Source organism: Thunnus maccoyii, chromosome 9 (genome assembly GCF_910596095.1).
Source record: "Thunnus maccoyii chromosome 9, fThuMac1.1, whole genome shotgun sequence".
NCBI lineage: Eukaryota > Metazoa > Chordata > Actinopteri > Scombriformes > Scombridae > Thunnus > Thunnus maccoyii.
In genome coordinates, this window is record NC_056541.1 from 17225091 (window position 1) to 17296499 (window position 71409).

Genomic DNA, 71409 nt, shown 5'->3' on the forward strand with positions numbered 1-71409 from the left:
GTCAGAGCACCAGTTGTACCACTGGCACTTGGTAAATATTTACCCTCTCTGTTTAGCTTAACAAACTAAAGACTCCTTGGTGCTTCATGAAAAAATGACGACTAAGTGGACTTTGTATGGTGTAAATGTATAATCTAATAAAATTCAGTAAAAGAAGACTAACAGAGATTGATTGATGAGTTTGTCTGTTGGAGATGGATAAGTATATGAATGGCCACTTCCATATTTGTTTGATGGATGGAGGACTTTTATTTTTCTGTTGACTGACTCTCCACAGGAATCTCCAATCAGGCTGAATTTATCAAGCGTGAAAAACCATTTGAAAGGAGGGCTGAGAGGGGCAGAAGAAAACAAGAAGGTCCTTTCTCTTTTTCCTGCTTGGAAAGCTCATTATTCCTCAAGCTCCCCTCTGTCTGAAAAGCAACCCCCTCCTCTACCTTACTTCACTTTTTTTTAGTCCCCGCCTCGCCTCCCCACAAGCCAACACTGTGTGAGTGACTAACACTAGTTTTTCTTCTACTATAGCGCCGCCTCCATTCTCTCACTGGCTCTTTTATTCCCTCATCCCTGCCACAGCTCCCTCCTTTCCTTTCCTCTCCCCTCCCCTCTCCTCTCCTCTTTCTCCCGTCTCTCTTCATTTCTGCTTGTTCACACCAACTAGCTCAAAGCCAAAGAGATCCTCTGTCCCTCTCACACTGACCGAGCTTTAAACCAGAGCTATCCCCCTGAAAAATTGAGACATTACTCCAAAGGAAGTTATTGCTCAAGCCTAAAGGTACAGGAACTTCTCTTTTAGTATTTTACCATTGAATATCTGCAAATGCATTTGACCAGTAACTGTATTTTTGTGTGTCTGCCTGTGTGTGACTCGACGTGTGAATCAGTATCAGCACAGACCCAAACTCTACACGTGTGTTGTAGTTTCTCATGTGTATATATGAGGAAGTCTGCATGCTTTCGTAGACATGGCTGCAACACATGTGTTCTTCACTCAGAAGTGAATTAGAGTATTTTCTTGTTTTTATACTGCATTTTTTGGGAAATTGCATGGTTCAACTGTCATTACATTTTCTACATGCAAAGGAACACATGTCTTACTCAGAGGAGTTTCAATAAGGTATTTGTAATTTGACTTAATTGCCAATTTTGTGGCTTTTTTGATTATTTTGTATCCTTTTTTCAATTCAGTTTGCATGCACAGGATTATGATGAGAGGTTTTGAGTGACTACTGTAGAACAGTAGTATGCAATGAAACTCTACAAAATGGTAAAATAACAAACTTGATATCTGACTGGCCAAAAAGTGTGACAGAGTGTTGAGCAACAAGAGCTCACTAATCTAATGCTTTCAATATGTCCTTCCCTTTTGATCCAACAGCTTGTAAGCCTCGAACCAAAGGAGAACAGGTGTAACAGACAGAGAGGAGAGCAACAGGTAGCAAGTGAATCACCTTTCTGGTGTTCACATCAGTGGAGTTCAAGTTTCTACACGTTTATAACAGATCTGAAGATTTCAGCCACAGCCATGACTCAGAGCAACGGGGAGAACCCTCAGAGGACCCGGAGTGGTCTCCACCAGATCCGGGCCGGCATCCAGTCCCGGTCGCTGCTGGCCAAGAAGAGAGTGGAAAACATCACGAGGAGTGATGTCAAAGGATTCTTCATAAGAAATGCCTTTGTGATACTTACTGTCGCTGCAGTTATTATAGGTGAGTGAGAACATTTTTTGTACGTTTTAACTGACTCAGCAATTTCAGATTGTGGAAAAATCTTTTCATCCTTTGGGATTTAGTTGATTTAAAACGTGACAATACTACAGCTCCTCTCCTTTCCATGTATCACCACTTTACCCCTCCTCTGTTCAAACTCATAAAGAAGAAGGCTCCAGATTTGCATTGCCCCAGCAATCCATCAATCTGGTGTGACCAACACTCTTCTGGCCGGACGGAAGAAGGAAAAGAATAGAAACAAACTCACCAGATGAGAGAATAGAAGGAACTTGGATGAACTTAGCAGACTGGCCTTTATCTGACCCTGTAGCTGACCCTTGACCTGTTTCCATTAACCTTTGAATCTTACGCAGTAGGAAGCGAGTCAGGCCCACCCACTGCCAGCACATCTGCAGCCCTTGTAGAATTACACCGTGCCATGACGGACTCATTTGATTGATTGTTAAATTCAGGATATGCTTTACCTCAGGCTGTCGGGTCAGCCACCTGGGCCTGTTGTTGGATTAGTGCTGCAGTGAATAAAGTGTTTGTTGTAAGAATAGATTTCACTGATGATGAAGGAAAAATTCCCACGAAAATCAGGTTCAAAAATGATTCCATAGAATAGTGGCAAGTGCACAGTCTTGCACAATCGATCGATGATTCAAAGAAATGTTTAATATGTACTAACCTTGCCTCCTGCCAAAGTGCAAACAAATTAGACTTATTATGAAATACAAGGATTCCCAGCAATGATCCCATAATGACCGGCTTTCACCTTTATCGCCACTTTGCTCATGAGTTCACTGTGTTTTATTTGACTAAACACATCTAATAAGTAAATGTTTCACCTTTCACCTTTCATGTTATTTTGGGACCCTGAAATGAATCAGTATTACTATGGTTTTCATACAGTAATATGATTATATTCAACTACGGGTGGCAAATATGGGACTCCCATTCTTGTTGGCATCAAAAAACGTATTTTTTAAAATAGAGTTTGAATTTTCATCCATATCTGATCCTTGCTGCAATTTCGTGGTTTTGCAATTTCATTGTCTTGAACAATGACAATAAAGCTCTATCTATCTGCTTCAGGTATGATCCTGGGATTTGCCCTGCGGCCTTACAAAATGTCTTATCGCGAAGTGAAGTTCTTCTCTTTTCCTGGAGAGCTGCTGATGAGAATGCTTCAGATGCTGGTGCTTCCTTTGCTGATTTCCAGTCTCATCACAGGTATGAGCATCAACATATACTGCATCAGGTCAGCAAAATGTACAGCCTTGCATCCATTTATTTAGTGAATTCACCTCCCACTATTTTATTATTTTACATGTGATACATTTGAACAGTCAGACAGCAAGATATTGGTATTTTACATATGAGGCGTATTCAAGTTTTTTGCTGCATCTTAACCTTAACCAGTCACTGCATATATATATATATGAGTTAAATAATTTACTAATTCTATCAATGACATTAACCAATAAGTATGACAATGTTGTACACACCTGAGGCTTACACATCATCCTCCCACATTGTTGGGACAACATTACGGTAACTAAATTGTTCATCGACTATTTTTAGTTCAAACGTGCCTCAGATACCTAAAATAAGCACACAGAGTTCAGATGCTCACAATTCCAGGCTGTGTGACATTGTTTTGTTCTAAATTTGTATCAAACATCCTACCACACAAGACGTTACTGTACCTACCTCCTAATATCACAACCCTCTTAACATTAGGATTTGGTAGAAAAAAAAACTGAAAAAAAACCCATCCACCTTCTGCTAGAAGCACAGCATCAGTTTCCACATATGGGAAAGAGTGGGACCACTGTCTGACTCTGTTTAGCTATATGTTATTTGAGTCACATTTTTTGCAGTTAACATGTGTTTTCTGTCCACAAGGTTCGTAGCAGTAACAGAGTTGTATGGTGTTTTGTGGCTCCACCGACCACCATGTGCCCTCTGAGTGGCAGAGTGTTTGTTCAGCCGATGCTGTTTGTTGGTTTTGGGTCCAGTGGTGGACAGAGTTAGGATGACCTCATGAAAGAGAGACAGCAGCAGAGAGAGAGAGAGAGAGAGAGAGAGAGAGAGAGAGAGAGATGTTCTGGACGGACTGGTCTCAGTCACATGCTTGACCCATGTTGTAATGGCTTTGATCTTGATACAACCCGACCAACAATATTGTGTCTTTATTGAATAAACAATTCAGAGTTAGTGGACTGGATTATGTTGTGGTTTTAACACAACTTGTACCTCCAGCTGCTCACATATATTTAGGCCTGTATCTCAGAAAAACACACACACATGATACTGAGGTTTTCACCTCTATTCCAGGGATGTAGTGAGTTCATTCGTCACTGTCGATATGGTTCGTAAATCCATTCAGACACGCAGCGATGCTTTCTTCCAGAGGCAAAGGCCTGTGGGCTTGTTATTGAGCAGAGCCGATACTTGTCTTGGAAGTAAAAGTATGGATAGACTTATGAAACATGCAAGTTTCCAAAAACACTGGTCAGCAGTAGTGACTGACAAATGTAGGAGGGACAGAGTGTGGCCAAATGTCCAGTCACAGAGCAGTGACTGACAGAGCGAGGGGCCAGTCTCCTGGAGGGATGGCACAGGCCGATGATGTACGATAATAACCTGCTTTGTGTTGCAGCGGGGCGTCACATCATCACATGACCACAGCTACAACATGTGGAAACCAACAAAGAGTGCTGTTCTGTAGTCATTAGGCACACAGCTCGTATCTCATGTATATTATATATATATATATAATACAAAAAAGTTAATTGTTACATTATTAAAAATAACATACTTTACATAACTGCAGCTTATTTTGTCTTTTTTTCACCCTCCAGTGAACTTGAATATTGCTTGAGTTTAGGTAATCTATCACAGTGAGTGTCTTATTTCTGTGTGTTTGGAAAGTCTTCACTGGATCACTGCACAACAATAACATACCTTATATTTATGTCACTTCGTGTGTGATGGCTCAATTTTGAACAGACTTTATCGGCATCAGCCAGAGAGGTAGCAGGCCGTTACCTAGATCAATGAATAACAGCACATAAATACCAAGTTCAACCACAGTACATGTACAGGTCTCAAAAATCCACCCTCCACGTGACAAACATTAAATGGTACCTGTTTTTTAATGATTCTCACACTTAACTGTACACTGTCATTCCAAACCCATATTCATTAACCTCAAGTTCAAAAAATGTATCTTGAGTAAAATTAAAACCAGTTTGTACTTTAAAAACTGTAAAACTGCCTTCTCTTCACTGTTAAACCTGCAGTTAAGCCTAATTAACCAGAGTATGTTGCCCTTTGTCAGCATCAAATGTCATACCCATGACAGGAAAGGATGTATCTCATGATATTAACCTCTAAAGTTTTGTTGTCGTTGCCCACATTGAGACTACTTCGTTAAACAAAGGATGATGACAATAACATATCAGAAGATACAGAGTCTGCGTTGTGCTGATTTAACAGACTAAGCCAATCTCGTTCACTACTGTATATGTGGAATAAATGTTTAAGTCAAAAATAATTTGTTGATGATGCTTGAGTCGTCAGTTTGATTCCGCTATATTGGTACAGCATGTGCTTTTTGGGTTGACATGATCTGGTTACACCCTGCAAGAATGTAAGCACATTGAATGCAACTAACTCCCAGATGATATAATTATTGCAACACTAAAATGCACAAGTTACGGGCAACGGGTTCCTACAGCAACCCTGCCGGGACGCTAGAGCAACAGTAACAACAAAGGAAGCTTTTTCTAACTGTGGCTGTGAAACTGAACTGTTTCACAAAAACACACACATACAAACACACACCTGCATATTTTGTGCACACCCACGTGTACCATGTGGTAAATTCGAGGAACTTAGGCTTTCAAAAACAATAAAACAGAAGAATTCACGGGTTATAAAATAGATGATTATTGTCTTTCTCATATGGGGGAAAGGTTATTGCATAACTTTTATTGGCCAAGATGTTATTGTACGTGACAACATTTTTGAACACCTGTGACACAACTGTAGACCTCACATTTATGAAATGTTTGACGTACCTTATGTTACTGAAAGCCCCTCATTTCCTTTGAATTTTGGAGATAGAATAAAGACAACACCGTCTCCTGATTCTGAAGAAGCAGTATGTTTATTTATGTTTCCCTCCTAATAACTTAGGGCAGACTCACAAACTTGTGAGATAGTGTGACTGCTTTATATACATGACTTGGAGCACGACTCGGAGAAGAAGGTATGTTAGAGGATAAGTGCATAAGCAAACACGTGGCCCCATGTAGAAACTGACTGTCACGCTCCCAAGACTGAATTGTGCATCTATGAGAAATGGGTTGTCCCAGTTAGAGGGGCTTCCCTGTGAATTTGGATCCTATCTGAAAGTAAGCTTGTATTGGGAATCAAACTGTCTGAGCAGATTCCAGAGGTATCCCGGAAGTTAGGTAATGAAGGAAAGCAAGATTAAATAGGCAGGCAGAGGAGTGAGAGATCAAGCATTATGAAAATGGCTTATGGTTTTTCCATGAGGGAGTGAGAAAGAGAGAGAGTGCAGATACTTCCAATTTGATTCACTCACAGATGCTTCAAACTCTGCATGTGTTCGCCACAAAATCCATATTGTCTTCAGGCATTTCATTGTGAAAGCTGAGAGTCCACCACAAAGTATTTATAGAGCCAAGTTGAGGCTGGACGCGGAGAGAAGGGATGTGGGCCGTAAAAAGAGGAAAGGAGGATGATTACAGAGGAGTTTGCTGCAGGGGAAGTTTGAGGGGCAAAGAGCCAAGGGGAAGACTAGGACAAGGAGTGAGACAGGAGAGAAATGAAGAGGAGGATGAAGGAGGGTATTATAGTAAATAACTGAACAGATTGTTTTTGGTTTGTTGAGTAACGGCAGTAAGGTAAAGGAAGAATTAAAATAATGAAGAAGTTGTCCAATAAAGATCACTCATGGATTACAAATTTTACATATAATATGTAAAAAGTATGTACATCTCTTTTTTAATTTAAGTATAGCTAAATTGTTATTGGTGGTAGTCCAAGTGGCACTAGTTTTTTAATTTAGATGAACTCAATAATGCATCTTATGCAGACATTTTACTGTATCTATTAAATGTAAAACATCACTCAAACATATCAGTCTCCCTTATCAAGGATAATTTGTAAATCTGACAGTGTAAAAAACACCATCCCATTAAATTAAGTATAGCACAAGAGTCTCACACAAATGGAAATATTCAAGTAAAGTGAAAGCACATTAAAACTGAGGACATTTTGCTGCTCGATGGCACAAAAATAATCTGAGAGTGCAGTCAGGCACTGACTTCTGTGCGTGTTATTGTTTTGACATACCAACTGTCACTGTATCTTTTTAATGACACTTATGACACTAGGCTTTTCTGGGATCATAATGAGACTGAAAACATATACGTTGTTTTATTGGAGCAAAGTTATTGTTTATTCTGTACACACATCATCTATTGCATATCTGAAGATGTGATCCCTCCTTTGTTGCTCTTCAAAACTCCTTGGGGGAGGTTTTCCTGATCTGAATCATAGTTCTAAGAATAGAGGGTGTCGTAAATTTGTGATAATGGGCTTTATAAATTAATATGACTTGACTTTACTTAACATCTGGCATATTAAGAGGAAACAGATTTGGAGAATATGTAAGAATCAGCCAGTTGAAGGTTTCTGTAGCCAGAAGGAATTTGTTGCTGTGTTTTGTTGCTCATATCTTATCGCGGGTTACATCTCAAGGCTATGTTTCATTCGTAGCATTATACAAACCAAACTAATATTTTACAGACATTATTACAGACATTTCATGATTACCTGATCAATTATTTTGTCTATAAAATGTCAGAAAATAGTCATTCCTATAACTCATGAATTGCATTTTTGGCTTGAAAAGTGACTCAAGCAATAAATTGATTATGAAAATAGTTGGCAGTTAACTGTCTAATCAATCACTCAACTATTGAACTCGTGTTGTGATGATATTTTCTGAGTGCAGGCCTTCAGGTTAAGTCTTGCCAGAGCTGCAGGTTTCATTTCTGCCCAGCGTCAGTGGATGTTAATTGCCCTCTGGACAGACCTCATGCAGTTCATGTCCTGAGCCTCAACTCTCCCCCCCTAAAGTAGGCCTACTTTTGTGTTTGATGAACATTCCCCATATGAGAAAGAAAGTCATTCTCCCTGCTCTCCTTCAATCTTGGTTCCTTCGTTCTTTTCAGAGGATGGAATTGGTGAGGCTGTGTCCGTTGTTGCCTGGACAACAGGTCGGGGATCATTGTGTGCGTGCGGGGCTGACAAAGTCAACAAGTTTTCCCAGGGCTGTCAGAAAAGGAATAGGAGGAGAGCAGAAATAAAGGGGGATGAATGAAGGGGGGAAAGGGTGGCAATGAAAGAGGATTGCAGCAATAAGATCAGCGTGCATGAAAAAGAGACGAGAGAGGCAAGATGTGGGGGTTGGAGAAGAGGAAGAGCAAGGGGGGGGGCTGGGGGCGCTCTGTAACAAGAGGTGGTGATGGAGGGGTGGTAGGGAGAGGGAGTGAAGAATTTGGGAGAGGAGAACGAGGGGAGGGAAGGATGAAGAGGGGAGGAAGAGGATCAAAAAGATTTGGATAAAAGCCCAAGTACTGGGCATGTTGAGACAAGAGGAACACAGAGGGCCAAAGCGGGGGCAATAGGTACACCCATGGACACACACTAGCACACACACACTTTAGTATGCACAGTGACACATATGAAAGGAACACATACATCTCTCTTCACACAAAGCCTGCCTCGTCTTGTACTGCTCTGAATGAAGATAATGACCATAATAGGAACTGACACTTTGAAAATACAACGCCAGTGTCATTCCTATTGAGGCAGCTTGTCCGCTTCCAAATCCACTGAATGGCCGTACTTCTTTTACCACCATTATCCCCACAAAGTCTGTTTAATACTATTAGAGCTGTGGATGACAGTTTAGCCCCGAGGCTCTGTGACTCCATCAAAGTTCGCTCTGCCATGCATAAAACTTTTAAAAGTATTTTCTCTGCAGCGGTTTATCAATTCTAAGCCATGATTGTCAAAAATATTTCTTATGCACCCTTAAATCAAGTTGTGGCTTTTCAGTAAGGCCTATAAAATAAAACTGATGACAAATTTTTGGTTATGTATAATTTGATAGTATCCAACCTTTTTTTGCAGGAATGCAAACGCTGCCAGACATAGAAGGAAGCAGAGTATTTATCTGTAATTTGATCATCAGCTTTTTCTTCAGCATTATGCTGCATCTGTGTAAAATGTTGCTCAGTGTTGTACTTACTCAGCTACAGTACGTTCTAAGCTTTGACCATGGCTTGATGCCTCGTAGTACAACTGATTTTTACTCTGAATTCAAACATCTTTGCTGTCTTTTTCTCCCTGGCACAAATAGTCAGTTGAGGTCAGGCTGTTTATCTGCAACTGACATCTCTGTCTGCTCGCTGTGTTCACAACAAACTTACATCACACTTGGCGGACGTTGAACTATCAAATAAAAGACTGGGATTTGAACGATGCCAAATCACTTTGGAGTGAAACTTGAAAACCACAGAAACACAGCTTTATGACAAGTTTTCAAAGAGTTTCTCTGTAATTTAGTGCATATGAATGTGCAGTATGTAAACAGATGTTCTGTATTAGATCCGCCCCTGGGTGTTGTACAGTAGGTGTTTTCTCACCAGTAAAGGTCAGAGTCAGATTATGTTTCTTGCCGCTCTTTGTTGTCATAGATAGTTAGTCAGATAACCTGGAAGGATGTATTCCACCTATAATTACAACACCTTTTCCCAGGCTAACTGTATGCTCACAGGGACAGTCAGTAACACATTTATGCAGCTCTGAGATCATGGGACAGCATGACAAGGGATGATAGGGATGTTTGTTTTTTTCCAAATGCAGAAACAACAACAAAGGCAGGAATATGCAGGATTTATTATTAACTTAATCCTGAGATTGCTCTACTCTATTTGAACATGCCTTCACTCTCTTGATACTATTACATGTGCATTTGATTTTTTATTTATTTATTTGTTATTTTGTGTTTGGCAACATTTTCTAGTTACCGAAACCAAATATGTAATTGTAAAGGAAATGTGTGTAATTAATTTAAAATAATGAAATGGATGCTTGAATCTACACTGTTGGTGAATTAATTCATCAATTGATCAATCCGTACACACAGAGCTGCTACATGCACTGCTGTTGCACTGTTGCTCCACCTAAAGGAAGTGTTTGAAAATCCAATATCACATCTCATTCTATGCAGCATACTTCTCTCCTCATTCATTGTCAAGTCATGCTTCTGATAATATGAGCTAAAGTGCAGGTACCAGTGGATAACTAATTATTTGAAAAACTTTATGGAGGATAAACCCTGCAGCACTGATGTACAGTAAAATATATGATATGTCCCTTTCAGGTATGGCCGCTCTAGACAGCCGTGCATCTGGTAAAATGGGTATGAGGGCGGTGATCTACTATACCACCACTACTGTGATTGCTGTGTTCATCGGGATCGTCATGGTGCTCATTATTCACCCTGGAAAAGGATCCAAGGATGAGTTTACCAAGCAACAGCAGATAGAGCGGGTCAGCCCTGCTGATGCTTTTCTGGACCTTATCAGGTACCCGCACACCTTCACCACACCTTCAAGAACCGAACATACACTCACAAGATTTCCCCTGATTTTCCCTTTGAAATCTATACTAATCACACAGATGGAGGTGTTGGTAAAAAGACTAATTAATTGCAAGGAGGACTTAAGTTCTGTGACAGTTGAGATGTTGCTCAAAAGGGCTGACAGTTGCAAATCATTACCATGTCAGACAATGACCTTTATATTTTATACATTCCATCTACTGTAGGTTACTTGGTTCTGATTGAAGTGCATTCTTCATTTGTAAGTAATTTGTTCATCCTAATAACATTGTACTGTTTTGCAGAAACATGTTCCCTCCTAACCTTGTGGAGGCTTGCACTAAACAGGTAACTCTCCCTCCACATTCTTACACTCTCCTTCCTTTTCCTGCCCAGTTACTGTAAAGTTTTATTATTTTGGACTATCAACCACTTAGCAGAGATCCCTGTTACAATACAAATTCATTTTATACTACTGTCAGCAATGAAATTAATATTTTCTATCTAAATAAAAACACAAATCTTGTGTAAATGTTAAAGAAAAGTTGAATTAAATCTATTTTTTTTCAAATGGTTTCTTTTTGGACACTTAAGAGTGATCCAGTCATTCTAAGCTACCTGATGTATACCTTACATGTGAGCCTTTACAGTGCACCACTTTCACTTCCTTATTCCAAAAAATCTGTACATTTTAGGAAAGATGTAAAGAAGCTGGCAGGATTTTAAAATTTGTACCAGACAACAAACAGCCAATTGTGTTCTGTCTGAATGGCTCATTTATTGAGCTCATGTAAATTACTCATCTTTTCCACTGTTTAGTTTTCTGGAGACATGATTTCTTCATATTCAGCCAACTAGATATGTTCTGGTAGTCATCAATGACTCTGAACCCCTAGAATTTTTATTAATTAGATGAAAATATTTACACAAGATTCTACAGCCATGCTTGTGGCTCTGTGAAGCTGTTATTAGACACAGCAGTGCTCACAATGACAATGTTAGCATGCTGATGTTAAGCAGGCATAATATTTAATAATTTCACCATCATAGTTTAGCATGTCAGCAGACCTGATGATGGCCATAGAGGAAATGTCAGGGGATTAACACAGTCATTACAATTAATCCTGATAGAGACTTGAATGTGTGCACCAAATTTCCTGGCAATCCTTCCAAAAGTTGTTAAACCATTTCACTCAAAACCAGAAATGTGAACTGTGAAATGCAGGAAAAGTCAGAGGATCACCAAAGTCATTACAGTTCATCCTCTGGATAATGTGAATGTCATGGGAAAACAAATTCATGGCAAGCCATCAAATTGTTAGAGATATTTCAGTCTGGGCCAATGTGGCGGCCCCACTGACTGACTGACATTATCAGCCAAAAACCAGATTTGAATCACTGTTTAACCCATTATTTTTCTTTTTTAAAATCTAGTTCAAGACGCAGTATGCCAAGAGAGTAGTCCATGTTAAGATGACAGTGAATGATACAATATTCACAGTCAATGGCAGCCAGGCGATAGCTCGGGAGGAGATGATCCCAGTGCCGGGGACAGTGAATGGAATCAACGCTCTCGGCCTGGTGGTGTTCTCCATGTGCTTTGGTCTGATCATCGGGAGCATGAGAGAACAGGGGCAGCCCCTGAAGGACTTCTTCGACTGTCTCAATGAGGCCATCATGAGGCTGGTTGCCATAATCATGTGGTAAGTGCAAACAGGGATGCATGAATGATAGATGAATTATTGGATTTTCCAAAATACAGACAATAACACCTACTGATCCTCAGGTATGCCCCTATCGGTATCCTGTTCCTGATTGCTGGTAAGATTGTGGAGATGGACGACATCACAAGCATGGGTGGCCAGCTGGGCATGTACACAGTGACAGTCATCTGTGGCCTGCTCATCCACGCCATCTTTGTCCTGCCAACGCTCTACTTTGTTATCACCAGGAAGAACCCCTTTGTCTTCATTGCAGGGATTTTGCAAGCACTCATCACTGCCCTGGGAACATCTTCTAGGTATGTGATTGTATTTTGTGTAACACAATACAGCTCAAGTACACTTGAAACCTGGAGGGCCTTGTTGTTCTAAAAGTACTGTAGGTTTGGCCCAGTAATGGTTTATGGTGAACAAAATCTGTTTCTTCCAAATCTACATAGTGTGCAGATTTAAAATTACAAATGTTGCAATTTATAGTCATTGCTGGCTTGCAGTGAATTGTTTTAGGCTTTGGTGTGCAGTTAGGGTGATCAGGGTCAGTATGTTTCACTACTATTTCTCACCTTAATTGACTGGTCAGTGTTAAAAAAGTCAGAGCAACTTACTTTCCCCCTTCTCTCTCTTTCTGTCAATCTCCCTCTCCCTCTATCCTCTCTCAGTTCTGCCACTTTGCCCATCACTTTTAAATGCCTTGAGGAAAACAACAAGGTGGACAAGCGTGTGACCCGTTTTGTGCTCCCTGTAGGTGCCACCATAAACATGGATGGCACAGCCCTGTACGAAGCCCTGGCAGCCATCTTTATTGCTCAGGTTAATGATTATGACCTTAACTTCGGACAGATTCTCACCATCAGGTATGCAACTTACAGTACACTTGCAATTCACCTTTTTCTCCTTAAAAATTCATGAATTGTTTCATTCAGTCAGTATTTTGTGTCTCAAATGGACCTAAAAGGAGCTGATTCAGGAAACCTTTCCTGCTCTTTGTGTTGGATCATTTTTGGATATACAGGAGAATATTTCTATTACATTTTTTTTCATTAAAGCAAGAAATACTATTCAACTAGAGTGAGGCATCTTCAAGCCACAAAAGCACAGGTTCCAGCTTCATGGCGACCATCCAACCACCAGTTCAGCTGTTTGAAGCAGTTGGGGAATAGTATTTCAGCCAAGGGAATTATTTTTAGTGACCCTATCCAATGCTGTTACTGAGGAATGGTTTAGAGTTCAATCCTAGGACGAGTCTGTCTTTTTTGCACTGTAATAAATAATTTTTTAGACTATTTAAATGTCTCTCTCTCTCTCTTTTTTGCGCTTATTTCCACCAGTATCACAGCCACAGCAGCAAGCATTGGAGCAGCTGGAATCCCTCAGGCAGGACTGGTTACCATGGTAATAGTGCTAACCTCTGTTGGCCTGCCCACTGATGACATCACACTCATCATTGCAGTTGATTGGTTCCTGTAAGTATCGGCTGTATGGTGTAAAATGTAAATGTAGATGAAAAAAAAACCCACAATCAAACCAGTTTTGCATCAAGATTTTTCCTCCTAGTAGAACCAGTTAACTATTGAGCAGCAAAATACTGAAATATTGAGAGGAATGAAAAGGATTTTGTCATAAGGAAATAAAAAAAAGGGGGGAGGAGGGTATGAATTCAATCAATTTCCACCCTGGGGGATTTTAAAGGGTTAAGGGATCACATGCTGTATACTCCCAAGTGGATTACAGGACAACTTCCAGAGACACTCCCTTCACATTCCACGTCCCTCAATCCATCTGGTTTTTATTCAGTCGGCATCCAATCCCGATGAAGCCCCGCTTCCCTCTATCTACTGGCTGTGTTTCATGTGATATAAAGTTTGCCTGGAGCAATTAAAACTATGCCTCCAGTCTTCAAATGATATTTTTTTTATGTACACACAGATTTAATTTGCAGTCTCCTTAATGGAAATGTTAAATATCTAGTAATCATGTCTTCCTTTGTCTTCTCTTGTCTTGTCTTGTTTATTCTCTGCTTTCCCTCAGGGACCGATTGCGCACAACCACTAATGTCCTCGGAGACTCCATCGGTGCAGGTATAGTGGAGCACCTGTCTCGCCACGAGTTGCAGAATAAAGACCCAGAAGTGGGCAACTCAGTGGTGGAGGAAGCAGACAAGAAGCCTTACCAGCTCATCTGCCAGGAGAATGAGTACGAGAACGAGAGGCCTGCTGACAGCGAGACCAAGATGTAGTTGGAGAGATTTTTTCAGAGGTTGCATGAATTCTTATGAAAAACACTACATTGAACCATTTTCTGTTCTAATCTCTACTTTATTTCCCAGTGTCAAAACCTTCCTCTGACAAAATTGGAGATCTCACCTGATCACATGTAACTAGAATAAATGAGCCGAGGTGAGTTCCAACACAGTGGAAGGTCTGATGTGGGCTCTCTTGACATAATGTAGAGAGAAATGGTTCACTGTTGCATTGTTTTTCTAAGGTTTTATGCTATGTATCTGCCATAGGGTGGCAGATGTTTACTATTGAAAATGAACTACTCTAGAGCCTGGTGGTTTGTGGCCTGCATGCCATATCCAACTCCTCTCAGAACTGTCATAACTAATCTCACCCACTAGAGGCCAGTATTGGTGCAAGTCCTGACACCACAGCAGATTTACAGCCCAAAGTTGCACAGACTTGTTCCTGGCTTTAAAGTTGTTGCTTTTGTTTCCGTTCAAGTGGTGTTGAATGTGAAAAGATGTCAATGAAGTGGGAGTGAAAATCTGTGGACTGATGTGAGTGTTGGATATCATGCACATACACTGTGACCAGGCCAACTTCTTTGGGGGAAAAGGGCTGTCTATTTACACATTTCTGTACAGACATTAGTGGCTTTATTTTCTGTGATTATGGTGTTTTTGTACAGGTATAAACTGAATGAATTGTGTCATTTAAACACATGCTTTCCCCGCCCCCTAACTGTCCAAACCAGTCTGCTATTGTTAGGCAAAAGAAGCTGTTAGAATACCATGGCAACTATCATTGTGCCTGCCCTACCAATCTTAATAGGTGACGCCATCTTTTTTTTTTTTTGTGAAACATAATAGTTTGTTCTTCAAACCACTCATTACAATGGCCAAGACTGATGAACCAAAATCACTCAGCCAAGCTTTTACCTGTAAATTGCTTAGCAGAGAATTCTAACTGTAATCACTTCAGAATCTAAAGCAATTATATTTTGACCAAAAACAAATACAAAAAACAAACAACACCAAAAACGTTATCTAATTTTTCTGTAAGATTTCATTTCACACAATTAAATCATACCCACCCATTCCCAAACAGATTGCTAATACACTCAATAATGCAGCACTGTTTTAACAGGAAGATAGTAAGATAGTGTATTTCTAATAAATAGTTATGGTGATTGTGACTCAACACCTCGAAAAGGAAGCTCTTATAACGGAGCAGACCCTCTAACATGGCCATGGAACTCCTAATTATTTGGTTAAAATATTCATTAATCAGTGTGGAATATCTACTTTATATTAAATTAGTGAAATAGTAGTCAGTAGATTGGATATATGATTTTCTAAATTAGCGAGGTTACATTCAAGTCGTGAATATTTCCATATATTCTTCAATTCTTATTTCATATGGTCTAATATGGATGCATGTTGTAAAGTAATGGATTTAATTTCATTCCCCAGCTTTTAGTTAGTTAGTTTGGATTTGTAAGTGCTGCTTTGTATTTGAACTAATTCATTATACATAACAAATGCAACATTTACATAGAAGCTGCTTTGTATAGAAGATTCTTCTGAATATAATGTACTTGTATAGAGAAATGTAGATAAAAGTGTACATTAATTGTAGATTCAAATTGTAAAAGGTTACTTGAGGACTGTTATGTAAAGATGCTGTAACCCTGCTCCTATCAAACCTAATTACCAAACTAACAATCCCTCATTTTCCTTTTATAAATGCAAAACTGGCTGATTTAATGGACCAAATGATTTCCTTTACAGACTTGAGGAAATGGAATAGTTTGTTTACAGATGCTGGTTTCTCCTTTGATATGATAATTTCTCATGTGGGTGCACATACACATGCATGCATGCACACACACACACACACACACACACACACACACACACACACACACACACACACACACGCAAAGACTGAATAGTTGTAGTTTTGTCTTGCATGAATTTTTAAAAATAAAAACAATGAAATCAGTGGTGTGTATTTATCATTTTGTCATGAATCTGAAAGACACAATATGTAATCTGTGATTTTCAAACTAAGCCTCTAGAATAGATATTTTAATGAAATGACTATAGGTGTTTTAAATACTTGCTTATCTGGTAAGTTTGCACATACCTGTTTTTGTAATGTACAGGTTGTATCTTGCTTGAGGTCATATTAGTGGTAATTGGAACTGCAAATGTCAAGCTTCCTTCAGGCTGTTGCTGTCTCACTCCAACAACCTTTTCTAAAAGTTTCTTGAGACAATTTGAAATTACACATAATCTTCATATTTAACAAATGCCAATGCTGGTACCTTGAGGTCAAACAGTGATTTGACCTCCTTTAAAGTGAAAAAAGAGTGCAAACACAACAATTTGCTTTGCAAAGTAGTCTGTAAATTGGCCATCAATGTCTGATCAAACAACCATGTCCTATTTTACACATAAACATAATTACTGTATATCTTGTTGTTGGCACATCTTAAGATATTTATTAACTTACGTTCATATTCTTATCCTTTACCTGAATACTTCTATTTTAAATACTAATGATCACCTTGCCAGCTGAGATCTAAAAATTGCCATGATATAAAAATGTAAATCATAAGTAGACTACTTGATGTGAACAACCAGACAAGACCCAGATGGAAACACATAGTAGTGGAAACATAAGTGCATTTAATCAAGCGCAGTATTGAAGTATTTGTAGGATACTTAACACCTACTCCTCTACAATTCAGAGGTAAATATTGTACTTTTTATGATTTTTTTGACAGCTATATAGTTACCTTGAAGATTTTAATATTTTATAAACAAACATGTGACCTATAAAAGCTTATAAAATATAATACATTATTACAGATTAAACAGCAAAGACAGTATATAAAAATGAGTGCCATCTCAACATGCCTCAACATTAAAATTTTGCTTAAGTCAGTACATAAATAATAACAATCCAATAATACAATAACACTCTGAAAAGGGTCATTCTGTATAATGAGTAATTTTACTTTCAATACTTTAAATAAACAGTATGTTGCTGATAATACTGTATATTACACTTTTTATCTTTTTTATTTTCGAAATGATGAATGCAGGACTTTCACTTGTAATGGAGTATTTTTTTAAATTGTATCTTACCTAAGTTATGGGTCTGAATACTTCTTCCATCACAGCACACAAAAAATATTTTCTAAAAATATTACTAATATTGTAATATGAGTGTGTAAGGCAAGCATTTTTTGGCATAGCACCTCAGTAGTGTAAATTATAAATTATATATATTTTTTCCTTCACACACTTCAGGAAATAGAATAGTTAATTTGTTTACAGATGCTGGTGTCGCCCTTGATAAGATCATTTCTCGTGAATTTCCGTGACACACACACGCACAGACAAACACACACACACACACACACACACACACACACACACACACACACACACACACACACACACACACACACACTGAATAGTCGTAGTTTTTGGATGGATCATGGATATTTAAAAATAAAATCAATGAAATCAGTGGTGTGTATTTATCATTTTATCATGAACATCTGAAAGACACAAGATGTAATTTGTAGGTTATTTAAAATGAACGTTTTAAATATCCTGCATGGGGTCATAATTGCATGTTTGAAGTGTATGCAAAAATAGGATGTATAGATTTAAAGTGATAGATATGTGTGGTAACTCCTTGGCATGTTTCATCACCAGCAATTTTAATAATGATTTGTTTATATATGTATAATATATATGTGCTGCCAGACTTTACAGTTGTTTGTACTGTAAGCTATAAATGGGCCAGTGGGTATCGTTGTGTTACAGCGCCCTCTAGCGGCTCAAATATGAAACGTTGCATGGCATTTTGTTTGGCGCCGATGGAGGGAGTCACTCCTGAGATCTTTGGTCAGTCAGACGGCAGAACTTCCGGTCGGCATTTTGTTCTACGAGAGGAGAGCCTCTTGATCATCGCAACAATCGTCATATTTCTCATTTACGGTCGAAATTGGCTGCACTCATTGTTTATGTCAGCGCAGACCGACTGAGACTCCGAAGAACGAATGTTTCCCCGTGAATGTACGTTGAAACATTCACCCTTGAGTGACGGAAGAAGAACGAATCAGTCCGACCCGGATTATTGTTGATAGCTAGCAGGCTAGCTCAGCAGCTAGCTGGCAAACCAGTCGAGTTCCTTCTGGAGGAGCAGCGAGAGAAGAAAGGGGGAGCTAGAGATACGGACACGGACACAAACCGAGCTAAAACATTCCCCTCCCTTTGGGCGCAACATCCCGAAGGTAAATATATCCACCTACCTATCTTTATTAAGCAAACTTTTAAAACTGCGATTATTAATAATAACATGAATAAATTCTCTGCTGCGGGACCACCTACGGCGTCGTTAATCGGTGACCGGGAGGTAACGGAAAGCTAGTGGACTAGCCAGCCAAGCTAGCTAGGTGTGTTTTCGCTCCGCCGAGGCGCTCGGCCTCAACTGTATGTCATTTGTCGAGCCCGAGGATTGGGCCGTTGCTTCTACATCTACTCACTCAAACTCGCCACCCTTTTCCTGAGCTCAGGGGGGGAAATTGGCTAACATTCATTAACCCCGACTAGCGCTTCCTCGTATTATGTGAATTGTCTTCCCTTTTATTTGAGCTGGTAGCAGCGTTAGAAGCTAACTGACAACAGTTAGAGCTAGTTAGCATAACTAGCTAGCTATTAAAACACGACTATTGTTGATAGCGAATGAGCTGTAGTGATCTTAGCTGCTATAGTAAGTGGTAACACTAGCTTCGCGGTTAGCTTGGAGGACCCAGGCAAGCAACTTCTCGGCAGTGGTGGTTTTTGGTTGCAAGTAGCGGGCAGGAGCTGGCGTTTTAGCTAACTAATATAAACAGTGAAATGGATGCTAATGTCAACTATACGTTAGCTAACTGTTAGTTAGTCATTATTTTGTGTTGTTTGTCTCTTAGCGTTGTGTTTTGGTTTGCTGGAGCTTTTGGCAGGGCTAATGTTGGTTTTGGTTGCTATCCTGTTTTGAAATGTTTTGACTCGAGTGCGGACTGTGCAGAAAGCTACGTTATGGCTGCTATAGTTACTTTCACTGTTACTATCATAGATTAGTGGACTTGTTAATGTTGCTAGTGGGAATCGGTAGATACTTTTTGCTTCCTAGCCGCGTCAAATGGAGTTTGGTTGTTTTCTGCAGTTAGCAAGCTTGCAGAGAGCGCACGGTGGCTGTTTGCTACTGGAGGATGCAGCCCCCCACTACTGCCGCCACCATCACAGTGCATCTGTTCCTTTGTGCTGCCTCCTGCCTGTCAGTCTCACAGCTGTCAGCCTAGCCCCTACGCACTGAAGTGAGAGCTCGTAGACTGAGCATGCTAACGTTGCAGCGAGCTAATTCTATGTTTACAAAAATCCATCTGTTGATCCTGAGTAACAGTTATGTCGTGCAGAATCAGTTTCGCGTATTTACTATTTGACCTCGATGATTGGCTTGCACTCAGGCTTGGTAGGAACTTTGTGTTTACAGATTTACATGCCATCAGTGTTGTGCTGAAGTTGCTGAAAATGTTGTTGCATTTCCTTAGTAGCAATTTAAAAGAGGGTTTCATGTTTGGTTAGCAGAGCTGCGTGCTAATGCATTCGACACTGACAGGTCATTGTAAATATTAAATGCATGTTTGACAGTGGATGTTGTGATGCTCTGTATGCTGTTGTTTTTAAACCGTTTTCTACCGACATGACTTCTTCCTGTTATTGTCCCTAAGAAGTGTAATATGCAGTTGCATGTCAAAAAGTCTGATGCAGTGCCATGTTCTCTTTCAACAGATTGTAGGAGTAAGACTTTTTATCTGAAATGTCAGTGAGTCCACCCGAGACTGCACAGAATTCTTCAAAAAGGTATTTGTGAAACAAGGCAGCGGTTATGCTCATGGTTTGAATCATTGCACAGTTCACAACATTGACTTGTCTTTATTTATAGTATTAATGCCTGTTTACTTATTTACTTAACGGAGTCAATTAAGACTGTTTATAAAGTGTTTAGAAAGGGGTTGAGACTAGTGTGGGTTATCTTTTTCTTTGTCCCGTGATGCAAAAGCACACCAATTATCATTTTTTGTCAGGGAAGATATTTTAGATTACAAGAGAGCCCTGTAGTGGCCGTCTCTCAGCTTGTTGTAGCAACCAGGTTTATCCGTGAAGCGTGGGCTGTGTCTAGATATTCTGAAAATTGCAACTGGTTTTTCGCTGTGTTTTTCTTTGACCTACTGTACAGTCTTTCATGAGAGGTCAAGGACATCCAATAAGGAAAGGGATTTAAGACAAATTACGAGCAACACAGGGTTCTAATTTGTGCACCTCTATCATAATAAGCTGTGAGAGAAGAGCCCTATGATTTGAAATGAAGGAGGTGGTGTAGACTTCTATGGTAGTAATACAAGATGTACATCATTTGACTGATATTAAGTGTATATATAAAATGTAAAATTCAGTTACCGGAGAATTGGGGAGAAAATAGTAGAAATATATTGTTAATTTTTGGTATGTACCCACACATGGTATAGTATTGTTTACTAGGGCCAATCAGAATGTCAAAGGCTTATTCACTGGAGTACATTATCACCGGGACTGTATTATTCAAAACATTTCTAAACTGGTGTCAATATGACACACACATGTTAATATTGTGCTGTTGTGTTTACAACTGTATGATAATATACCCTCCATGCAGTGGCTTGGCAGCCACCAAGATGTATATTACATATTTGGTATTAGGTGACCTTGTTCTCCAACCAAAAAGCCTGGTCCAATCCTCTGTGCATTTATATCTGTGAATAGTATAATTGGCATGAGTCTAACCTGGACTCATGCCAATGCCATAGTATTCCTACACCTGTGTCCCTGTATTTCAGACAGAGAGCATTGAAAATTCCCTCCTTATGGATCAGTAACATATATCAAATAATAATGTACTAGATGTACGAAAGGAAAGGGTGATTTTCTGCTCGAATATATAGCCAAGAACATGGCAATTTATCTTGATAGACAAGATCTAATAAGACACATGGATTTGCAGCTTACATGCAACAGGCACCATGACTTCTTCAGAAAACATGATTTTAACATCAGGCCAGACATGGCAGTATATACAGCAATAATCATTGTGCTTTTGACTCCATGTTTTTGATATCCCTGAATAAGATTTAAGGATTTGTGTTAATTTCTTCTTCTCCCTTCATTTCTATTTCTATTTAACTCCCTTGTTAATTTTGCTTTCTCGCCGCCACTAACTTGCCTCTCTTTCTTCACCCTTCTTCTGTCCATCACTCATTGTTTTTCTTGTTTCTCTCCCCCTTACTAACCTCCTTCTCTCCAAGGTGTCAGGAGATGTGAGGACGGGTGTCGTCCATCGACCCCCGATCTACCTGTGTATCAACACACTCCCCCACCCTCACCTTCAGCATGAATGGGGATATGCCTCATGTTCCCATCACCACTCTCGCTGGGATCGCTAGCCTCACAGACTGTGAGTGACACACCGCCATGTTCCAAACACACACTGTCACAGTTTTTGTTCTGCCTCTTCAAGTGTAAAATGCCAAGCTCAAATATTCTGTCTGAACAGATGTAAATTTGCAATTGTGATTGCATTTTCTGTCTTTTGCCATGTCTACTTCCCTCTCCTTATTTTTCTACCATTGCATATTCACGCTCATGTCTGTCTCCTACCCTTTTTTGTGTCTGTCCTTCCCATCATCTCTCTCTTCTTGTCTCAGTGTTGAACCAGCTGCCCCTCCCCTCCCCTCTCCCGGCCACCACCACTAAGAGCCTCCTGTATAATGGGAGGATCGCGGAGGAAGTTACCTGCCTACTGGGCTGTCGGGATGAGAATCTGGCCTCCCAGCTAGCCCATGGCCTCAACCAGGTCTCCACAGAGCACATGTGAGTTTATACATGAGAATGTTTGCAAAATTGTGTCTTGGTCCAGAGAGACAGGTCCTGCATGAGGATTTTAGGCCTGTTAGTGTTAGAGTGTGGCCCTGCATAACTTGGCTTTAAAAATTATTAGTCAAACAGGTAACAGCTGAAGGGATGCCACTGTTGACTTGTGGAAATGGAGTGATGTTTAGTTTCTTTTTTTCTAGTGAAAACTTAGAGATGCATTTTTTATGAGACATGACATAACACTGATAGCCGAATAAATGGCAAAATTACTCGTCGAGAACTGTTTATTAAATGATAGTAAAACAAAGTTTTAAAAGCCATTAAGGACACAAAATAAAATCAACTTCATTTTAGCTTATTTGTAGTAGTGGTGTGTAATGAGGCTAACATTTTTATCATGGTATGTCATTTTATATTGTGGTATTGAAATATTGATATAAATCACCTGAAATAAATAACCAACAAATCGATGCAAGTCATTACATTGATGCAAAAAATCCTGTAAATCCAATTTTGCCATGAAGCAGTTCTGCTCATTGATTTGAAACATTGCTCATTAAGGTCTCATACAGCAAAAAATATTAAGGGCACAGCTTCTCTGTACAATGACAAAATATCTACAGGTTGATAAATGTCTTTCTTCTCATGTTATACTGTATATCAGTAAATCTCTTAACCCTAAATTGTAAGCTACATAATTGTAAAAGCAGTCATAGTTTAATACATAAATACAATTTTGTAATGTGACTGAACCAATTCTTTGTGTGTCTTTCCAGAGAGCTGAAGGACAACCTGGGTAGCGATGAGCCAGAGGGAGACGCACCACTGCTGCTGCAGACCATGCTGGCCAGGAACCCTGGCATCTTCAGGGAGAAAAGTATGGAGAAACCAACCTAGACAAGCTTCATTTTGACATTATAAGCAAAATATATTGTTACTTCTTGCCCTACTGTGTTCAGTGTTTCCCCTATAATTGTACAGGCCTGGTGGGCCACCAGGCCAACGAGAGGCACCACCGGTCCAAAAAAATCTCTTCTTTAATACCACAAATAAGGCTTAAATATCCATTCATTCGGAAATCAATAATTATTTGTGTTTGGGAGCCTATGTGTGGCACTGTTCTGAAATGTGAGTCAACCTCTGCGTCGTTGCCTGGGAAACTCTTGACGCGATGTGAGTGCCTTGTCTCTCTGTCTCTAACATCTCAATCTTTTTTTTTCCCATTTCTAAGCAGATGTTATGCAGCAGCCAATGGTACAACAATACAAGATCACCCAAAATTCCATGCATAGCCCGGCCCAGTCTGCAAACTTCCAGCCGGCAGCAATTTCTCCCAATCCATCAAGGTGAGTTAGGCTGGAAAATTGAGCTGACTAATGTATGATGATATAAACAGAGTAGCTAATGATATAATTGTTGTTTACTGTTTTTTCATTAGTATATTCCAGTTGCATCACAATATTTGGTAATATGTAGTTTCATCGATGAATTGTTTTATGTATATGTAGCCACAATTACTCCACAGTAATAGTATAATTATTTTACTGAATAATGGTACTTGTTTTACTGTTAACCATGCTACATCATTCTACTTGCTCACTTTCTCCTTCCCTGTTCTTCCCTCCAGCCGCTTTGTGGCTCCCCAGACCGGTTCCAGTAGTCGGTATATGGGCCAGCAGAATAGTCCGGTGCCCAGCCCCTACACTCCACAGAGCCCTGCCACTGGTTACATACAGCAGTATCCCCACCAACAACCACCCAGCTACAACCAACACCAACAGATACAACAAGGTGAGTGTGTGTATGTGCGTTGTATGTTCGTGTGCATGCATGAGGGGATGCCAAGGTTTTGTTGAATATAGATAAGTGCTTCCTTGTCTCTGCGTGTGCGCACATCCATCTCAGTGATTTATTCCAACACATCAGTGCAGTTTCAGACTTGTGTGTGTGTGTGTGGTTCACATGCTAGCAGCGTAGCATTAGAAAATTCTAAGTATATAAAATGTGAAGGTTTGGGATGCTTTATTTCATATAAGTCACAAAATGTCTGCAAATAAGAGCAAATATTACAAGGAAGGTTTGAGGAGATTTGTTTTTTGATATGATTTGTGAGGTTCTTATTTTAAGCTGGTGATAGTTTGCTGGTGCAGTTTTGCTTTCTGACATAACGGTGATCTCTAGCAGATGTTATCAGCTTTACATGAACTGTGATGATTTGGTGGCTGTGACTGAATTGTTTTGTCTTATAAATGCACTCTGATGCAAGTGTTATACTTACATATAATTTGCTGCTGTGGTTTTGTAACAAAATTCAATTCCTTCATTGTTAGCTGCTGCTTATTTTCTTTTTCTTTTTCGGTATATTTTACTGCTTAGAATATACAGTTAGTCATCTTTGCCAAAGATGCTTGCCAGAATTTGTGGTGTTTATGTAAATATCAGCCAGGTTTTTGGCTTGGAAATTCATGCCCCCTGAACATGAACAGAATTTGCATTTGAGAGCTGCGCAATTAATTTTATAACGGCTTTGACAATTATTGCTTCCACAATGAAATGTAATTGGTTGCAATATTGTTGCCTTTAGAGTGCTTACACTGGTGCATTAAATTAAACTCCCACTTCACAAGAAAACTGTCTGACCAATAACAGGAGGAACAGGTTTATTTCAAGCAGTCATTTAACAAATTTCTGCTTCCCCAACAGACTTGCAGCTAAAAGCCAGGAAGGTTTGCAGTTTTATAGACTATAACAAGTTTTCTTTACATATGCAACCTGGAAGTTTTGATTGTATATTTTTATGTATAGTGTTCGAATTTAGTGATTCAATTAGCATTTTGCTGGGTAGCTTGAAACCACTCGGTGATCCCTGAAAACACTGAAACCCCACTTAAGTTTCTAGTAAAATCCTTGGTCCAGTAAATGCTTGTTCATTTTATTAGCATGTTTTGTTATTTGTTCTGTAATAATCAACAACTCACTAATAGATGATGAAAAAATGACTCCTTCTCTTCTTCCATCTGAAAGTGTCTGTGGCCAGCCCCATGGTTCCAGGCAGCATACGAAACATCCACGAGGGCAAAGTATCGGGGCAGATGGCCAATGCTGCCAACCATCACTCAGACAGACATGGCACTGAGGACTACCTGAACATTGTGCACCGACTGGGCAATGAGGTATGACTGACAAAGTCTAGAAATGAATGAATAAATTAATTATAATGTGCTAGCCAACCAAGACAAAAATGTATGAATGAACTGCAAAGCCAAAGTGTTGAATAATGATATTTTTAAACAGGAGAAGCTCAATCCAGAAGTTTGGAATATGTATATATTATATATTTGTTAAAATGGGGGGGGATGGTAAACACTACTAAAATGATAAATATCTGTTACGCAATTGACTGCACTAACTGATGAAAAAATTCAGACTCAAGATTTTACAATACTCTTTATGACTAAAGAGTAAACAAGTCAAATGATAGTTTCTAAGCAGTGGTTGTGTAATGTCAACCAACGGCACGAGTTGCTGAATGACACCTGTCGAGCCACATATTTAGCCACAAGTGTGTGTGTGTGGTTGCGTTAGTCTTATTTTTTTCATCGCTTAATCTTAAATGAGTTCAGTTTTAAAAATTCTGTTCTTGTGTTACTCATTTTCTGAAATGACACAGGTTTTGATGTGGAATCTTGATGATTTGTTTCTGTTTTTTTGCCATTAAGGGAGGAGGCCCCAAAGAAAATTAAAGAAATTTTGAATTATCGGTTAATCTGTTGATTATCTCGATTTCATCAATTGTTTGTTCTGTAAAATGAAAATGGTGAAGCACGTCAATCACTATTTCCCAAAGCCCAAGATTCAGCCTCAAATGTCTTGTTTTGTCCCAACCCAAAGATATTCTCTGAATACTTTATAAAACCAGAAAATATTCACATTTTAGAAGCTGAAATCAGAGAATTTAGACTTTTTTTTTCTTTCAAAATGACTTGAAACGATTAATTGATGATCAAAACAGTTGGAAATTAATTAAATTGTTGACAACTAATCGATTAATCAACTAAACGCTGCAGCTTTAAAACACAAAGCACCAAATAATGTGCTCATCTCATTAAAATAGGCTTTATTGGTGACATTTGGACAAAAATTAGTTGTATAAAGCTATTTTTCCAGCTAAATTTTGGTTGGAAGTCTAATGTGAAGCTAATGCCATAATGGCTTACATCTGTCTTGTCTGTATGTTATCTAGGAGGGTGACTCCACCATGAGGAATCCTTCTTTCCCTCTGAGGTCTCCACAGTCAGGCTGCTCTCCAGCAGGGAGTGAAGGAACGCCCAAATGTAAGGATACTGGAAGAGGACGGGAGGCATTGCTATGCAAACACCCCACCTATATTTTTTAATTTAGGGAGAACCCACTTTTGGCTCTGAAAATACTCAAAGTGATGATATGAGCTGAATACATCTTGTGTGTTGTTCAGTTATCATCACAGTGTTGGATGTGGTTTTATGAGCATTTTTACATGCCTTTATGCCTTTGACCCTCTTTTTTTTGTTTGCTGTCTGCTTCCTCACAGCCGGTTCTCGCCCCCCACTGATTCTGCAGTCACCACCTCCCTATGCACCCTCACCAAGGGAGGGAGGACCTGACCAGAAACAGCAGCTCCAACAAAGGAAGAAAACCCCAGCGGTGAAAGAGGAGAAAGATATGTACGACATTGTTAGCTCTCCAAACAAGGACTCCACCAAACTTACCCTCAAACTGTCCAGGGTCAAGTCAAATGAGTCCGATCCCCCAGGTAAGTAAACATTTTGGATCAGATCGATTTTAGTTGGATCTTCATTTTTTAAAATCAGTTTAGTTAGTTTTCTATTGTGTTATAAGGTTTCCAACACATACATCCAGTGTCACACAATAACCTCTGCAACTATCTTATCAATTAGCAGCATTACAAAGAGGTACGTTTTTAAAAAAACAAAAAATCTCGTCAGTTGGAAGCCTTCTAGTAATGAAAACTATCAACCATTTAAATACAACCCTATATAAGTGTTTTTGTTAATATTTCAGGTGAGGTTGTGCCAGGCATGGACCAGAACTCGGACAATATGGAGGCAGAACTGGGCTTTCAGCAGGTGCCTGTCCTCCAGCAAAACCTAGCCCGGCTGCAACAGGGCTCCCTGGCAGGTGGTGCCGGTGGTCTCCAGCCGCCCAGTTCCCCTTATGATGAGGCAGAGCTAGATGCACTCGCTGAAATTGAAAGGATAGAACGAGAGGCAGCTAGTGAGAAGTGTTCCAAGGAGGTGCAAGATAAAGGTGTGCAGGATATCTCTAAATTGTATGAATAAAAACTGAAAAAAACTGTTGAGTGTTTGAGTATATTGTTTTTATATTATTCTCTCTCTGTTTACAGACAAGCCACTGAAGAAGAGGAAACAAGACTCTTTTCCCTTGGAGCCAGGAGCGGGGGGACCAGGTGGCCCCACAGGTGCCCCGGGCAGTGGATCAACAGGAGGTGGCAATGCAGGCAAACTGACCCCGCAAGAGGCCACCGCAGCTGGGAATGGTGCCAGCCGACCTCCCCTCATGGTGAGCATCGACCTCCAGCAGGCTGGCCGAGCTGATGGCCAGCTCGACCCCTGTCTGGCTGCCCCTATTCCAGCCCTTGAGGCCCAACGCTGGCCTGAAGAACCAGCTAGTGGGCCTGCTGCAGTGGAGGGTTCTGACACAGCTTTGCGGTTGAAACCAGATGGACGGCCGGAAGTCATCAAGAACAGGGTCGATAAACATGATAGCAGGAGAGAAGGTCGGGAGTCATCAAAGCACCGGCATGATGAGAAGTCCTCAGACAGACGGGGAGAGATGCCGAAGTCTTCAAACCGAGGGGAACCTGGCCGAGACAGGGACCGAGAATCTGACAGAGACAGAAGGCATCGGAGTGAAACAGGTGGTCGAGACCGACGCTCCCCTGATGCTCGCTGCCGAAGTGACCGAGATCGTTCTGCCTTCCGGGCTTCTTCCATTGGAGAGCCCGGTCGGAGCAGCCATAGGCAAGATGGTTCCAAACCGGCCTCATCTGCTTCTGGTCCTAAACTTCCAGATTCTTTCCCTGCTCAGCTCCTGGGAGGGCATAGTGGCGCACTGAAGAACTTCCAGATCCCTAAGGTGATCTGGGCTGACCCAAACCAAATACATACCCACCTACCAATCATTCAGCTGTCACTGCCTGCAATCTCACAAAACCAAATCACACCACTGCTCACTCTTGTTTTTGTTTTCCCATTTATAAGCCTTTGGTTTATCCCAGGGATTGTTTTAAGAATTTGATTAACACATTAACCTTCACCTAACCATCTATTTAAAGTAGAAAAGTTTGATTTATTAAATTGTCAATCCTGTGTGTATAATCAAGAGCAAGAATCTTAAAGAAATGCTCCACTGCCGTTTCTCAGATGCCGCATGTGGGTAAATGTCTCCTGAAACGACTCAGTCATTCACCCTGTGGAAACTGATTTTTATCAGTATTGCCGAGCCCAAACACCTGGACTCCAAAAAGCCGTTTTTATGTTGACAGTCAAGCTTCCATTTTTTTTCAGCCTGGTTTTTTTTTGTTGTTGTTGTTGTTGTTGTTGTTGTTTTGTTTTTAACAGTACTCTATTGTCAATGCAGTGTTCAGAGGTGCAACCCACAGCCACATGCCATAACCCAGGTGCATGCCCCCACCACAGTAAAGTGTTAGTCAGAGCTAATATTTTCACATCGCAGCTTTTGTGTGTTTACTTACAAAAAAGCAAACACAATTTTACATACATTGTTTTGATGCATAACATCCAAACAATGGCCGCTATTGCACCACTAGAATGGAACATAACCATATGACATTGTACTGTTTGTAGTTGTAGTTGCAGTCATAGTCTGTAGGAAATCATGCGTTGTTGGTTTTATTTGTTAGTTTCACTTCTAAAAATATCTCTGCAAACCAACATACAGCAAACAGCTGGATGTATTTTACAGAATGCACAAACTTTGGTATGCTAATATATTGGCAGCAATTGAAGTGTTACTTCCTTGTAGATGAAACAACCATGATCGCCATCCTCAGCTTTGGCAGGGGGGAGTTGCTACCTTGACACTACATTGTTGAAAATGTACCATGTGTTGATCATTACTCTGTAGAGTAATACTGTGGAGTATTCCTTTAAGTCTTTGTTACCAGAACTATATTGGAAACTAACATCAAAATCACTAATCTCATGTCAGTCAGTTTGATCCATTGTTTGCATTTTATTATCTTGTATTATTTTTTTGTCTGTAAACAAAGCTCATATTTTTTCTGTCCTAAATTTAAAAGTGTGAATTTTATTTAAGTTTGAACTTCATTGAAAGACAACTCAGAGGGCTTTCTTGACTCTTTTCTTTCAGATCAAACGCGATAAGGGTAGCAGTGATTCAACCGAAAGCCCAATCTGGTGCCAGCCAAAGGTTAAACTGGAGAGGCTGGGTTTGGTGCAGGACTTTGAGAAAAGGCCCAAGCCTGTGGTGGTTCTGAAGAAGCTCTCCGTTGACCAGATCCAGAGGATCATTCGGCACAGCAAGTCTGGAAAGAACAGGCTCTCCTCAGGGAAGTCAAGCAAAAGTAAGAACAACATACTATGGAAATGAAAGCACTTTTGTTCATTTCTATGTTATTGTAATTAACTTGAATATAATAACATCTCTATTATCTCTATTATGCTAGCATTGTGTGTATCTTTGAAATCCTAATGGATTGTCACATGTTTAGGTGGTATGGACCCGGCAGTTCTGAAAGAGCTTCCCCCAGAGCTGCTGGCAGAGATTGAGTCAACCATGCCCCTGTGTGAAAGAGTTAAAATGAACAAGCGGAAACGAAGCACTGTAAATGAGAAGCCCAGATATGCTGAGGTCAGCTCAGATGAAGACACAAATGGAGAATGTGAGTCAAATTATTTTAATTCTTGTCAATTCTCGCTGCTAATCTTTGTATAAAGTACAGTTTATTTAGTTTGCAACAATATTCTTAAAATGTAACGAACCTAAAAACACAAGCTGACGGTTGAAGCCTGTTGAGACCATTTTGTTTGAACATTTAGCAGCATGAATCTAAGGATAGCAGTGCTAGTCTGTTGGTCCACTTTGGTCCAGACTGAAATATCTCCACTATTATTTGATGTCCTGACTTTTCTTCTGGCGCCACCAGCAGATCAAATTTTTCACTTATCCTGTGAAATATCTAAACATCTACTAGATTGGCACTAAATTTTGTACAGATATTCCTGGTGCCCAGATGACGTATCCTCTGACTTTTCCTCCACAATGAGGTTTCCATTTGTGGTTTTTAGTGAAATGTCTCAACAACCATTGGATTATTGGATGGATTGCCATGAAATTCGGTACAGACATTCATGTCCCCCTCAGGTTGAATTGTAATCACTTTTATCTCCTGATTTATTATCTAGCGACATCATCAGACATTCCCATCATCCTCAGCTGTGGTTCATGTTATTGCTAATTGGCAAACATTAGCATGCTGTGTTAGCATTTAGCTTAAAGCACTGCTGTGCCTATGTATAGCCTCACAGAGCTGCTAGCGTTGGCTGTAGACTCTCAGTCTTGTTAAAGTTACTGTTGCAAGGAGCTAGTGCTACTTTGATATACCGGTTTCTTTTTATATATATTTAGGGCCTATTTCTTTCAAAGGATCTGTCTGAGTTCTGAATGTTTAATCTCTACAGCCGCAAGGAAGCGTCAGCGTCGAGACAAAGACAGGTCCTGGGACTTTGAGGAGAGGGAACGCCGGGGTTCAGGGGAACATCGGAAAAGCGGGCACCGGGACGGCCGAAGAGGCTCAGGGAGCCGCTACCGAGACTCCTCCGAAGAAGATTCACCGCCACCCAGCATGAGTGAAGGTCTGTGTTCAAGTCATATACCACAGCATTGCACATTAATTTGTTTATTTGTTTGTTTTTCGTTTGAACTGTGTGTGGAAATGATAGAACTGCGTAGATCTTCAGAGTTAAACCCAATGCCACAACAGATTGAGGACTAATGTTCTTATTTCCATATAGAGACACATACATATAAGACATGGCATCAGACTAGAAAGCATAAAAGTTAAGATTTAAGTTTCTCTCACTCAGTTGCCAGAAAAATGAAGATGAAGGAGAAGCAGAAGAAACGGAAAGCATATGAACCCAAGCTTACCCAAGAAGAGCTGATGGACTCGTCCACATTCAAGAGGTTCTTGGCAAGCATTGACAACATACTGGAGAATCTGGAGGATGTGGATTTTACTGCCATGGGTAAATATCATAGCTGACTGGCTATCAAACTATCACTGTAGGCTAAAATTAAATGTGGCTTTACAAATCCAAATACATCAACCTCATCATATTCTATTGTGATTTTGTTTTATGTTTTTTACATTATGTGTTCACTGTATGTTTTCCAGCGGCAGATGATGATGAGATACCTCAGGAATTGCTGCTGGGTAAACACCAGTTAAATGAGCTGGGCAGCGAGTCCGCTAAGATTAAGGCCATGGGCATCTCCAGCAGGGTAATGTGAACTATATTACAAATATAAATATACTCAGGCTTTAGCTGGACTGTTATGGATAGTGACTAGTTGCTGTGTCCTACGCAGGTCTAAATAACTGTTTCTTCTTCTTCTTCTAGATCCCAGCAGACAAGCTGGTGAAGCTGCTGAACATACTGGAAAAGAATATCCAGGATGGGGCCAAGCTTTCCACCCTGATGAACCATGTGAGCCTCCTTTTTCTTCTTGTGTTAATATTCTGCACAGTGGTTCTTTATTGAGATGTGATTGTTAGGTGATTTATTGCAAAAATCCATAAAGTATCCATGTAAAAAAATTAAAGAAATGGTCACTGGTGATAATAGAAAAACTTTGATTGATTAGAGTTTTGTCATTTCACGAATAGATCTTTGCTGCATTTATATAGCATATATAAAATGCTGTACAAGGTCACTTTGCTTTAGTGAGTAAAAATCTTTGGGCTCCAGATAGTGGGTTGTTGCTGTAAAATGTATTCACATTTTTTTTTCCAACATCTCTTCCAACCTTTCTTTCCAACCTTTCCAACCTCAGGACCACGATGCAGAGGATGAGGAGAAGCTGTGGAGAGACCTCATAATGGAGAGAGTCACAAAGTCAGCAGACGCCTGCCTAACGGCCCTTAATATTATGACCTCATCGCACATGCCGAAGGCTGTCTACATAGAAGACGTCATAGAGCGGGTGCTACAATACACCAAGTTCCATCTCCAGAACACACTGTATCCACAGTATGACCCTGTCTACAGGGTTGGCCCACATGGAGGTGAGGTTAAAGAAAAAAACGATACCTCATACTGTGATCTGAATGAAACTGACATGATTGAGTTTTTGGTATGTGGCTGATGTGTAGGTGAGTGAGAACCCTCCGCCAGCATTTTGTAGAAATGTATGATTGTCAATAAAGTTATCTAAGAATCTAAGCAGAACTAAGCTCGATGATGGACAAACTTGTCAGAAAATTATCCCTGATGTCTGAGAATCATAGGCTATTGCTTCCTAATCAGAGGCCATCACTTCCCATCACTATCCTTTTCTGTCTTCATGGACTGTGTTATGATATACCACAGAGTCCCTGTAATTCAGGAAGGGTTAAGCTCAACAGAGTGCCTGCAAAATATATGTATTTTTTTTTTCCGTAATGAAAACCCACAAATTCTTGGTTCAGAAAAAAGTCTTGGAACAAAAGCACTTTGAAAAATGAGTATAACAGGGTTACTCTCATCCATGTAGGTGGCATGTTGAGCTCCAAGGCAAAGCGTGCGAAATGCTCCACACACAAGCAACGTGTAATTGTCATGTTGTACAACAAAGTGTGTGACATCGTCAGCAACATCTCTGAGCTCCTAGAGATCCAGCTACTTACAGACACCACCATACTCCAGGTAAAAACTAAAAATACTGTATGGTTTCAGTTTTCTATATATCCTGGAAAAAAAGTGTTTGACAAAGTAATTAAACTACATTGGAAACCAGATGATGTAAGATGAATCCTTCTTTCCTGCCAGTACCTCTTTGTTCACTACAATAATCTTTTTTTCTCCTTCTAATTTCCACCCTTTTCTATTTTTGCTCTACTTCTCTCTCTCTCTCTCCTCCCTCTTCTTTTTCATTCTATCCTCTCTTTTTCCCAGGTTTCTTCTATGGGAATCACTCCATTCTTCGTGGAGAATGTCAGTGAGCTGCAGCTGTGTGCCATTAAACTAGTTACAGCAGTAAGTTTTTTTTTTTCCCTGTCAAAAAAGTACAGACATTCAGTACTTATCCAAAGATGTTGCTTGCTACCATCTGTATGAATTATACTTTATTGCCTACAATTTATCGCCTTGCAATTTACAGTTAAACACCCCCTCCTCCTGACTTTTATGTGCATCACCTTGGATGAATTTTTACAAAACCACTAAACTGTGAAGGTAAAGAAAACCTGCCTTATTATTTCTTCCCTCCAGGTGTTCTCACGTTATGAGAAGCATCGGCAGCTGATATTGGAGGAGATCTTCACGTCTTTGGCTAGACTGCCCACCAGCAAACGCTCCCTCAGGAACTTCAGGTATGATGTTTCATATGAGTTCACATTTATTTAAGACCATTAGGTGTTGCAGGGAAGATGCATCAAATGAGAGGCTTGGTTATTGTTCAGCTACTGATGTAGCAAGTGATAGATGAGGCAGAGGTGAAGATTTCCCGATGCAAAAGTGACGTCCTTCTACCAGCTCCATTATTTTCCTGTATGATACCCATGATGGCAATGTATCTCGTATCCCTATCTCTAAAGGCTGAACAGCTCAGACCAGGATGGAGAGCCAATGTACATCCAAATGGTGACAGCTCTGGTGCTGCAGCTCATCCAGTGTGTGGTCCACCTCCCCAATGACAAAGACGTTTTTGATGAGTACGACAGCAAGGTGGGAGAGCACGCTCACACACAAATACACTTCACGTCTATACGAACATGCATTCAGACATATTATTTTCTAGCACATGCTGTTCAGGCTAATCTTACAAGTTCATTTTTCTTTTTTTAGGTGGATCAAGATGTGTTGATAACCAACTCGTATGAGACAGCAATGAGAACGGCACAGAACTTCCTCTCAGTCTTCCTCAAGAAGTAATTACTTCCATTTCCATACTGCCCTGTGTGCTTTATACTTGTTGATTATAAAGTTGTATTGTACTAACGCTGTACACACAGTACTGTAGGTATTTATCCTAAACGTTATCATAATATATCTCCATAGAACTGCTACTTTCTGCTCATTTGGAACATTGCTACCTTTCAGGTGTATTACTGCCAGTATTTCTTATGCCCTCTGCAAGCAGCAGAAATGTGCATCAAATCACCCTGTGCATGCTGATTCTGCAGGAAATACAAATAATACAGAAATCCTTTGCCAAATAAATAAATAGCCAAACACTTACCTGTGTTTGAAATCTATTCTACTGACTTGTTAAGCCTTACATATTTTAATTTTCTGTCTTAATTTTCTGTTTGCAAATGCTACCAGTACTTTTTTTCTCATTATACTTTGCTTCTGTTATCTCATTTCTCTGTTATTATTTTCTTGCCTTATGTGTTTCCTCCTCTGCCACTTTCTCTCTTCCCCACCCCCTCAGATGTGGCAGTAAGCAGGGAGAAGAAGATTACCGGCCACTGTTTGAGAACTTTGTCCAGGACCTGCTGTCTACAGTTAATAAACCAGAGTGGCCGGCTGCAGAGCTGCTACTCAGTCTGCTTGGGAGACTACTGGTTAGTGTGACAGAGCTCTTCCTTTCAAAGTGGAAATGCAAATATATGTATTTTAAGTGTTTCCAAGAATAGATCATCTGGCAGAAGCCATTTTAACACTTTAGTGGGTACATCCTCCAATCGTATGCATTTTTTGCATTCTAAGCAAAGAACATGCAAGTGAAAGTCAATCATGGTCTTGAGTGTGATATTATAACAGTGTCACAACTGTGCTTTTCTTGCTTATGTCCATCAGGTGCACCAGTTCAGTAATAAGCAGACAGAGATGGCTCTGAGAGTGGCATCTCTGGACTACTTGGGCACAGTGGCTGCCCGCCTGAGGAAGGATGCAGTCACCAGCAAGATGGACCAGAGATCGATTGATCGAATTCTTCAAGAGGTAGAGAAACCATTTCACTGTTAATGACTATAACTTATAAGTTGATATTCATAGTGACAACAGGAAGTAAAATGGAACAAGCATAGAATTTATGTAGTTTCTCTTTGGATATGGATTATGTGAGTTGTAGCTTTTTATAATCTTCATCTCTGGTTGTGTAGTCTCCAGGTAATGATGAGACCCAGCAGCTGCAGAAGGCTCTACTGGACTACTTGGAAGAGAATGCTGAGACAGATGCTTCACTGGTGGTGGGTTTACATTAGACAAGTGGTGACTTTAAACTCTGTGTAAATATATACAGTCATGTGCATGTTCTGTTAAATTGTATTTTTAGCCACAGATGTAATTTTTCTTGCACCATCACACAGGTAACCTGCATATGTCAGATAAGCATAAAAGTGAAAAACATTGTTTTTTTTTAAAAAAAACAAACAAACTGTAAACCATAAACTCACATCATAATTCACTCAGATTACTCAACAGTGCACCCCATCTTTCTCTTTATTCTCTCTCTTTTTTTTACTGACCACTTAATCTAAAGAAATATTTATTCTCTTAGAAGCTTAAACTGCTACTTAGACGTCCTTTCTTTTCTTTCTTTCTCTCTAGTTTGCTAGAAAGTTCTACATCGCCCAGTGGTTCCGGGATGCCACCACAGAAGCTGAGAAGTCCATGCGCAACCAGAATCCGAAGGATGAGGACTCATCAGACGGACCACAACATGCCAAGGAGCTGGAGACCACCGGTGAAATTATGCAGCGTGCTGAGAAGCGCAAGAAGTTCCTGCGCAACATCATCAAGACCACGCCAGCTCATTTCGCCACACTGAAGTAAGGGCGTGTGAATGTTTTACCAATGTTTTGAATATCAGTCGTAAAACATCAACCTATTTGATAATTATAAGCTTTCACTGTCCTGTCGCTGTCTTTTTTGATATCACAGCTGTCTGTCAGTTACAGTCTCACTCTATAACTTTATAATCCTAAATATATTCTTCCTTTTCTCACTTCTCTGCAGAATGAACTCTGACACTGTGGACTATGACGACTCCTGTCTGATCGTGCGTTATTTGGCCTCCATGAGGCCGTTCGCCCAGAGCTTTGATATTTATTTAACACAGGTAAGATATGAATATTCTTACCTTATGTATCTTAATTGTTTTAATGACTTACAACGGCTGCAGAAAATATCTATAAATCATACACATTATATAGTACAAGTGATGCAAAGGCTGTTTCTGTTATGTAAACTTCTGAAATGAAAAAACAAAAAGTCAGTTTGTGCAATCATAAATGGGTGTCATTTTTACAATTAATTTTTTTGTTTTTATTAGATCTTGCGAGTCCTTGGGGAAAGTGCCATCGCTGTAAGAACTAAAGCCATGAAATGTCTGTCTGAGGTTGTGGCTGTGGACCCCAGCATACTGGCAAGGGTATGTGTGGATCTGTGTTTTAAAGACAGTCTGTCATGTTTGATATGGGCTGTCTTAACATCTGTTCCTCTGCTCTGTTAAAACTTTAAAAACGACAACGTTATCTTGCAGTATTAGGTTGTTTTTTTTTTTGTTTTTTTTTTACTGTGCTGACAGTCTTCTCTATGTCTGCAGTCGGACATGCAGCGTGGTGTCCACGGTCGTTTGATGGACAACTCCACAAGCGTGCGAGAGGCAGCTGTAGAGCTGCTGGGCAGATTTGTGCTCAGCAGACCCCAACTCACTGAGCAGTACTACGACATGCTTATAGAGAGGATACTGGTAAGTAGCCCACTCATGCGTAATAATACTATAAGTATTGTGTTGTATGTTCCTGGATCTCCATTTGGAATATTTCAGCAAATATGTAAATATAAATATGTGCTCAATCACCATAAAAACAGACCACTATTGATACTGGCCTTCATTCAACACTATGTCTGAACACATCCTGTGTAGACACACTGTTAGCACTTCACAATTGCATATTGTGACGTTAACCATTGTACTTTGGACTAGCAGTTGATCGTTATAGCCTAAGCTGCCCGTTGTCCCCCATGTTAGTTCATCAACCTTTTACATAGTAAACTTTTTGATGACTTGTCTGAGTTGTGTTCCATTCATCATACACCTTTTGAGATTGTGAGTTTTACACTTTATAACCCTTTTGAAGCTTATTTTTGGTAAACCCTTCACATGCAAAACCAGTGTAAGTGGTAATGGAGCTGCTGTTGCATGTGCCTGTTTCGGGGCCACATCTTCTACAGTAGCAGGAATACTATTTTCTCTGGTCACTATGTTTACATGAGTAAGCAACACAGGAATTGCTTTTAAAGTTGCTTAAAGTTGTCCCTTACTTTGGATGCTTCAGGTTTGATTTTACCTTATTGAAATAATTACATAAGGAACAAGTTCAGTAGCAGGATTAACGCAGGTCATTAAGGCGACTGTTGTATACGTGCTATTGATTTTGAAATGCAATCCAACACAAAAGATTTGCACTCATTCTTTGTACTCAGCATCTGAGAGGTGAACACATTGCTGTGCCTGTTGTCATGGAAATGTTCATGAGGGTTCATGAGAAGTTCACTTTTCATTATAGTCTTATACTGCCACTTATTGGAAGAAAAATGCTATTGCATCCCATGCAGACATTTGTAAATGGAGACAAAACCCTTGTTTTTGACAAATATTTGCAAGATGTTGCAAAACCTTTATGGATTGAGTTGTTTTTTTGTGCACAGGACACTGGTATCAGTGTGAGGAAACGGGTGATCAAGATTCTCAGAGACATCTGTCTGGAACAACCGACCTTCAGTAAGATTACTGAGATGTGTGTGAGGATGATCCGCAGGGTCAATGATGAGGAAGGTATCAAGGTACGGATCCACTCAATCAATCTGCACCTTTTGTCTTTTCACGAATTTAGTTGTTTTGAGATATGACTCGATTCTTTTCTCATGTGTAAGCCTATTTTGTTTGTATCAATTTTCATTGTCATTCATAGAAATTGGTGAATGAGACATTCCAGAAGTTGTGGTTTACTCCAACTCCAGCCCATGACAAAGAGACCATGACCAGAAAGATCCTCAACATCACTGATGTTGTGAGTTCAACACACGTAACAGTTTGTTGTATCCAGTAATAACAATAATAAACATCAACAAAGACTATATCTTTCATCAACTCGATCCCTTATCATTTTTGTCTAATTTGATCACTGTGTTCTTAATCGTAACATCTGATTTCTTCCTTAGGTTGCAGCGTGCCGAGACACCGGCTATGACTGGTTCGAGCAGCTTCTTCAGAATGTAAGTATTTGGTTTTGGTCTAGCCTGTTGCGAAATATATCAATTTCTAAAACCTGCTAAAATGAACATTTTCCCTCTGGCTCTAGCTTCTCAAGTCTGAAGAGGATGCGTCGTATAAGCCAGCTAAAAAAGCCTGTGTTCAGCTTGTCGACAATCTGGTAGAACACATCCTCAAATATGAGGAGTCTCTTGCAGGTATGTAAAACCATATGAGAGTGTACTTGCACTTAAACATTTAAACTTAACTTTTTTTGCAAAAAGCAATCTGTGAACTTCATGAGTAAAAAGTTTGTGTTTTTATTTCCTCTGTAGAGAACAAAGGTGTAAACTCAACACGGCTAGTGGCGTGTATCACCACCTTGTACTTGTTCAGCAAGATCAGGGCCCAGCTCATGGTCAAACATGCCATGACCATGCAGCCTTACCTGACCACAAAGTGTAACGTAAGTGGCGTTCATTAAATTAACTTAATAAGTAACAATGAAGAAGCTGCCATAATTAAGACATTTTTATTTATTTGTTTTGAATGTTTGTTTATTTGTTTCACCTATTTTGTAATGATTTTTCTCATTGGTGAATTTAAGAACCATCAATCGAGTCACTGTTTTACCAGTAATGAGTGTTATATTATGTCCCCTGCAGACTGCCAATGACTTCATGGTCATCTGTAACGTGGCAAAGATCTTGGAGCTTGTGGTACCTCTGATGGAGCACCCCAGTGAAACTTTCCTTGCCACTATCGAGGAAGACCTCATGAAGCTCATCATCAAATACGGCATGACTGTGCGTAGCAGTGGCTTTTTAGACATTTATATTGCATGCACCACTGTAGTACCAGGTTTACTCTGTGAAATGTAATCCGTGTTGAAGCATAGCGATGACATAATGCTCTTCCTTTCTCTAGGTGGTCCAGCACTGTGTGAGCTGTCTTGGAGCTGTTGTTAACAAAGTCACGCACAACTACAAGTTTGTCTGGGCTTGCTTCAACAGATTCTATGGTGAGATATACAATTAGCAACTTTGATGTTGCATGCACTTTTTTTGCAGTCTGCCATGTTGAGCTTTGAAGTGTCACCTCTTGTACATTCCAAAGTATAAAAAAAGTAATATAAAAAAAGAGAATACCAATATAATACTTACTGTGATATACAGTAAGTATAACACTGTATATAGACACCTAGACCAGTGTGGTGGTCCAGAAAGCAAACAGGTATACAGTTATACAGTAATACTTAAAAATACTTGAATCTACGTCTCTTTTTTTTTCCTCCAGGTGCACTTAACAAGCTGAAGATTCAGCATCAAGAGGATCCAAACAGCACGACGTTAGTAGCAAACAAGCCTTTCCTACTGCGATCGCTCTTCACTGTGGGTGCCCTAGCCCGACACTTTGACTTTGATCTGGAGGAGTTCAAGGGCACCAACAAGGTAGACCACAGTTTATGTTTAATAATGTTTATAATTTGAAATTAAAGTTGAGGAAAGCAATGGGTTGCAGCCACTGATGAAAAATGTTACTGTAACTGCCTGTGACCGCCATGACCAAAATTAGGTCAGATGTGGGACCAAAACCATTGCTTTACCACCTTTACTGCCGCTACAACAAATAATAAAGAATACACTGTCTCACATTATGATTCTGTGTGTGTTGTGTACAGGTTGTTATCAAGGAGAAAGTTCTCGAGCTGCTGCTATACTTCACCAAACATGAGGACGAGGAAGTCAAGACCAAAGCCATCATCGGCTTAGGCAAGAACATCATTTTTTTTTTAATGATTAGGTTTGAAAAATGTTAAAGTCACCATATTTTTGCCTGTAAATTTTATAGCCACTAAGCCTTTAAATTGATTGCCAGCATGAGATGTACTAGAGATGTACTAGGCAAGATTAAGATTTTCTTATACCAGCAGTTGGAGATGGAAAACTGTATCAGTGTTCTCAAGATGTCTCTGCTGTTCTCTTCCCTCAGGGTTCCTTGTAATCATGCATCCCAGCCAGATGTTTGTGCCAGAGGTGAAGACCTTGTACAATGGCATCCTGGCTGATGCCTCCTCTTCCATCAACCTCAAAATCCAGATCCTCAAAAACCTGCAGACTTACCTTCAGGAGGAGGACACACGGATGCAGGAAGCAGACAGAGAATGTACGCAAAGTTGTGGTTGTTGCTGTAATGTAGTTGTGATTGTGAAACTGTTTAATACACAGTGATCAATGAATTGTTGATTTTAGAATTTATACATTGCAAAAATACATTGTGCTACATAAGCTTAATACACACACACACACACACATATATAGAGGCTAATAAACAAATCGTATTTTGTGTCCTTGCAGGGAAGAAACTGTCAAAACAGGAGGATCTGAAGGAGATGGGAGACATCTCTTCAGGGATGAGCAGCTCCATTATGCAGCTTTATCTGAAACAGGTGTTGGAGGCGTTCTTCCATACCCAGTCCAGTGTACGGCACTTTGCTCTCAACGTCATTGCTCTCACACTCAACCAGGGTCTCATCCATCCTGTACAGGTAAGCAGTGAGAACTAGAGAGACAGATTTCATAATTAAAGCATGAATTCACCCGTGAATTCTTTGGAATCAGTAGACTTTTCAAAAACATGGGCAGATACTGTCTTTTCCTGAATAATTATCTGCATCAGAAGAAGTAGAAAAATTGTCAATATAATATCAATATTGCAGTATGAGACTAAATTTAGTGAAGAATCTAAGAGGTAAAGTATCTTAAACATTACTCACACACGTCCATTATTTCATGTCAAAGCAAGTACAAGGAACTTTCATTTTGTGTTGATTTTGCGGCTCCTGTGGACAAAAACCGTAGTGTTTCCGGGAATGAAGACTGCATTTCCCATGAGCACCACTGACTCGTGTTGTAAAGATCTTGATCTGGCTACCACATGCATTTGTTTTGGAAGCTAGAGAAAGAAAGACACAACTTCTTTTTATTTCTAGCCTCTCAACTTTATAAACTTCTATTGATTACCTGGTGCATGTTGGTCATCGTGCTCATAATCACAGAAAGCTTTGTGGTACTTGCTTTGCTTGTCAAATACAATTAATGTTAGCTACATTCAACTAACAAGTGCCATGCCATTGGTCTGACAGCTCATTATTTTGAAACCCCAATAGTTTGAAAAACTTCCCATTGGACCAAAAGCCCATTAGTCCAAAGGCCCGCTGCTGCAAAAATACACACTCTCCCTGGAGTTTTTTGCTTTTTAATATCGTAGTGTATTTTGACATGCAAGTGATCATTTTAACCCAAACCATGATCTTTCCCTTACCCTAACCAAGTGGTTTTGGTGCCCAAACCTTAACCAGACCTTAAACACAGGGTTGGCAAACCATAAAACATATTTCTGTTTTCTTTTTTTTTTGCTCCTTCTGAAGCTCTGTCCTCCAAATTCATGGATGCTCTTGGTCCGAGCAACTTTCTTTGTTTCCCATTTACAGAGCCAGTGCTGTGTATGAGCACCGGTATTTTTTTCATGTTTGTGTTGCTGCCTCGTCATCAGTCATTTAAAATGTAAATTATCTTATACAGATTTTTCACAATTCACAATAGTTGCTTTAACATAACATCTTTTTTGTCCTATCTGTACAGTGTGTGCCCTACCTCATTGCCATGGGAACAGACCCAGAGCCCAGCATGAGGAACAAAGCTGACACGCAGCTTGTGGAGATTGACAAGAAGTACACAGGATTCATCCATGTGAGTTGGTTTTCATTTCTGTCGAGTTCAATAATTATTGCACAAGGCAAGCTTTTTGTACCTGGATGAAGAATGAGGAATTCCAACTTAGCCTCTTCTCCTCAAATAACCTTTGTGCAGCTCCATCTGGAGCCACAAAAGGCTTTATACAACTTTTTTCACATACTGTATGTAGTCGTACTCTGCAACATCTGTAAACAGACTAAAATGTGAAAAGTCGGCGCAGTTCCCCTTTCAATCCACCACTTGAAACTGTCATGTTCCATAGCTGCTTTGTTGCAGGTACTTATTGTGACTGACTTCCATATATGGACCTTTTGCTTGTGCTGGAGAAATGCTCTAACGTGTATATCAGACTTATTATTATTTTCTTGGCATTTTCCCATTGCAGCAGCTGTCTCAACATTTGTCTCAACTGCTAATTTGGTAACACTTCCTCCTCACTTTATCTGTTACCAGATGAAGGCAGTTGCAGGGATGAAGATGTCATACAATTTGCAGCAGGCCATTGAAATGTCTCGTAAGACCATCATAAGAGGTTTTAGACAGGACGAGACCCACTCAGCACTCTGCTCCCACCTCTTCACCATGATCCGGGGGAACAGGCAGCACCGGAGGGCTTTCCTCATCTCACTGCTGAACCTCTTCGATGACAGTGCGGTGAGTAAATGTAAAGTGGTGTATAGTGGTGTTGGCTCATTGAACATGTCAGATTAAAATGACTTGAGCTTGCCAGCAGTCTTGTTGCAGTTGTCTTGGCAAGAAATGTTATAAAAGGTGGCAAGTGTTTTATATGACTGTTATGGATACAGACAACACTATTCTTTTTAAAGAAATACCTTTCTGTCTACCAGAACAGGTTATTTTTGTATAGTATCAATAGTAACAGGTCTTACAAGCGAACTGTGCAATGTGTGTTTGTACCAGGCATTGACCCTCAACCTTGCTCTTCCCTCTTTTCTTTCCTTCTGCAGAAGACAGAAGTAAACATGCTGCTGTTCATAGCGGACAACCTAGCCTGTTTCCCATACCAGAGCCAGGAGGAGCCTCTCTTCATCATGCACCACATAGACATCTGTCTGTCTGTGTCTGGCAGCAACTTGTTGCAAACCTTCAAAGAGGTAGGATAGCATTTTTCAAAGCAGCTCACATCAAACCTCTAGTTGGGGGCACATGTCTCTTCAAGAAATATGGTTGAAAAAAATCCTGAAAAAGCACATCACAGAAAAAAACAGAGAAAAAGTATTAATATTATTATGGTTACATTTTCTTTTTTCTCTGTTCAGCTTCTGTTGAAGGAGCCGAGGCGTAAGGAGAAGAAGGTGTGGAAGCACACATCAGATGGGGAGGATGAAGAGGAAAAAATGAACTGCGACTCTCCCAGGAGCGACGGGGAAGGAAACATCAACAGTGATGACGATGTGGTACGGCGGCCCAAAAAGGCCAGAAAACCAGTAGCAGACTCAGAGAGCTCAGAGTCTGATCTGGAGGATTTGGATGTGGATGATACGGACAAGGTAATGAGGCTCCTCCCAGACAATCCCTCAGGTCTCTTGGACTTCGCTAATGCTGTTCAGGGCATCTTGTTGCTGCTGGTGCTCAAACAGCATCTGAAGAACCAGTATGGATTCTCTGATGGGTAAGAGCTACAAAAACTCTGTCTACAGCCTTTATCTGAAAAAAATATATCTGAACTTTTTTTAGTGTGGATTACTTTTACTACTTCTGACATTCAGCCATGTTTGTAAGTCCCAAGTTTTTTGTCTTTCAACAGTAAAATTCAGAAGTACTCTCCAACGGAGTCAGCCAAGGTGTACGATAAAGCAGTGAACAGAAAAAGCAATGTTCACTTCAACCCACGACAAACCATCGACTTCATCTCCAACAACATGGCTCACGCCACATTGACAAGCGATATCAAGAGGCGGATCGTCAAACAGTACCTAGATGTAAGTAATGAAGCTACATCAGATTTGGAGCCATTGACAATATTTCACGTATATCACTAATAGCTGCTGCTTACAGAGCTGTTGTGTTGTATTATTTTCTGTCTTGTCGTATAAATCAGCATTTAAATGCAAAGTGATTTCCAGTCATCTGATAAATACATTTTAATAAAAAAAAGTTTGTCTCTTTTTCAACTTGGATTTGAAATGAATAAAACATGAGGAGTGAACTGCCTGTATTTTACATTCCTGGTGGTAGCTTCTGCTAAGTTTCTCCTGAGGAAGCATAGCAATGTGCAGACGCCGCTTGTTTTTTATACTGTACGTGACCTTTACTTGTCTGGTATCTGTGGGATATTTTTGTGCCTGTGTCTGCTCAGGAAGAGTTATGCCCTTCAAATCATTGAAAAACCTGTTAGTTTGCACCCAAACTCCACTCCGTCAAATTTGTTTCTTAGAAGTCGATGTAAAGTGTGAAACTTGACTCTTAAAGTTATTTTCTTGTCTTCTCACTCCACACAGTTCAAGGTTCTGATGGAACATCTGGACCCAGACGAGGAGGATGAGGAGGGAGAAGCGTCTGCCAGTGCTAACATCAGAAACAAAGCCATAAACGCCCTACTGGGAGGCATGGGCCCCATGTCGGGACCCAGTCCACGCAATCAGGCGGGACCAGAGACAGATGACGACGACAGTGATGGCGATGAAAGGACCCCAGGGGTGAGATATATAGAAATACATGATGTTTATAAAATACATTTTTAAACTATGGAGAAAAATAGGGCAACCATTTTTTTTTTTTCTTCTATCCTCTCTGCAGTCCTCGCGAAGGTCAAGGCGAGCGGGTGACTCCTCAGACCCCGGCAGAATGAGCGAGACGGTGGATGCTATGGATGTGATCGCCCTTTGCTGCCCCAAGTACAAGGACCGGCCGCAAATAGCTCGAGTCATCCAGAAGACGTCCAATGGATACAGCATCCACTGGATGGCCGGCTCCTACTCGGGGCCCTGGGCAGAGGCCAAGAAACGCGATGGCCGCAAACAGGTGCCTTGGGTGGACACTATTAAGGAGTCGGACATCATTTACAAGAAGATTGCTTTGACCAGCAACCACAAACTGAGCAACAAAGTAGTACAGACTTTACGCTCACTGTATGCAGCGCGGGAAGGAGGGGCTAGCTAATGGCTCCCGTGTGTTTTTTTTTTTTTTTTTTTTTTTTTTTTCCTTTTCTTTTTGTTTCTTTTTGGTCCCCCTGCTCCATTTCTACTTTATCAAAATCCTCTTCCTCCCTGCTCCTGCTCCTCCTCCTCAACCTGCCACCTCCAACGACACAGCCAAACTTCACTGGATTCCTACCCTCCTCTCCTTCCTCATTTTTGTAAGAAAACACAAGAGGGCAAGAATATTTGACACTACATACTTTTACATGAGTTATTCTTGCAAAAATGAAAATGACACAAAACATAAGACTTATTATATTAGAGGGACTGCTATGTTTTGTTTGTGTACAAGTGCAGAGGATAGAATCCAGAAGGCATTAAAGGAATAATTCACCCAAATTATCCCTTAAAATGGTTATCAGAAAAGAGACCTGGAGGGAAATGTTTTGTCAACATTGTTGTGGGAGCTCCTTCGCTGTTGTGCAGCAGATTCTAGTCGCTCATTTCTACTCCCACTGTATCATAGTTTAACACGACAAAAAACTAAAATGTTTATATCTCTGAAGACAAAAAAGCTGTAAAAAAAGAATAAAACCTTAAGTGAATGTTGGAAATTAGTCTTTTTGATGTTCTTATTAAAGTGTTTTTGGAGTTTATTATACTACTAGCACCCTGATGGTTTTTCCTTTTAGCTTTTAGATATTTGAAAGAAAAAGAAGAAAAAAAGAAAAAAAAATAAGAATTTTTATTTTTGTTCACTTTTATTTGTCCATGCTGTACAATGGCAGAGTGCTCTGAATATAATTTATTCTATTTCGAACTACGCATGCAGTATATGTGGCCTATTGCAGGAGGATATTTTGTAAATGTAGATTTTGTTGTATTAGGTCACCCTAGTAATAAGAGGAAAGGGGATTCATACCCTTTTGGTGGAACAAATACTGCAATAAATTTTCTACTTCTCTTTGTCACTTGTCTGCTCCAAGTGTTAATCTGATCTTTTCATTTTGCAAATGAACAAAAGTGTAGGACCTGGATACTGCTAAAACACAGACAGGCCTGAAAGGACTAAGAGAGTTGATCATTCACCTGAAACAAGTTGTTCAAACAAAACAAAAAAGTGTTGTTTCTATAGCACTTGAATATACTTTAATTTATAATTTTGATGTAATTCTGAGTTCTTGTGACAAGGTTTGCTCCTAGGATAGTCAGGCCTCTATGAAAGATACCTAATAGTGTTGTTTTATTGGATATTTTTATGCCAACTGTAAAGACAAGTACATACAAATAGTATGTTTGATCAAAATGATAGTCTTGCTATAATCAGAGCTACATTGGACAATGCATTGGTACATTACAAACTTTTTAAATAATTTAATTCATCCAACTTGGTGACTGATGTGACTTCTAACTTTTTTGCCCTTATAGCTTTTTAGATCACATTCAAATTTACAAATATGAGTTGAGAGATTTTACATGCTGAACAAAAGACTCATGCAAGAAGCACGTACGAATGATTTAATGTGATATTTGTAGCATTCATCAATTTTCATGAATAGATCATCTCTGATCATCTTTTTAATTCTGCGTGCCATTTTTTCATCATCATGGCTGCCAATTTATTTAAAAGGTTTTTTTGGATTTTATGATTTTTATGGCCATATTTTGGCGCAGCAGCTTCTAGATTTCAGTCAGAAACTTCTCTCACTCTTGACAGCTGCCTCTGTGTCTCTCTGCAGCTCTCTGTCCATATCATGTAGTGTTGCAGACAGTGTAACATCACATTTGCTTTAGAAAGACGTTTTTTAGCAGCTAACTAATAAAGAGGGAATACTTTGACCTGATCAAAGTTTCTATCACAGTGCAGAGCTGTTCTGATGACATGTCAGCTGGATTCATATCTTTAATTGTTTCGGATCTCCTGCTGTCACTCCTCAATTTGTTGTGTGTTTGGCTTCTGATTTATGAAAGCAGGATTTGAAACTGCGTGGTGTTTCTACTATTTGGGATTTTTTGCGTGAAACTCGCTCACAAACAACAACACGGATCCTAATATGGCAATTTTAGGGGCTTGGATTATACTAATGATCACATCTCACGAACGGGCACTTCTTCATGAACATGTTGCATTCATCAGGTTCGAAACGAGCGATTTATGACAAGTTCAGGCAGTTAAGAGACTTTCATGAATGCCACGTAGGATTTACTTATTTTTCTCTTATTGCTTTGTGCAAGAACAAATATGCATGAGGCCCACTGTTCGCACAAACCGTGTGTGTAACGCTGTGGGATAAGTACTATGGTTTGTGGAGGGCGCAACGACGCGTTCTTGGACCAAGTGGCTCGCCGTAGTGACGTCATCATCCGGAGTTTTGTATTGTTTTGGCGGGGTTTCCGAATTGGACGGTTCAAATGTTTGATTCGTTTTGTAAACATTAGCTCTCCGGCTGTGAAACATGGAGCGGTATGTCTTCAGTTATTAAAGTTATCTTGTTTCACTGAAAATATTCAGCAAACAACATTTTGATAAAATGTAACGGTTTTGGTAATTTAACTGAAACATTGCCAGCCAGCCGCCCTTATTGTGGTTTTACAAGAGCCGCTGTTAACGTTAGCTACCGTTACCGTTGACGTTACGTTTCGTTATCAACGTTCATGATATTTTTTCACTTAACTTTAAGCTACAACCCGGCAAAGATGTGTGTTTATATTAAGTTTAGATAGACTACGTTTTATTCGGCGGGTTGAGTTCAGTCTAGTTAGATCAACAACTGTATTAGTTAAGAATAACGTTACGCTGGTTGGTTAGCTGAACTACTCCATAACATAGACTGAGATTCTGACAGATATCGCGTCAACGTAATCTGTGATCACATCCGCTGACATTAATGTAAATATGTAGCCAGCGTTATCGTACTAATATGTAGTTGTATGTATGTTGGACGGCTTTTGCAATAAAATACATCTGTTTTTGTGTAATAACTTGTGTGCAGTGGAAGGATGAGTCGAGCATCGAGCAGCAGGCCATCGGAGCTGTGCGCTATGCGAGTGCAAGACAGCAACAGGATGAGCACGGTGTACACAACACCTCAGAGGTTGGCTTAAAGTTCCTCTAATATTAGTCCTCTAATAATTTGTGGTTGGTGTAATATTACAGTTATACACTTTAGTCTTTGACTATTTCTAATATAAGGTTATATTCATAACAAATAAGAGACAAACAAAATGTTGGTATAGTTTAATTCTGTTTACTGTAGGTGTGATGTCAAACTGGGACACGTATCACGACACTATGTAGTAAGAGGCTTCATAGTAAAGACCTCTGCTTATTTTTGGATGATATTTAGAAACTTGATGACTCTGTGAAGAAAGATGAAGAACAGATTAGTGGCAGTTTGTTCAAATGTGCGAAGTCAACAAGTGTAACATCCTTTTTTTCTTTACATTTTTTGTTTCTTTACAGTAAACCTTCTTTTGGAAAGCTCAACATACCCAAACCACAATCTGTGAACTCTGAAAGGCGGACTAGCTTCTTTGGTTCACGGTATGTGAATATTTTCTTAAAAACAACTATAAGATACTGAGAACATACAGAGTGTGTATACACACACAAATAAAATTAGTTTAACACCGATTGTACCAGTACAGTTACAGTAGTAGTAAGATGAAGTAAGCAATGAAAATTTATATTCTTTATCTTACACACCTCTGTATATGAATATCCTGTGAATAGGATCCCAAAGAGAACAATACCTCTGTGAAAACATCAGCTGACAGAGCTTTTAATTACTTAATTTGAACCATTTTCATGTAGTAACAATTGAGAGGATTAACAGAATAAATGAGTTAGAAAGGGTACTGAATTGAGTAAATTATAAAAGAGAAACAAAGTTTCATTGTAAATTACTAACTTAATGAGTGTGTAATTTGCTTTTCCATTCATACATTTCTGTGATGCAATTTTTTGGATGCGAATAACATGATAATTAGTTTCATTGTCAAGTAACAAAATTGATGTGTTTCAGTGTGTTAATATTGTGTTTATATATTGTTTATATTTATTGTATATTTTGACTGCAGGACTAGTGGAGCCGGCATGCGTCGCAACAGCACCATGTCAGGGTTCGGAGGAACTGAGAAGATTAAAGATGCCCGACCTCTGCATGATAAATCTTTTGTCCAGCAGTGTATCAGACAGCTGTATGAGGTAAAACACTTCTTCTCAGACTACATAGTATACATACACACAAAAAGGCTTGTCTATTTTGACATTGCAACACCTCTTAATGTTCAGTAAACCTCTGCAAAAACTCTGACTGACTGTGGAAGTGGCTTTTTATTCTAATGAGTATATTACAAAAAGCAATCAGTCCCCCCAGGAAATTGCAATATTTGAGAGAGCTTGCAATTTTGCTAAATTACTGCAACTTTTCTGTATGAAATGGCCAAATCAACAGACCATTTATGATTTGGAGCAATTGTGGCATTTCGTGTCGTGGTAACTTACGTCATCACAGCGAATGCAGCAAGGATTGAAGTGCGTATTCAGGTGGAAGATGGACAGATCTCACCTGGCAACAAAAATTACCGCCATAGACCAAGCAAAACAATTCCCAAATGTTCCCAAATGAGGTTTGCATTCAGTTAGTCAGAAGAATAAGTTGTTGTTCAGACATCAAATCTACCTCAAACATAAAAATGGGCAATTTGGAAATGAAACTATATTTTTATGTTCATGGATTTATTTTATTGGCATTATTGACTGATTTTATTTGGTGCTAATGTTGATGTGAAAGTTTATTTAATAAAGGCGTAAATGAAAGTACAGCTTTTTTATATAACTTTGAGCCCATGGTTGTCATTTTCAGAAAATGAATTAAACAATTAGCACAGATAGTTGTTTTTGTGATATGCTGTATACTAACATATGGCAATATGATTTGCATTATTTTCCTTTGCTTGCAATTTTTCCAAAATCCTGCAATTTTACCACTATAAGAGCACATAAATTGGAAACTGTCATGCAATTTTTGAGAAAAGTTGGTGCAAAACCCAACATTTTTGGCTGCAGTAATCACAAAAAAATTATGCGAAATCCTAGAGGGATTGAACAAATAGCACATTAGCAACTGAATTATATATAATATGGTCTTAAAATGTAGCTTGATCTTTTTTGTATTCACAATTGCAGAAAAAAAAATATAAATGTTGGACAATATTAGTTGGAATCTCTAGCCTGATATTCTCTTTTACATCTTTATAGTTCTTGACTGAGCAGGGCTACCCTGGCACTTTGTCCGTCAAGACCCTCCAGTCTCCCTCTACCAAGGAGTTTGTGAAGATGTTTGAGTTCATCTACCGCCAGCTAGACCCAACTTTTGAGATGCCAAAATCAAAAGTAGAAGAGGAGGTTCCAGCAATCCTGAAAGCCCTGAGGTAAAATGCTTTATTTGTATTATTAATTTGATTTAGCATCCACACAGCCTTTAAGTTCATGTTTTGACATACATTTGGTGGCTGGACTTTATCTGATGGAATATGCAATAAATAGAGCAATGCTTATATTGGCACTCGTACTGCCCGCTCTACTGAGTTCAGTATTCAGTATCTGTGTTAGCTCTGAAAAAATGGTCTGGGCATTGGACACTTGAGCTGTGTGTATTCACATGGCAGTTTAATACCATTCAAATGTACAGAAAGGTAGAGATTAAACAAAGCAAGTTACATTCATAGAAAGCAAATGTTTATATATAAATACAAGAATAATAGAGAAAATATCTTGAAAAAGAATACAGCATAATATAAAATCATAGTGTAAGAAGTCTGTACATGTAAGTACCCTTTCCTCATCTATAGTTTAAGAAACATTGCTGACTGTCTCTGTCTTTATTTCTCTCCCTGTTTCTGATTTTTAGGTATCCGTTTGTTCTCTCCAAGTCTTCCATGTATTCTGTTGGAGCTCCCCATACCTGGCCTCAAGCGCTGGGTGCCCTCATGTGGCTGATTGATAATGTCAAGGTTAGAAGCAAACAGCATTTTACAATAGAAATTAGTGGACCGGTTTTATATACAACCAGCTGATTTGGTATGATATGAATGGAAATTGCAGCAAAAAGATCAAACAAAAAAAACCCCAATTTCATTTAGCATACATCACAAAATTTCCTAAAAACTATGTTCTTATATTTGATCTGTGTGTGTTTGTGTCAGATCTACTGGGGTTCAAGTAAGCAGGAGCTGCTTTTCAGTGACTTCTGTGAGGACAGTGACAACATCGAGGAAGGGGCTGAGTATAACAAGGTACAGACTGCTTTTAATAGCACCCAGAGACATGAATACTCCACTGTTCTTTTAACTAATGCTCTATTGTAAAACAACACATAAATCTTCCACCCTTCTCATAACTTCCTTTATTTTGTCTTTCGTTTTCTTTTCATCTTCTCTTGGATTGGATTCCTGTGCAGCTCTTCTTGGACTACACAACCGAGACATACTCCAAGTTCATGCAGGGTGATGACACGTATTATGATGAGGATGACACATTCCTCACTAAACTAAGTAAGCACAGCATCTCTCTGAAACAAGTTGGTTTTAATATTGAATTGGTTTCTATTTATATTTGAGCATCATGTTTGTTTTAACAAAAAGAATTTTGTTCTTGCTGTTCTGACTCCTTTTGACACTAAGACTTCGATTTAGATTTTTTACGTTAATCATGTATTGTAGAGTTTACAAATCAACAAGAAATGAATATAAGTATGTTACACTTAAGTGTGTGTTTGTGTATGTTCACAGAGAAGCTTTACAATGTTGACGAAGCCCTGTTGGCCTCGATGGCGGAGAAACACAGAATACTAAGTGATGAGGTTGAACGACTGGAGAAGGAGAGCCAAACGGTGAGAAGACTTTTTTATATGCACACATCCTCACTCATGCAGAAAATACAGATTAGACTTAAAATCTGTATTTGAATTTGATTATGTGATATTTCAAATACTAGTGATATCAAACATCTTCAATTAAATCAACAAATATTTTTAAAATTTCCTTCTCCTGAATAGGATCGTCTAATGACCAAGAGGATGGAAAAGGTGAAGCTGCAGTCAGACCTCAAGAAGCTGCAGAGTTATCATAGCAGTCTGCATGTCTTCAAAGCAAACCTGGAGAGCAAAGGCTCAGAACTGAATGATGAGCTGGACAACACTGGTAATTATGGGAAATAAAAAGTTCCACCTACCAATTTCAATCAGTCAGGTCTTTGGCAGGAAGGGCAATGAGAACTGAGAATTGGATGTGATTTATATTTATATATAAATCATAATAATTTTATTTATTGAAGCAAAAAAGTTATCCAACACCTATATCGTCCATGTGAAAAAGTACTTGGCCCACTCTTCTTTGCAGAACTACTTTAATTCAGCCATATTGGAGGATTTTCAAGCATTGAACTCCTGTGACAGCATCTCAATGGGGTTCAAGTCAGGACTTTGACAAGGCCGCTCTAAAACCTTAATTTTTGTTTCTTTTGAGCCATTTAAAGCTGGACTTGCTCTTATGCTCTCGATCATTATCTCGCTGCATAACCCAATTGCGCTTGAGCTTTAAGTCACAGACTGATGACTGGACATTATCCCTCAGAATTTTCTGCTAGAGAGCAGAATTAATTTTTCCCTCAATTATGGCAAGTCGCCCAGGCCCTGAAGCAGCAAAGCATCCTCACGCCATCACGCTACACCACCATGCTTGACTGTAGGTATGATGTTCTCATTGTGGAATGCTGCGTTTGGTTTACACCAGATGTAACGGGACTGCTGTCTTCCAAACAGTTCCACTTTTGACTCATCAGTCCATAGAACTTTCTTCCAAAAGGTTTGAGGGTTGTCAAGGTGCATTTTGGCAAAACTGAGACAAGCCGTAATGCTCTTCTGGGTCAGCAGTGGTTTTCGCCTTGCCACTGTCCCATAGATGCCATTTTTGGCTGCTTTCTTTCTAACAGTGGAGTCATGAACACTGACCTCGATTGAGATGAGAGAGGCTTGCAGATCCTTGGATGTTGTCCTCTGCTCTCGTTTGACTTCCTGGATGAGTCATCGCTGTGCTGTTGGAGGAATTCTGCTGGGAAGGTTCACTGTTGTGCCAAGTTTTCTCCATTTGGAGATAATGACTCTTACTGTGGTTCTCTGGAGTCCAAGAGCCTTAGAAATGGCTTTTAACCCTTTCCAGACTGATGTATTTTAATCACCTTCTTCCACGTCTCTTCTGGAATTTCCTTTGATTGTGGCATGGTGTGCTGCTTGTTGAGACCTTTTAGCCAACTTCACATTGCTGTAAAGTTCAATGTAAATGATATGTAGATTGAACAGGGCTGGCAGTAATTAGACCTGGGTGTGTTTAGTCCAACGAAACCCAATTATCAATGAAGTCTGGTAGATTAGTGGATGTAGTAACTATGGGGGTAAATACTTTTTTACACATGCTCAGTTGGTGTTGGAGAACTTACTTTAATAAATAAAGTAATCATTTAAAAACTGTTGCTTTTGTTATATGTTAAATTTTGTTTAACGATCTGAAACGATTTCGTATGAGATACAAAAATAAAAGAAATTGGGAGGGGGGTAAATACTTCTTCACAGCACTGTATATCATTTGTTTGTTTTTTTCTCTCATTGCAGTCAGTCATCTAGAGTCTCTGAAACATGAACGGGATGAACTGCAGCACCTTCTGCAGAACCAAAAGTTTACTCCAGCTGATGTAGAGAGGATCAACAGAGAGAAGAGGGAGCTTCAACAGACCATCTCCACTCTTAGCAAGTCTCTTGAGGATACTGAACAACACAAGTGGAATGAAGAGATCGCTCTGGCCAAAGTGAAAGAGAAGGTACAATATATACATGTCTAGTATGTATGCAAAGATGACCAGTAAGATGTCTCTTCCTAAATATGTGGGATTAAGTGGATGAGTGTTTAAATGGAAAATGCATAATTTTGTAATTTCAGGATATTATGATATTGTGTATCAGAGGTTTGTCAGTCAGTGTTAAACATTTTGACCTTTGATTTGACTTGTTTCTTTGCCCTTCCTGAGTCTGTCCTGTCATGTTATTCTCCTCAATTCCAGGCGGAGTTGAAGCTAGCAGAGTATCACAAGCTGGCACGTAAACTGAAGCTGATACCACTGTCTGCAGAGAACGCATGTGGTCATGATTTTGAGATCAGGCCTTTTCAATGTGGACCTAGCAGCAGCATGGTTCAGCATAAAACACAGATACAGGTACTTAATGCTTCTGATTAACCAAAGAAGTGATCTTGTTTACACAACCACTTGAATAAGCATAAGAACAGACTTTCTGATAATGAGACACAGCTTATTATCCCAACACTTTTTACTGTAATCAGTTATTTGTAACTTCAGTAATGTCTTAATATTGTTTACTCCATTGTACACTAATGACATTGTGTAATTTTATCATGAGAAGATAGATTTTGGTATTCTGTGTCATTGTTCTAATCTTCGCTGTATGTTGTAGATGCTCCTGAGAAAGCTGAACAGTGATGTGGAGGAGGAGAAAAGTCGATTAACCAACACGAAACTGAGTCTGGAGGAGTCTTGTGAACAGGTAACAAAACGTCTGCAGTCGGCAGCAACAGCCACATCTTAGTCTGGTTGCACTGTGGCATTTCTAATGGTTGCATATGTTTGTGTTTGTGTCTTCAAGGTGAATACTAATATCTTGGACAAGTCCAATGACCTGAAGCAGCTGAAAGAACAGATTCGCAAGCTGGATGAATGGCTGGGGTCTGACATGCAGGTACAGTCTTTATTCAGTCAGCTTTATGTTGGTAGAAATGCCATGTTAGTGACATGCACCGTATGGCACACAAAGACCAGACCTTTGGATTACACATGAAAACAGCAGACATTTAGAGAAAAAAAACAATCGCACAGTCTTTCGTTTACTGAACCAATTAAAGAAAACATGAAATTTGTATTTGCAGTGGTAATTCAGCACTGAACTCTTAGTCTTCCAAGCTGAAAAACAGGAATTAATTAACATTTCAACATGCTGGACATACAGAAAATGCACAGTGCGTCATATATGTACTAACTATAATTTTCCTATGTGTCCATACAGGAGTTAGCCCGAGACGAACAGGATTGGGCAGAAGAGGTGGAGTCAGTGGAGAACCATTGTAAACTTCTTGAGAAGAATGTTAGTTTTGGTTACGATGAGGCAGTGCAACAACTGAAGGCAGCAGAACAACAGTATGTGATTATTATATATTTATCAACAATATTAAAGTCTTTAATATTGTTTATTAAAGATTATGGATTATTTTTTCATACTGCTGGAGCCTACGACCACTAAAAAACAAAGCATACCTCCGCCTCTTTCATTCACATATGAATAAAATGGGGCTTTATTTGTGAGCATTAGATCTCTTTCTGTCTGCCTAAATGATGAGTTTTTTGTTTTAGAATTAAAGATATGGTCTGTGGTTTTCTCTCCAGATACCACCTGGTGCTGCAGGAGACCAAGGAGAAGAGACGAATAGTGGCTAACAACCTCGCATCTGTGTGTACCACAGCGACTAACCACTTGTCAGTTACAGAGGTAACTTGCTTACAACTCTGCATCTGTCTCATCATATCATCCTGTACTTCAATTTACAGGGTGTCGGCATCTACAGATTCCTCTAAACACAAAGTGTACATTTGTAGTAGCAAGTAACCAAGCACAAGGACATTTGAAGTATTTCACTGTGGTTCAGATGCTACTTTAGTCATCTTTGACTCAATATCTTTAAGCTTTACATGCAGAAAAGATTTGATTCTATGAAATACACAAAAGAAATAATAGCTGATTTGTACTGTGTGGCTAAAAATAAGAAAGAAAAATATGTTTTTAAACCCTTAAAGCACAATAACTATCTTAATCTAAACACATTCAACATTTTGTTCATGATAATTTGCTAAGCATGCCTGGCCCAATAGTGGTTTTACTCATATTGTATTTGCACCTGTATTTATATTATTCTTATATGTCAATGTGCAGTGTCAATATGGCAATGCGAGCTTTAAGCTGCTTTTTGCTCACTGGTTGCTCTTGTTGTTCCTGTAAAACAGAAGTGTCTGGAGGATCTGCACAGCAGAGTGCAGAGTGTTTGCTCCAAGGCTGTAGAAGAAGATGAGGCAGCTGTACAGAAGCTGCGGGAAACTTTGAAGAGCTTCATGTGTAAGGAAAACAGTTTATAAGGAGCGGCAGCAGAATGGAAACCTTCAGTTCTGTAGGTGGAAGATAATCTGAGGGACTATGGAAGTTGGCAGGATTTCTCCTGTCAGTTGTGTTTTTAGTTTGTTTCCATCTTATTAAAAAAAAAAAAGATTTTCATTCATTTGATCTTATTAACAAGTTTTGGAAATGTATTGAATGACCTTATAACCATAAATCAACAACTAAACATAAACATAAACCAAACATAAATGAAAGCATTTATGGTAACTTTTATTTGTCCAAGCTGCACACTGGCAGTTTTCTGTGTATAAGTTATTCTGTTTTTGTAACAGCAGTGTATTTTTTTCCTCCATCACAGTAGGACGTAGCAAATACAAATGGTTGCATTAAGATGGAGGTTTTAAAGTCCTAATGCAGTTGGTGATGACAGACTGAATTCTCTCTCGTAGTTATCTCGTATTTACAAACTCCAGATTTTTATGTGCTTATATTCTGTCATTTTGTCAACATTTTTGTTGTTTTAATAAATAAACTTTCATAGGCACAATAAAAATGGCTTTAAACCCTCCAATCCTTATTTAAAATTGTCAAATATGTGTATTTACTGTAAATATGTGTCACAGGACTAGAAAAAAAGTTGTAAGTGGCACGTTTTGCGCTGTCCACATCCATCAGTAGTAATAAGCAGTTTTTAAAGGAGCATTCAGTACAGTATGTTGCCGGTAAACTCATCAGTGTTTGTGGTTGCCCTGCTGGTAAATCATCAGCCCTTCCTCATATTATATCTATAATTGTATAGAACTGAAGCCACTAGAGGACAGCACATACCACTGTCTTCTCAAACTCTGTGTTCAGGTTGATTAGAAAAACAGAGATGAATATGATATGTGTTATGTTCTGCTTTAAATGTGTCTTTAGATTTTCATGTATTTAGTCAAATGAAGCAGTATTTGACATTATCTGTGTTAGTGGAGCATAAACAGACAGAAACTACTGCTGTCTTTAACCGCTGTAGATCACGTCTGACCTGAGCTGCTTCCATTTAGTTACCCACTTTTGTTTTTACCTTTCCTTCTGATGAAAGTAAACTGTAAACTTTCTAAACTGAAGACAGAACTGTTGGTTAAAATCTGCTCAGAAGTTTCTTCAATATCTACCTTTTAGACGATTTAAACAAGTAGCCTGTCAGTTTATTGAACCCTTTCCTGACCAGAGTAAGCACCAACTGCGCTGGCATTCAGTTCTTGTAGGTTCTCTCCCTGCTCTATTTCTTCCCTCCAGTTGTATTGAATGACACCCAAGAGAGCTGATTTGTGTTAGTTTAAATTTAATCTCATTTAATCCACTTTTTTTCCTTCTCTACTATAATTTGATCAATTTCAGCCAATTGAATTACCTGATATTTTGTCAGAAAGACTTTTTTTCTGCTTATAAATTGTTGATCCAGTCTTTATTAAACATGAAAAATAATGGCTATTTAGAAATATTTTTATAGTACAAACCCATTAAGTTTTGAATTAACTTGACCGCAGCTAGACATCAGTTCAGTCAAACACTGGTTAACAAAGAAACAGCAGGCATAGTTTCCATTTGTTTTAGTCTAATTTATACTATTTTTACCGAAAACATTAGAGCATTTAAGTTCCATATCGGCCAAAACTCATAAAACAGACTGGCTCATTAGTAAATGAAGCGTTTATTTTAGGAGCGGATACTTTTCTGCACTTCTGGCAGGAGCATTTATTGCAAATCATTTGGCTGTAGCAGCGTTGGCAGTGAAGACACAAACAGGAAGTGGGCCATATATCCACAATGTTTTCTCCAGTCAGAGTCAACATTGCTCATTGTACCAGTTTCTAATGTACTCTGCATACTTTGCCTTCAGAATAAGTTTTCTTTAAAACATCTATATCCAGTCCAGAGATTCAGTCCAAAGATCCCGGGGCAATCTGTACGCAATTCAAACTACAATTTTGATTTTCAAAAAAATATTTTGAATCGTTCTATATCCTGTAATAAATGATAAACAGACTGCATTTACATAGCTCTTTTATCAAAAGTGGCTTTGATCCAGTGTTTGTCAAACTGTCTTATGAAACTTCATAAAGTTCATACACCCAAGGGATCTTTTTCAGATAAAGATGGGTGTTTTCTGATTCAGCTGCTCTTTCGGACATGGTGGTGTTGATTTATGATTTCACATAAGTGCATCTTTTTCCAATTCTCTCATGTTGTTTCACTTTAAAGAGAGAATCCACCCGAAACTTGTACAGTAATGTAACGCGGAGAGACAATTTTGTTGCAGCAGTAGAAGAAAAATGTCTCCGAAAAAAAGTCACACCTTCAGTAAATGTCTTAAAAGCCCTAAAGGGAAGCTCAGAGGTGCATTTAACTGCTCTAGTATTCCTGCAGCCACTCAGAGAAGTAGCTGTATGTAGTGCCTGGTGTTCTCTCTCTGGCCAAGGATTTGTTGCTTTTTTAACCTGTTGAAAAGCATCCTGGGAACAAAATTGAAATTAGAAAAAAATGAAGTAGAACAATGTCTTACTTTATACAGAATGACAAAGTACAACAGTTTAGAGCTGAAATTGAAAAATTATGATAATTGATCAATGATTTGAGTCATTTTTCAAGCAAAAACACTTGTTCTAGTGTCTCAAATGTGAGAGTTTGCAGTTTTTCTCTGTTAAACATCATTGTAAACTGAATATCTTATATATATGCAATAGACATTTGGTCATTTCATAGATGAAACAATCAATTAATCAAGAAAACATTGATCCACAAAATAACTCCTGACACTGAACATAATTGACATATAATATCTACCAGTGCAGCATTTCCTCTTCAAAAGTCTTTCAATCAAGGTTGGAGAGGCATCGTGGGATTTAGGGCGGGGGCCAAACCCTAAAAACCTCACATCATGTCAATACAGTGAAGTCTACAGACATTTTTACAGAGGGAGGGACATTTGAAAACCGTCAGTGCTGCAAGCGTGAGAGAAATGTTTTGGCAGATGTGATGGGGAGAGATGAGGTGATTGTGAGGGGCTCCACGGAGAAAAATGTGATGGATAACTTCCACCACTAGCAGAGTCAACCCGGGACTGCGTAAGTGTGTGTTGGGGTTGGGCGGAGGAGAGGAGAGGAGGAGGTGTACAGGAAGTGAAAGAAAGGAGAAAGGCCGGTGCCATGTGTTAACAGCTACAGAGACTTAATTCAACTAAACAGGACAGACCTCAATGTGTTTATCAGATCCCATACAGACAGGTGGCATCCATAAAAGCCGTTTTAAAAGACTGTGTGTGTGTGTGTGTGTCCCTTTGCATGTGTGAGAAAATGAATGTCATGATGTGTCTATCTTTATACCCCTGCAGGCATATACATGGTGGGCTTAACGTCTATGTATGTGACTCCTCGTGCAAGAATTTGCGTGCTTATTTCTGCGTAAAAATGTGTTTGCATTTGTTTACTTGCTTGTTTCCATGTTTCTGTTTGCATGTTGTGTGCTTGTGTCCCCTTTTTTCCCCCTCTTAAGTATTTGTCTGTGTGTGTGTGTGTGTGTGTGTGCTCTCCCCTTGCCTCAAAGACATGCACCATGAATTGTTAATACAATGTATGTTCCTGCTCTCACACTAGGGACGTCAATATGACCCCGCCGGGGGCAAAGTCTTAACTCTTCCAGGGATTGTGTGTGTGTGTGTGTGTGTGTGTAACTCTCACGGGGCCTCTAAATGTAAGGAGGAGGTTATGTGATGGTGCGCACATGACACAGAGACTCAGGTGCCAAGAAAGAAGCATGAGATGTAAAAACAAAGCCAAAATGCAAAGGTTATATCCCTCCCTGCTCCGTGACCTGGAAAAGGTGTGTGTTGTTGCTTTGCTGTGTACAGCAGGGCTTTCAGCAGTTAATCCGTCATACCACAGACAGGCAGACACAGTAGAGCGGCGAGGTGTTAATGTGGAGTCTTATTAGGGGTTAATCTCACCCATCCGCCACTACAATAATCTGTTCTGCAGATGTGGGAAATGAGAGTAGAGAGAAGCAAGCTGTTTTATACTGCAGCCATGCTCGCTCCTATTTTCTTTCTCCCAGCCTCCCTGTCAAAACATCATTGTGTAGCTGAAATCTGTCTTCCTTAGACCTACATTATGACTAGCTCTGGCATTTTGATTTCTGTTCCAGCAACTAATTGTCTCCAGATTTAGAAGACAGATCGACTTCTGTTATAGCTGTGTGGCAAACAGAGCACAGAGCTAACGCAGCGGTTTGTAATGAGATTCAGATCCGAGAAACGTCGCCCGTCTATCTCATTGCAGACAGACAACTGTTGACATTTCAACCTCAACACAGGCATTAATAGCAATAACACAAACAGTTACACCAAATTACGCTGTACATGTTGTGGCTTGCTCTTTGCAAACTTCTTGTTGGAGCTGATGTATAATGTGTTTCTGATGCTGAAGATTTCTGTGCAGTAAATCACATTAGCAGTGTCAGTTTGGGTTAGTTTAGTCTTTGCGGACTGGAGGACAACATCTGTTTGTCCACATGGATTTGAAATAAATTAAAGATGATACAGGCAGAAATACTGCAGATTGGAGAGTTGTGTGTGCAAGATGTGCAAATATGTAATTTAGCCCAAAATGTGCATATTCCTGGAAATGTTTTCTTTTACACACTGGGTGGACAGGTGTCTTGCCTTTCCATTTTGTGGTCACTGTTGTTGTGGACTCTGCTCTCGATTTCTAGTCTGGTATTAATTTTGGAGCCTCTAGACAGTTACGTAAGTTGTTATTGCCTTGACATGGTTTTCATGTATTGTATATATGGTGTTTCTGCTCACTAGAAATAAACATTATCTGATAATTGCTTGAATGTTATACTGTATGTGGCACATTTTTTTGGTGTTCATTCTGTGTAGGAGAGTTTGAATGGGCAGCTCAGTGTTTTGGCAGAGACTCTGCCTTAAGTTTTGGAGCACAAATAAGACTCAACCTCTCATATTTTTAGTTCTGTGTGCATGCTCTTCCTCTTGGACTGTGGGTCAGCTTTTAACAGCCTTCAAAAGCCTACAAAAGCTAATTATAAAAAGCTGACTCTGGTCTGCATATATCCACTTGCAAACATGATTCTGGACTTAATCACAAACAAGACTGTGATCCCAAGAGGAAGCAAATCTCCCGAAAAACAACATATGTTAACATTCAATTGACAAACTCTCCAGGATTTATGACTTCTGTCTGTCATGAGCAAAGAAGGAAGTCAGGTGAAATTATGATAGAGCAACAATGAAATACTGGAATTGAACTCTTAAGACTGCTGGTAGTTTTTCGTGTTCATACTGACAGTCAACAGTGGTTTCTTTAAACCAAGGCAGTTGTTTCCTCACCTTAACTAAGTACTCACGGCTCTTAAAAGTTGTCGGCCCCATGCCTGATTTCAGGTGTAGAGCAGTTTTAAATTCATATAATACATAATTTAATACATTGTACACACATTCCTCCTGAACAACTTTTCATGTTCACAAATCTGTTCTTGCTTTAATCCCTGAGTACTTATTTTAACCCAAACCACAATCTTTCCCAAAACCCCACCAAGTTGTTTTTGTGCCTAAACCAAACCAAACCATAATCATAGCGATTTATTTTTCCAATAGTGATTTCGAACAGTTTTGGAAGGCACAGACAAAAATGTCCTCTTGTCGATCGTGTTGTCAGTTCATAAAATGCTTATAGGTGTTGTATTAGAGAGCATGGACATACCAACAAAGTCTTTTGTTATTTAATTTGGAGGACTTGTTGCAACAATATACCACAAGTATTAGTAATACAACAAAGTCTCTGCAGAGCAACACAGTTGCCTGCCCGGGCAGCTGTCATGTTACACATGAAGATCAGTTTACTCGGCATGGGGGATACTACTTGGCTTGTGAAAACAGTTGAAGGGATAAAGGAGCTTTGCCAAATCTGAGAAAATAACCCTGATGACAGTGAGTCCCCAAACTGAATGGAATAGCAACACTACATTTCTGTAGTACCCCTTTAACAAAATGTAGTATTCAATTTTGCTGACGACTCTACAGTCCACAGCTTGGTCCACAACAGTGGTGAAACGTCATACCAGCAGGAGATTGGTCATGTAAAAGGAGAATGATCTTGTCCTAAACATTGACAAAACACTGTCACAAAAACACTCAGAAAACATCTGGACACAGCAGGCAGTCCCTGATCTAAGTCTACTGTGGACTAAAGTAGCTACTCCCGTCATCACAAGTGTGTGTGTGTGTGTGCGCAACAGGTTTTTCCATGGGCTCTCCCACCGCTTTCATATGCACGTGTGACACCAGTGTTTCCCTCTTGTTATGGTTCCTTTGATGACAATGTGTCATATTGACACTATAGTAGCTTCCCGTGCGACTTCAGCTCATGTTGACAGCTTCCTGTGTGTTCAGCCTCACTGTGAAGTGGTGTAATCACGGTATCTTTTGTTGAATAATAGATCCAATGAGTGACTGGTTCACACACAGCGGGTTTTTCCATTTCAGCGTGCTCATAATTCAACTACAGCATGAAACAAAACAGTTTCTTAAATGTTATTCTTTTGTGTCAGGACAATTTATCAGTATGGGAGATCCACCACAGATTTAGCGAGACAACAAGACAGAAAGTGTGTCCCACAGTCACGTAGAGTTCCCTGTAGGAAATGAATAAAAAACAGCTGGAAAACCTTTACACACCTCACACACTGTGTTTTTCTAGGGGGATTACAACACTTTTTGTGGCTTACCTCCAGCAATTAGGTCATTTTAATATAAAGACAAATTACTGGATGTCCATGTATCTTCATCTTCAACTTTAACTTTATTGTCCCCAAAGAGAAATTTGCCTCACAGCCAAGCGAAACATAGAAATCACAGACTTGAACATTAGATACATAAAACATAATATTTTCTTTCTTTTGCACCTGTTAGATACAAAAAGGTGACTTTTTTTATTTGTTCTACTTGTAAGAAAGCTTCTAAAATACATTTGGACTTCAGTTGCTTTTAACATTAGAAGAGAAAATAAAACGTTTTCCATCTTAGAGCATCACATCGACTTCTATTAAACTGATCGAATTTAGAATATGTTTTATCTTGGTTTGCAGATTCATTTTTATCTCCTGCAGAAACATGGAGCTATTAGGTTAATTGTGTTTATGGGAGCGCTGGAAAATGATAGAAAGAATTGAAGTTGTCAGCTTTGTGTTTGGTTTTTACTTAATATCTATGGTAAAGATTTTGTGTGAGAAGCGATGTTTTCTTAGACCATTACTGTTCTGTGTACCTCAAAGGTTAGAGCATGGCAAAAACATTGCAGAGGTCAATGTTTTATTTCCTGTATTGGTAATCTCTGTTTTTAAAAAAAACATGTCCACAGTGGTATGGGGCACTTTCCACCATATGGAATAAATTAAATGAATCAAAGGCCAAATAAACATGCCATGTTATTATCCACCTTCTTTTCTCTGTGTATCTCTGTTAGATCCGAGTGAAAAGTGGCTTTTCTGTCAAACCTGAAACAGTCAGTGAGTGTGTGTGTGTGTGTTTGTGTGTACATGACTGTGTCCCCGTTCAGCGGCTGCATGCTTGCAAGCAGATTGCACTTGCATGTGGATTTTTGTCAGAGCTAGATGATGTGTGTGAGTGAATTACAGGGCAACGAAGCATCAGATATCACATTTCCATCAGCTCTGTCTCTGCTCACTCAGGCCTGGATGGGGGTTATTAAGGCACCACGAGGGGTCATAAGAAGGTTGTTCTAGACTATGAAAGGTTATAGAGGGGTTATAAAGGGGCTGTGAGTCAGAGGTTTGAACTGTTTGCTCCCTGCTTTTGCTATGTGAGTCATTTTCTGGCTTAGTAGGATCCATTTCAGGGTCCATTCACCTCAGGGGGGAAACAGATGTCTGTTAAAGGATCAGAGGCTTGTAAATACTTGTGTAGGTATTTTTGGGATCTTACACACTAATATTTGGATCCGGTCAGGAGTTAATAAGTGTAATTTTTGATGGTTATCTTGTTTTTTTTCAGTGCTTTGACTGCTAAGTTGCAACTTGTTTCTTTACATGAGTATATGATGTGTTTTTGTATTTAATGTGTGCATTTCTTAAGTTTCCTTTTCTGTTTCGGGCGCTTTTGTGGATCAGTGAGCTGATCTGGATGTGTAATCACAATGTTGTGAATCTGAATGTGGCTCATGCTCTTTGTGCACATGTCACTTTGAATACATCCTCCTCTGCAACATCTCTCCTGTTTCTCTCCTCCGTGTACTATCCACTACTGCAAATGTCACACAGAGACCATCACAACTTAGATTAAATACTTACATTTTGTTGAGGTGTAAATCTGTTTTTTAAACTTTAAATGATCCCCAACTGTTTGTTTTCATGCTATGAATGTTCCTTAAAGGACAAAGATGAGAAAACACTTGTGCAATGCTGCTTTTATTTCATGATCTGTGCATAGCTATCACAGAGGAATGCTTGCTTATATGGTTAAGGAGCCCATATTGTTTTAGCCTCCTGATGAGCGGTAGATTTATGTATACACACGTGGTTCGGTGGTATGTCAGTTTTTGGCATGCTGCAGTGTTGTTCTTTCCATTTGGCTTGAGTTCAGAGTATGGATGTGGTTTGTGTTAGATGATAAGGATACAGTGCTTATGTGTTTGTATTTGTGTTTGTGTGTGTCATATTGTGTCATATTGTCAGTTAGATACTAAATATGGCACCCCCCCCCGATACCCGAGTTATGTTAATCAGATTTATTGTCTTGTGAGGCAAACACACATGCACAGTGCTGCATCTCCCCCCCACATAAAGACCACAGAGACACAGAGAAGGGCGAAGTTTATGAAACTTTAATTTAGTTTTTGATGAATCGCAGTCATTAAAAACAGGAAACAAAACATTAACAAGGCCACAGTTACAACTCTGTGCCATAACAATATAGTGACTTACATCTCACCTCATGAAAAAAAACATAAAACAAAATCAAAATGTCCAATAAATGCACTGCTAAAAAAAAACCTACTAGACTAGAACGAATGACTGGAAGCCCTTTTCTGCTACTTGAAAAAAAATCCATCACCATTTCTTTTTTTCATAATTCAATATTTTGTTCTCATCATTATGACTATCTCAAAATTATAACCTTCTCGTAATTAGTATGAGAAGTATTATCTTATCATTATGACTTAATATCTGATACAGTAGTAATTAGTTACTGTCTCATATTATAATGTTAAAGTTTCCCATAATTATGAAATACTGTGTCATTTTATGTCATAATCATGAAGAAAAATTTTAATTATGAAAAAAAAGTGTTTTTCATGAAGTCAGGTTTACTTTCTATTAAAAGTGAAAGATATTTAGTCATCCCCTTTTAAAGAAATGTCAGCATGTTTATTAAATTTGATGTTAATTGTTTTATTTTGGGTTTTTTTATTTTTTAAAGAAAGTAAAAATGGTCCTTGGGGAAATATCAGAAATGCTCCTTGTCATTGCGTGTCGGTGTCTGTGTTTGATTGACAGCTGCTGGCAGGTTGAGCTCCAGCAGGAGAACAAGAGAAAAAGTAAACAAATGTATGCTGTAGCTCACAAGCCACAGTGTGTAGTTAGCAGTGGCACTGAAGAGTAAGGACCACACCAGTATCTGAATGGACAAAAGTGACATTTGCAGATAGGTTTACATTCTGTTTAATGTGCCACAGCTGAGCAGAACAAGACGTGCAACCATGCTCGTAAGTTGGATAAGGAGATTTCAGCAGGAAGGTTAATGCAGGTTGTTTAAAGTCTGTGGTGTGTTGTGTTGTGTAGCAACAGTTGATTTCAGTTGGACTTTAAGACATTTCAATAACTTTTGATGTGTCTAATTTACGAGGCGTAACTGCAGTTACGCCTCATAAATTAGAAGTCAGAAGCCCTTGCTCCAGATCCTTTGCATACCACTGAGGTGTTCATGGAGGAAGTGAGAGGTTCCTCCCTTCAACACCAGGGAATATACAGACACTCAAGTGCATGTGGATTTACACATACAAACACAAGAGGTTGCAGACAGCAAGCCAAGTCCTGCGTTTATTCACAGGGGGTAAAAGAGAACAAGAAAACAGTGGGACAGAGAGCAGGAGGCATTAATGGATTAAACTGAGGGGACATGAAAACGCAGGGGGACACAAGGGAGAAGAGAGAGGTGGGAGGATCTGTGGAGGTAGTGAAAGATATAAGGAAGACTGAGTGATAGTGAGGAACAAGAAAGGGATAAAGGGAGGTCTGCATTTTCCTCATGAGGGGAGGATGAATGGTGAGTTAGGAGTCTGGTTTGCCTCCTGGGGTCTTAGACACATACACACACACAGCACCACAGTGTTTACAAAGGAGATTAGAGCAGTTCCACTCTGTACCTCAGCGTAGCTTCAGAGCCACATGTGTAAACGGTGAGAGGAATGCACACTGATGTATTGACAATGTATGCTATGTACATAACATTTATAACCTTTATAACCCCAGAGGGAGCAACTGTGGTATGTCCCGAATTCATGTTTTCTATCATAAGTGACACAGGCACAAATAACATAACCTTAAAGGGGACATATGCTTTTTTTATTTTCAGTTATTTTTATACTGCTCTGATGTCAAAGGTCCAAAACTTGAGGTGAACGTATGTAAAAATGCTCACTGCAAGTCAGAAGCCAGGGCTACAGCCTGCTCTGAACGTTTCGTTTGCAAAGTTACCTCTACTTCCTCCTCGTGATGACATCAGATTGTTCGTGCATGCCCACAAACAGCCGTGTATTTGAGAAGTTTCCATTTCGAGTAAAGAATGAGAAAAAGAAATCCGACTACCAATGTTTGTTTATGTCGCCTCCAGAGCCGGTGAAAGTTGGCCGTGACACAGCTTCTGGGAGCTAACCAATCAGAACAGAGTGGGCTCATTATTGAGGGGGCCTTAAAGAGACAGGAGCTAAAACCAGCCTGTCCTCACAAGAAAAATGACAGTATAGGTCTAAAATTCAGGCCAGCAAAAAACACTTACAGTTACATTTATGGCATCTAGCAGCTGTAGTAATTATGACCCGGGGAAATGACGCAGTTCAGATCACGTCAATATAAGGTGACTTTATAAGCTTATTTTTGCCTTATTAGGAGGAGGCGGGTTGGGTGGATGGGTGGATGGCTAGATAGATGGTTGATTCTGCTGCAGGAGACCACCGTTTGCTTCCTGTTTCCAACTGCATGTCGGGACATTTTTAGAAAAACATAATGTCATGGTGTTTACCGTTGCCAAAAGTTGCATAACTTTGAGGAAGTGATTATTGTAGCTTAAACCATAATCTTTCTCTGACCCTAACCAAGTGGTTTTTGTGCCTAAACCTAACCAGACATTAACCACAGCGTTGTCACACCAAAAAAAACATCATTATTTTTTAACAGTGATTTGTAACGGTTTTGGGAAGTCGGAGTGCATTACTATGGTTGGTAGATGGTGTAAACGTAACTACAGGTAATTTTTGACAGCCTGAATTTTACACCTATACTCTCTATACTTTATGAGGATGTCTTGGCTAAAATGGCCTGTTTCAGACAGAGGCTGAACTGAGGGGCATCATAAAGAGTCAGTATAAGATATATGAGTTTTTAAAACTGTGAACAATGCAAAGATATTTCACTAGAGCCCAAGAATAAAAATATAGACCTGAAAATATGCATGATATGTCCCCTTTAATGACCTGAAATTTAAATTATATAAAAAAAATTATGACTACCATTTACAGTTGTTTAAGTTCATGTTTGAGGTTGCTGTTTTCAGGGATTTTATAGGCTTTGACTTAACACCAGCAGGATTATTAAATTAAACAGATGAAAAGAAACTACAGGCACAACTTTAGCTGAGATTACTTGTTATTCTGCCCCCGATCTTACTCTTGTTCCAGGAAAACAGTAATCTTAGACAACGCTTTTTGAGTTGGTGTTTTTCAGATGCCAACTCAACCACCAGCTATATGATTGATGGCTGACCTGCTCTAACACCTGAACTACAGCCTCTTTTCTTCACATTTTGATGGACAGTAATGTTTTTCCCATAAACTATTAACAGCCAAATAGTTTTATGTTAACAAGACTCGTTATGCTGGAATGTGTTTATCCAAGAGTCCAAATTCTCAAACAAAACTTAGCTATTAAATTTGAAGGGTTAAAATGTCACTGAGCAGTCACTAACAAGCAAGTATATTTACGTCATTGTTGGACTGAGTTGATTTTGAACACATTTTTCTCCGATGTAAATCTTGGCTGGTCAAATAGAGGGTCAAATATGTGTCTGCGTGTGCGTGTGTGTGTCTTTGGCTCTGTCATTCAGGATCATCACACCCTTTTCAAACATGCAGTCACATCATCTCAGCAGTACCCTCTTTGCTTGATGTAGTGTGTCACATTGGACAGGACAGTTTCCATCCCAGCAGCGTTACTGTCTGATGTGTCTGTGAGCTGTTTCTTATCATTACACACTGACAACACAGACAGAAGTGGATGGAAAAATCACTGTCTGCACAATGCCTATGCAAGGGCATACATTCAGAAACGGGCTTACACACATGAGCTCCCAATAGTACTTCTGGCAGTGTAGAAGAAGAAAGTTTAAAAATTCCAAAAGAACTGGAAACAATTTCTATTTTTACATTACTGTTGAGCTGGAGGGCAACGTGATTCAGCGGTCTCAGTGGCTCCTAGACACAAGTCCTGAGCTTTCTGAGTTTCTAAAACTGAAGTAAAATGTGTCTCTCATATTCCACAATACTCATACAGAGAGATGTGCATGTGCTTGTATGAATGCACGCACGCACACACACATGCACACACAGACACACACACAATGATGTACTACAGGTGTGAGGCAGAGACGTTGTAACGCACATTCTCAGATTTCACTTGAATATTTAACCATCTGAGCTAACACCTCATAGACACCCACACGCAGGTGATAGTGTTACATTTGTGCCCCTCGCCACTTCCTACTGTAGCACTAAAAGTCTGGAGAGCAGGTGAAATATAATAATGTTTTACAGTACAGCAAGTGCCACAATACTGTATCAAAGAAATATTTGTGTCTGAGCCTGAACTTCAAATGATTTAGATATATTTTAGTAATAACAATACGTGTGATTACATCATACGTATTGTGAGCTGCAGACTTATCTCTTAGATGCTCTCTTTCTTTTGATCCTCTTGTTGTGTCTCACCACTATCACTGTCTCCTGCAAGTTCACAAAAAGTTAAATCCTGACAAAATTCCCCACATTTTCTCAAGAAGTTCACTTTCTAAAGATTCTGGGCTCTTTGTGAGTATCACACTGCTGTGTTGGGAGAGGATGTAGATTGTTCCCTCTCTCTGGCCATTAGCTGAATCAGTGTATATTCCATCTGCTTTTCACTACAGTGATGACTGATAACACGTGTCTATGTGTGTGTGGTAATAGTGATGAGTGGGGAGCCTGCGGTCGGTGGTCCAGACTGGAGGTCTGGCGATAGGCCAGTTGAAGATGATCAGTGCAGTGCGGTTACAGCTCCATGTTAATTCCCTCTGCCTCTGCTTTGTGTTGCAGCCGGTCCAATGACAGCAGAGGCAGTGTTTCCTGATCTTCAACACAGAGCACTGAATGGGTATTTTCTTTAGACTTTTTATTTCATATAGCAGAACTCTCTCCTCCTTTTGTATTTTAATTTATAACCTTCAGGCTCTTATACTTGTTGAGAGAATTTCTGATTAAAAGATCCAGACTCATGGAAACAAACTACTTTTATCAAGTGTGAATATAAAAAGATAACAGATCTCAGAGCTTCTTTAGATCTTAAAAACCGGGTTAGACAGCCTCAGTATTGTGTTGTGGTAAAACTCCTTGAGCTGGTAGCTCCATTGTTTTCATCTGTGATGCCTCTCCTTTCTCCTTCTGTGGTTGTCTGTACAGTTGACTCGTCATATAGCCTGAGTCATACGGACAGATTCCAGAGCAGCAGCACAAAAAAAGAGCTCCTTGTGGTTTGACAGATCACTCATGAAGAACTGATGACATGTTTGATATAACCTTGAGCACATTTAGGTTATCGTTTGTATCTTTTCTCATGCCAGCTGGCACAATAGTGGCTGACAAGGCTCTGCCCACAATTGCTTCCTCTGGTAAACAAACTGGTCACTGATTTGAATTGAATGTTGAGAATCTGAGCTGCTATGCACAACTTCTTATAACATAAATCTTGAAACCATCATGAACCCAGAGGGTGAAACAGAAAGAAAGTTGGCTTTTCTCCTGGAAATCAGAGCGATCAACCTGAAAATGAAGAAAAGGGCCTTGAGTCTTCAACTGCTCTAGCAAACAGCCAGTCTTAATTTTTAATACTTACAAAATGCATTTCATTATTTTCATTAATTTAAGTTTTGTTTTATGCTGTTTTCTGTATTATTAACTC

At 39.4% G+C, this 71409-nt stretch overlaps 3 protein-coding genes across 6 annotated transcripts; all 3 read left to right on the plus strand.

Moving 5' to 3' along the window:
* Window positions 1-657: 657 nt before the first annotated feature.
* Window positions 658-16371, plus strand: slc1a3a (solute carrier family 1 member 3a). 2 transcript variants are annotated; one of them, XM_042420114.1, is made up of 10 exons: window positions 658-775; window positions 1379-1709; window positions 2808-2945; window positions 10207-10411; window positions 10731-10773; window positions 11860-12128; window positions 12212-12445; window positions 12806-13000; window positions 13475-13609; window positions 14175-16371. In XM_042420114.1, the coding sequence occupies exons 2-10, from the start codon at window positions 1526-1528 to the stop codon at window positions 14380-14382; spliced, it is 1611 nt and encodes a 536-aa protein (XP_042276048.1). In that variant the 5' UTR covers window positions 658-775; window positions 1379-1525; the 3' UTR covers window positions 14383-16371. The 2 variants fall into 2 exon arrangements, with proteins under 2 accessions (XP_042276048.1, XP_042276049.1); XM_042420115.1 differs by lacking the exon at window positions 14175-16371 and having other exon boundaries at window positions 12892-13000; window positions 13475-13557.
* A 1914-nt stretch (window positions 16372-18285) lies between these two features.
* nipbla (NIPBL cohesin loading factor a) lies at window positions 18286-46641 on the plus strand. Of its 3 annotated transcripts, none has more exons than XM_042420110.1 (49): window positions 18286-18683; window positions 20224-20295; window positions 21774-21922; window positions 22173-22338; window positions 23118-23218; window positions 23573-23687; window positions 23969-24132; window positions 25366-25514; window positions 26585-26675; window positions 26912-27133; window positions 27403-27648; window positions 27746-28497; window positions 29755-29968; window positions 30116-30286; window positions 31086-31259; window positions 31491-31652; window positions 31802-31908; window positions 32028-32114; window positions 32461-32692; window positions 33160-33311; window positions 33561-33641; window positions 33876-33976; window positions 34202-34331; window positions 34452-34534; window positions 35041-35173; window positions 35409-35552; window positions 35714-35800; window positions 36162-36382; window positions 36570-36672; window positions 36886-36984; window positions 37159-37305; window positions 38268-38402; window positions 38531-38629; window positions 38781-38834; window positions 38921-39029; window positions 39147-39277; window positions 39477-39617; window positions 39739-39832; window positions 40108-40262; window positions 40493-40583; window positions 40804-40977; window positions 41169-41359; window positions 42456-42563; window positions 43023-43223; window positions 43538-43684; window positions 43850-44202; window positions 44338-44512; window positions 45032-45229; window positions 45330-46641. In XM_042420110.1, the coding sequence occupies exons 3-49, from the start codon at window positions 21859-21861 to the stop codon at window positions 45690-45692; spliced, it is 7617 nt and encodes a 2538-aa protein (XP_042276044.1). In that variant the 5' UTR covers window positions 18286-18683; window positions 20224-20295; window positions 21774-21858; the 3' UTR covers window positions 45693-46641. The 3 variants fall into 3 exon arrangements, with proteins under 3 accessions (XP_042276044.1, XP_042276046.1, XP_042276045.1); XM_042420112.1 differs by having other exon boundaries at window positions 27746-27921; XM_042420111.1 differs by having other exon boundaries at window positions 23576-23687.
* Window positions 46642-48027: 1386 nt separating this feature from the next.
* On the plus strand, window positions 48028-57132 carry ndc80 (NDC80 kinetochore complex component). Its single transcript, XM_042420113.1, has 17 exons — window positions 48028-48134; window positions 48664-48765; window positions 49134-49214; window positions 49751-49877; window positions 50934-51106; window positions 51586-51688; window positions 51881-51970; window positions 52135-52228; window positions 52466-52566; window positions 52732-52876; window positions 54343-54548; window positions 54789-54941; window positions 55198-55287; window positions 55387-55479; window positions 55804-55934; window positions 56181-56283; window positions 56796-57132. Exons 1-17 carry the CDS (start codon window positions 48127-48129, stop codon window positions 56922-56924), a joined length of 1929 nt encoding a protein of 642 aa, XP_042276047.1. The 5' UTR covers window positions 48028-48126; the 3' UTR covers window positions 56925-57132.
* The last annotated feature ends 14277 nt before the right edge of the window (window positions 57133-71409 follow it).

What these genes read in the sequence shown, in the direction of transcription:
- slc1a3a (XM_042420114.1), top strand. Translation starts at nt 1,526, where the DNA reads ATGACTCAGAGCAACGGGGAGAACCCTCAGAGGACCCGGAGTGGTCTC. An exon ending in CTGGTTGCCATAATCATGTG is followed by an intron (nt 12,129 to 12,211) that starts GTAAGTGCAAAC and finishes ACTGATCCTCAG; the next exon opens with GTATGCCCCTATCGGTATCC. An exon ending in GCCCTGGGAACATCTTCTAG is followed by an intron (nt 12,446 to 12,805) that starts GTATGTGATTGT and finishes ATCCTCTCTCAG; the next exon opens with TTCTGCCACTTTGCCCATCA.
- nipbla (XM_042420110.1), top strand. Translation starts at nt 21,859, where the DNA reads ATGAATGGGGATATGCCTCATGTTCCCATCACCACTCTCGCTGGGATC. An exon ending in TTTCCACCCTGATGAACCAT is followed by an intron (nt 32,115 to 32,460) that starts GTGAGCCTCCTT and finishes TTCCAACCTCAG; the next exon opens with GACCACGATGCAGAGGATGA. An exon ending in CAAAGCCATCATCGGCTTAG is followed by an intron (nt 40,584 to 40,803) that starts GCAAGAACATCA and finishes CTCTTCCCTCAG; the next exon opens with GGTTCCTTGTAATCATGCAT.
- ndc80 (XM_042420113.1), top strand. An exon ending in GTGTACACAACACCTCAGAG is followed by an intron (nt 48,766 to 49,133) that starts GTTGGCTTAAAG and finishes GTTTCTTTACAG; the next exon opens with TAAACCTTCTTTTGGAAAGC. An exon ending in GGCTGATTGATAATGTCAAG is followed by an intron (nt 51,689 to 51,880) that starts GTTAGAAGCAAA and finishes TGTTTGTGTCAG; the next exon opens with ATCTACTGGGGTTCAAGTAA.